The sequence below is a fragment of the Zingiber officinale genome, chromosome 10A (assembly GCF_018446385.1).
Source record: "Zingiber officinale cultivar Zhangliang chromosome 10A, Zo_v1.1, whole genome shotgun sequence".
Lineage (NCBI taxonomy): Eukaryota > Viridiplantae > Streptophyta > Magnoliopsida > Zingiberales > Zingiberaceae > Zingiber > Zingiber officinale.
Window position 1 is genome coordinate 46,039,323 of NC_056004.1, and position 72,089 is coordinate 46,111,411.

The 72,089-nt window shown below is 39.5% G+C and overlaps 1 protein-coding gene and 1 non-coding gene across 2 annotated transcripts; one reads left to right on the forward strand and one right to left on the reverse strand.

The window, feature by feature from the left end:
* Nucleotides 1–14,279: 14,279 nt before the first annotated feature.
* Nucleotides 14,280–14,386, reverse strand: LOC122028450. Its single transcript, XR_006124819.1, has one exon. It is a non-coding gene; the product is annotated as a small nucleolar RNA R71 (small nucleolar RNA).
* LOC122026634 lies at nucleotides 14,358–16,061 on the forward strand. Its single transcript, XM_042585366.1, has 2 exons — nucleotides 14,358–14,663; nucleotides 15,270–16,061. The coding sequence occupies exons 1-2, from the start codon at nucleotides 14,358–14,360 to the stop codon at nucleotides 16,059–16,061; spliced, it is 1,098 nt and encodes a 365-aa protein (XP_042441300.1).
* The last annotated feature ends 56,028 nt before the right edge of the window (nucleotides 16,062–72,089 follow it).

Consider the following 72,089-nt stretch of genomic DNA (forward strand, 5'->3'; position numbering starts at 1 on the left):
CCTCCTTGTTCTTGTTGAACCTGCCGTGGCCTTTAGGAAGGAAAAAGGGTGTAGTGGATTTAACCTTGATTAATGATGCCTTTGTTTCCTACCATTGGGATTGCAACTGGATCGTGTAGCTTGACAGTATGTCGAATTTGCATCAGATGGATTTTCATTGGGTTTCATTTTAGTTTCCAACCATCTATGCTAGTTCAACATCTTTTGAGATTCATATGGTTTCGGATTAGCAGGTTTTTAGAATTTCCTGCACCAAGAGACACTCTATGTTAGCTTTCCCTTAGAATTTGACTTGCTCAGCTTCTTTGTTTGAATATGCATGCTAGTTACTGTAATGTGCAGAACAATATGCTAAGTTTCCTTTAAACCTTGCTGTGTAGAAATTCTATGCTGTTGCCATGCTATTTCTGTGTATTTCAGTTGAGTTACCATGATTTAGGTTGTTGGAATTAGCTTCCCTTCCATGCTACTATCATGTTTTAGAATTTCTGAAGCTATGTTCTTTTGGAAATGGTTTAGGATTAAAATCACACCAAAAGCTTAATTAAATGCCAAGGCATTTTTAATATCAGAATAAGAAAGATAACAAAAAAAAAAAAAACAAGAGGCTAGTACCCGACATCCAAGAGCTTGTCGTTAAACAAATCCAGGTGACCATTTCCGAGGTCTTGGCCCTGGTAGACCGAGGTCTGCTCTTTTAGGATTGGTGGCTCGCAACCCCAACCTATTAGGGAACGCGCATGAGATGGTACTAAGCCTGGGCCCAAAGAAAAGAAAGTTAAAGAAAAGTTAAGAAAGAAGAAGTGAGTAAAAGATAGGAATTAAAACATTAATTTCTAACACAAGGATATAAGAAATGAAACAAGTTACATGCTTAGAATAAATAAAAAGTTAGTTTCTGAAATTCTAAGCTTATAGTATTAATTTCTTGTTTTCCTGCTAGTTAGTGAGTATGACTTGTATCCAGTTTATCTTCTGTATACCATGAGCACATGCAGTTTGCTTTAGTATTTCAGTTTCAGTACTTTTGCATTACATTTAGGCATTGCGAGTTTTGTGAGATAGATTAGTACTTACTAAGCGTTTTTGCTTATAGATCTTTTCTTTTTTTTTTTCCCTCCTACCGCAGATAAAGGAAAAGCTAAAGTATATGAAGGAAGGCGACAAGGAGATGCGTGATGGATGTGTGTGATGTTGAACTATGGAAGCTTGGGACATCGTCAAGAATATAATTAGACTTTTTCCTTGTCATTGGACATACAGTTAATTTAGTCTCTTTTCTTTACTGCTGAGAGTTGATTAAAGTCGTCCTTAAAATGTTAAGAGTTCCCTACGAATTGATTCTTTTGCATTGCTAAAGACTAAGTTTTCTTATATTCCTGCTACTAGTATTTGGTGGATGAGTTCATTACTGTTTTCCTGTTCTGTTTCAGTTTGCATTGTTAAACTCGTATTGCCATGCATTGCTGGAAATTTTAAAGTATGGCTAGAATTGATTGCTGGGCTGCTGAGAAGGGGACTTTGTTTGCTGTAGTGGGGTTTTATAAGAATGCAAGTGCAGATATTTTTATGTTGTCGGCTTAGTGATAAATTGCATGCTCATTTTAGCTCAAATTCTAATATGCTGTAGTTGCTGTAAATTACATGTTGTTTGTAGCCGAAATTAATTTAGCTGCTAAGAAATTGTTGTGAGAATGTTTCAATTGCAAGTATGATAGTTACTACTTCTTGCATGTATGCTAGCTGTAGACAAGTAGAGGTATTAGTTTTCCAAAATTCTTCTTAATAGCAATTGCCATGTATGCTTAATATGAGGTGTAGCAAGAACAAAAAAAATCAGTAATGGAATTTTATGCTAAAAACTTCCTTTCCACAGATTCTTTTTTTCTTTTTAATATTACTGATGTTAGAGTAAGTAATACCAGATCAGTAGAGTTAGTAATTAAGTAGCGGTCACCCTCAGAGTAGTAGTAAGGAGGGTGGTCGTTACATTTTTGGTTGCCTGGGATGAAGAGAGACATCACTCGATATGTCAGCACCTGCCTAACCTGTCAGAGGGTTAAGGCAGAACATCAGAGACCTGGAGGAGTTTTGCAGCCCATTCAGATACCCGAATGGAAATGGGAAGACATTTCCATGGATTTCATAGTGGGACTATCCAGAACCACGAATGGTTTTGATACCATCTGGGTAATAGTCGACAGGTTGACTAAATCAGCCCACTTCTTAGCTATCAGGATATCCTACTCCATGGAACAGCTAGCACAGGTGTATCTCAAGGAGATCGTTAGACTACATGGATTCCCACGAACCATTATATCAGACAGAGACAGTAGGTTCACATCACACTTTTGGGAGTGTGTACAGTCAGCTTTGGGGACGAAGTTAAAGTTCAACACAGCTTTCCATCCTCAGACAGATGGACAGACGGAGCGGGTAAATCAGGTACTTGAAGATATGCTCTGAGCATGTGCCCTAGATTTCAAAGGAAGTTGGTGCAAATATCTGAGTTTAGCAGAATTTGCATACAACAACAGTTATCAGGCCACTATCGATATGGCACCTTACGAGGCTCTCTACGGGTGGAGGTGTAGATCTCCAATCTATTGGTATGAGAGTGGTGAACAGAAGGAACTAGAACTTTAGATAGATCTAGTGGCAGATACCACAGCAGCTATACAACAGATCCGTCAGAGGATAGAGACAGCTCAGAGCCTCCAGAAAAGCTATGCTGATACACGGCGCAGACCCTTAGAGTTTTCAGATGGGGATTCAGTGTTCCTCAGAGTAGCTCCCATGAAGGGAGTAATGCATTTTGGGAAGAAGGGCAAACTAAGTCCCAGATATGTGGGACCATACCTTATCACTAGAAGAGTGGGCAGAGTAGCATATGAGCTAGAGCTACCTCAGGAAATGTCAGCTGTCCACAATGTATTTCATGTCTCTATGCTGAAGAAGCATATCCCAGATGCCACCCAAGTGATTGAGCCCCAGCTGGTACAAGTCCGCGAAGACCTCAGCTTTGACAGTCGGCCTACTCAGATAGTAGATCGAGTAGTTAGGAAATTGCGGAATAAGGAAGTACCATTAGTAAAGGTCATTTGTCAAAATCACACAGTAGAAGAGGCAACTTGGGAGACAGAAGCTAGTATGAGACAGAAGTACCCAGAGTTATTCTAAGTTCGAGGATGAACTTTTTATAAGGTATGGGGGATTGTAATGCTCGAAAAATTCTCAAAACTATTTTAGAAATATTCTATGATTTTTCTGGAATTTTAGGATATTTTTATATAATTTTTAAAGCAGCGGAAGTAGCTAAAACAAATAGAACCGTAAAATAGCCTACGCGGGAATTGAACCCGAGACCTATTGGGTCCTACGACTTATAGATAGCTCTAGTAACCAAGTGAACCCAGCAGGGTCGTGCTGAAAAGAAAGGGAATCAATTATATTTATATTTGAGTTGGGCCGAATTACCCACTTAATATAAATAAAGATTTAAGTGAGGAATTGTTATTTTTCTTAAAGGAGAAAAACCTTTCCCTCACCCTAGTCACGCCGCCCCCTCCTCCTCTTTTTCTCTCGGCGCCAACCACAAGCAAGGCTAGGGTTCCGCCCCAAGGGCACTTTCCGGCGACGACTCCGACACGAGGACGTTTCTCTCCGCGAGAAGAACACATAGACGCGAGAAGGTTGTCGAAGGGATCGTCTTCTCCGGAAACCTAGCGATTAGAACCGTAAGAAACTTCGAGCAAGAGGTAAGAAACCCTTCACCTGCAGTATAAGTAGCTTTCGTATGAATTTCATACTTCAGTTTAGTAGTACGTAGACTTTCGGCACAAAGGATGCGAATTAGCGCACACCACGTGTTCGATTAAATTATTAGCACAGTTAAAATGCAACTTAAGCATTTTACTGGTTTAGATAAATGCGATAGAAGCATTTTACAGCTTATTAGTCTTGCTATAGCTATTATGGGACTAGACGTCCAATGGGTGGGCTTCCACAGTCGCCTCTAGGTTCAGACAACCTAGCTCTAGGTTCAGATAACCTAGAAAGAGAAAAACAAGTAATAATTAGCTATGTTCAGTATTTTACTTTCTCAGTGGCACTGTACTGGATTAGATATCCATTGGGTTGGGCTCTCATAGTCGTCCCTAGGTTCAGCTAACCTAGTAACCCTACTAAATTCGAGACTTGCAAACCCGGGTCTAGTTAGGGATGCGCGCACAGCAAGTACAGTTGCCGGGCCCAAATAGCAACATGATTATGTATTTTAATCTATTATGATAATTAGTTTTCAAAACTCCCAAATTGGTTGAGTATACAGTTTAACTTCAGTACTAGCTTAGTTTAGTTTAGCTCAGTTTATGCTTCAGCTCAGCTCTTTCCTATGATTATGTGTGATAGCTCTATGTTCAGTTTTGTTATACGTGCTTTAGATGATAGTATGCCATGACTAGTTTATGATTTCCATGTATTGTATGATAGCATGCCATGTTTTAGTCCAATCAGTACATATTTTTTTTTAATAGCATGTTTTAAAAGCATAATACATCGAATGCATGTTTTAGTTAGGTAGATGGTTTCTTACTAAGCTCTCAAGCTTACAGATACTATTTTCCTTATACTGTAGATAAAGGTAAAGGGAAGATGGACTAGTGGAGGCTGGAGGTCAATGCAGTGATGGAGATGTGTGTGGATGGAACTTGGAACAAATATCTTAGGGATTTTAGCAAGTTTAACTATCAGAACTTTGTTATTTTAGTTTTTTTGCCGTTCAGTTTGCTTAAATGTTATGAATTAGTGGATTATGCACCATGACATGTGTAGAATGCTAGATAATTGATGTTAGGAGGCATTTCATTTAGTTTGGAATTGATATGAGTGATTTTGGCATGAAACAGTGCTGAAATCAGGCTTCTGGTGTGAAATCAGAAACCCCAATCGATCGGTCGATTGATTGGGGCTTCTCAATCGATCAACCGATCGATCGAGAAGTTCGCACCGTGAACAGTAAGCTCCCGGATCGATCAGCTGATCGATCCTGATGCCTCCTGTCTCGAACAGAAAGCCCTGGGATCGATCACTGGATCGATTAGCTAGTCTGGATCGATCAGCCGATCGATCCAGAATATTGCCTGGAGCACAGTAGCGTGCTGAATCGATCATTAGATCGATCCAACCTAAGTTCCATATACAGTAGCCACCTGGATCGATCAATGGATCGATCCGGCCATTCCAATCGATCCGTGGATCGATTGGGAGGCCTGATATCAGCAAGAAACTCTTAGTTAAGTTCCTTGACCATTGGGGGATGTAATATATGTCATGAATAGTTTAGATTGCACCCCTTAGCACATGTAGAACCAAGAAATGATAATAGTTTAGCAAAATTTTAATTAGTACAGCTTCCGCACTTAGATTTAATGATGGTCATGGAATAGTTAGCACAGATTAATGTAACGATCGGCCTCACAGCCTAGTTGGTAGAAGGCAGGTCGTTACAAGCCGAGCTAAAAGGCATGGTCAAGAAGCTTGCCCGTGTAAAATCTAGAGCCAGATTGGTTTTAGCCATGCCTTGTGGCACGATTGCTCCTCCAGATACCCTGTTTTGAAGAACTGGTCATGCTAAATGACATGACCAAAGAAGACAAAGCAGAGCAAGCTTTGCTTGAGCCGTGCCAAATGGAACGACTGTGTGCTTGATGCCATAGCCAAGTTGGTTCTTGCCGTGCCAAAAGGCATGGCCAGATTCCCAGAATGTTGCTTGGCCATGCCTTGAGGTATGACTGATGTGCGTAGATTGTATACTCTTGTTTAGCATATTTTGACGCACATTCACATACTTTGAGCATGCTTTATCTATGCATTTTCATACTTCTAGCTTTCCTTTCAGCATATTTACTCTTTTTGTTCGAAGATATGATTTTGTGCATTTTCTGTATACAAGGGTCGAATTTGGTGAAGGATTCATGTTCAAGGCCAAATCTGTAAGCAAAGCTAGAGAGGAAGGCACTGTACCTGAACCTCACACAACCTTGCCATGGGGGGTTGCCTAGGCCGTGTGGTTGCAGCAGAAAAGAAAGTGGCTTCGGCCGTGTGGACCTCACATGGTTGTGCCAAGATTTGAAGCTAAAAGAGGCCTCGGCCATGTACACCACATGGTCGTGCAAGGTTTCCAGAGACCAAAAAGGCCCTGGCTGTGTACACCACATGGCGGTGCAAGGTTTCCAAAGACCAAGAAGGCCCTGACCGTGTGCACCACACGACCGTGTAAGATTTTCAGAGGCAGAGGCAGTGCAGGCCGTGTAGATCTACACGGCCATGTAAAGGGAGTTGTGGAAGAAGCATGTCACGTCCGTGTATCACACACGGTCGTGTAAGGTAGGCATAGAAGGGAGTGGCCTTGTCCTTGTGAACCTCACACACCCATGCCTCGGGGTCGTGTGGTGCCCAAACTATTAGAGTGTATACTAAAAGCCTAGCTTTTGTAAATATTTATTTTTGAAATAAAAGAATCACATTGGTCAATATCTACATTTATTTGTTAAATGTAATTATTCAATTAATTTATATAGTAGACAACATGGTGTGTGGTGTCACACACAGAAGATCATGTTGTTGGTTCTTTATAAATTATAAACGGTTGCTCACGATTAAGATGGAAAGGAACAAACCATCGGAATAGTCGTAGTGTAATTAGGTATTAGTTTATCTTGATTAATAAATTACATTGGTACACTCTAAGTGTATTGAGTAGGACCATTTTAGGTAAGTTCTTTTTGTACTGACTTTATAAAAGAACTAGACCTTAGTTATTTTGGAAGTGTGTGCTCTTAATCCTAATATAATAACAAGCACATATATTTAATATTTATTTCTTTGACTTATCAAAGGGCGAGGTTTAGCTCGATAAATCAATATGCCGGATAAGTTGGGAATGATATTACTTATAGCGTGTGTTGTTGATTATAGAAGGAATCTGTGTCCTAGTTATCTAGGTTGAGAATGTCCCCAAGAGGAGCTCATAAGGATTGCCATGTTAAACCCTGCAAGTGGAATTAGTCCGACATGACAATGAAGTTGAGTAGTACTACTCTTGGAGCTAGATATTAATTAAGTGAGTTGTCAGTAACTTACTTAATTAATGGACATTCGTTATTTTAAATATAGGGAGACTAACACACTCATGATAAGAAGGAGCCCATAATGTAATTTGGGATTGGTGCGGTAGTGCGATAATAACTCTCTAGTGGAATGAGTTATTATAGATGAACTTGAGTTGTGTGTTCGGGGCGAACACGGGATACTCAAGCTCATTGGAAGGCCAAAACCAATTTCTCCTCTAGGTCCCTGTCGTAGCCTCATTATAGCCTCAAGTCCATCCAAATATAAGCCCATCTTGGTGTCCAAGAAAGGGGCCGGTCCATTGCTTGGTGACCAAGCAAGGGCGGACCACATCCTCTTCTATAGGGGCCGACCCTATTGCTTGGTGACCAAGCTAGTAGGGGCCGGCCACAATAATCCAAACAAGGAGGGTTGTTTTTGTTGAAGTGTATACTAAAAGCCTAGATTTTATAAACATTTAATTTTGAAATAAAAGAATCACATTGGTTAATATCTACATTTATTTGTTAAATGTAATTGTTCAATTAATTTATATGAATAGATAACATGGTGTGTGGTGTCACACTCAGAAGATCATGTTGTCAGTTCTTTATAAATTATAAACAGTTGCTCATGACTAAGATGGAAAGGAACAAACCATCGGAATAGTCATAGTGTAATTAAGTATTAGTCTATCTTGATTAATAAATTACACCGGTACACTCTAAGTGTATTGAGTAGGACCATTTAGGTAAGTTCTTTTTGTACTGACTTAATAAAAGAATTAGACCTTAGTTATTATGGAAGTATGTGCTCTTAATCCTAATATAATAACATGCACATATATTAAATATTTATTTCTTTGACTTATCAAAGGGTGAGGTTTAGCTCGATAAATCAATATGTCTGATAAGTTGAGAAATGATATTACTTATAGTGTGTGTTGTTGATTATAGAAGGAATCTGTGTCCTAGTTATCTAGGTTGAGAATGTCCCCAAGAGGAGCTCATAAGGATTGCTATGTTAAACCCTGTAGGTGGACTTAGTCCGACATGACAATGAAGTTGAGTGGTACTACTCTTGGAGCTAGATATTAATTAAGTGAGTTGTCAGTAACTTACTTAATTAATGGACATTTGTTATCTTAAACATAGGGAGACTAACACACTCATAATAAGAAGGAGCCCATAATGTAATTTGGGATTGGTGCGGTAGTGCGATAATAACTCTCTAGTGGAATGAGTTATTATCGATGAACTTGAGTTGTGTGTTTGGGGTGAGCACGGGATACTCAAGCTCATCGGAAGGCCAAAACCAATTTCTCCTCTAGGTCTCTGTCGTAGCCTCATTATAGCCTCAAGTCCATCCAAATGTAAGGCTCTTCTTGGTGTCCAAGAAGTTGGCCGGTCCAATGCTTTGCGACCAAGCAAGGGCCGGCCACATCCTCTTCTATAGGGGCCGACCCTTTGCTCGGTGACCAAGCATGAAGGGGCCGACCACAATAATTCAAAAAGGGAGGGTTGTTTTGAATTTTTAAAATCTTCTCTTTGTAGAAAACTATAAGTTTTAAAAGAGAGATTTTAATTTTCAAAACTTTCCTTATTTGAATTAAGCCACATGTTTTAATAGAGAGTTTTAGAAGTTTTAAAACTTTCCTTTTTTAACCATCCTCATGGTTTAAGAAAAAAAAGAAGATAAGTTCTAAAATTAAAATTTTCTATCATCATGTTAAAAAAGGAAATTTTATAAGAGAGTTTTTAAATTTTAAAACATGGTTTTAATTTTTTAGAACTTTCCTTTTTTAACTCCTCCTTTAGGAAAGAGAGCTTGTAAATTTTATAAGAGGATTTCTTCTTGTAAAATTTTTAAAAATATATTTCCTTTTCCTCTTGATGAGGTGGCCGGCCACCTTGCTTGGTGCCCAAGAAAGGGGCCGGCCATAATTACAATTAAAAAATCATCACAAAATTAAAATTGGTGATTGATTCAATCAAGAGGAAAGAAAAGGAAAAATAAAAAGGGAAAAGGAGAAACTAGAGGATGATTTTATTTTTTGTAAAAAGTTTTTCCTTATTTGCCTTGGGCAAGTAATATAAAAGAAGGGGTGAGGGGGCTTCATGAGACACAACTCTTATTCTCTTGGTTGGAGACTCTCTTGGTGTGGCCGACCCTCTCCCTTCTATTTTCCCTTTTGCTCTCTTCTCCTTGGTTGTGGTGGTGGCTGGATTTTAGAAGAAGAGGAAGAAGCTTTTGGGTGATGTTCATCTTGGAGGATCGTCGCCCACACAACGTCCATGGCAAGGCGAGGAATACGGCAGAAGATCTCGAGGTTATTAGCTTACAAAGAGAAGGTATAACTAGTAATTTTCTTCCGCATCATACTAGTTATTTTCTTTGTAAGAATTCTAAATACAAGAGGCAATTAGATCTAGTTTATGAAATTTATTTTTTGAGTTTGTGTTTTCTTCTTTTTCGAATTTGTGATTCGATTGTTCTTTTTGGTTAACCTAGAGTTATTTAAGGAAATTAAATATTAGCTTTCTTTAAAAGGCTTTGACTAAGCGGTGGTGATTGCTCCCATATCTAAGAAGGTCATGTGCCTCGCCATGTAGTTCTGTAAGCCAATTTTAGAAATTAATATTTAATGGAATTAATAACATAAGTGGATTTGAATCAATAGTGTTAAGTTACACTTGCGATTCAAATCTAAACCATTAAGAACAGATAGGTTAAATTTGGAATCAATGATGTTAAGTTCCTTCTGCGATTCCTAATTTAACTTCTAAAGAACACAATAGGTTATTTAAGGAAAGATTCGACACTTGTATAAAAATTTTAGTACAGTGGAATCGGTACGTTCTCCTAGGACTAACCAACAGTTCTGAATTTTTAAAATCTTCTCTTTGTAGAAAATTATAAGTTTTAAAAGAGAGATTTTATTTTTTTTTAAACTTTCCTTAATTGAATTAGGCCACATGTTTTAATAGATTTTTAAAAGTTTTGAAACTTGCCTTTTTTAACCATCCTCATGGTTTAAGAAAAACAAGGAAGATAAGTTTTAAAATTTAAATTTTCTATCACCATGTTAAAAAAGGAAATTTTATAAGAGAAGTTTTAGATTTTAAAACATGATTTTAATTTTTAGAACTTTCCTTTTTTAACTCCAACTTTAGGAAAGAGAGCTTGTAAAATTTTATAAGAGTTTTTTCTTCTTATAAAATTTTATTAAAAATAATATTCCTTTCCTCTTATCGGGGTCGGGCACCCTTGCTTGGTGTCCAAGCAAGGTGGTCGGCCATATTAAAAAATAAAATCATCAAATTAATTTTTGGTGATTGATTCAATCAAGAGGAAAGAAAAGGAAAAATAAAAGGGAAAAGGAAAATTAGAGGAAGATTTTAATTTTTGTAAAAATTCTTCCCTTATTTGCCTTGGGCAAGTATTATAAAAGAAGGGGTGGGGAGGCTTCATGAGACACTAGTCTTATTCTCTTGCTTGGAGATCTCTTGGTGGTCGGCCCTCTCTCTTCTCCCTTTCACTTAGCTCTCTTCTCCTTGGTGGTTGTGGTGGCCGGATTTTAGAGGAAGAGGAAGAAAGCTTTTGGGTGGTGTTCATTTTGGAGGATCGTCGCCCACACGACATCCAAGGCGAGGTGAGGAATACGGTAGAAGATCTCGAGGTCATTAGTTTACAAAGAGAAGGTATAATTAGCAATTGTTTTCCGCATCATGCTAGTTATTTCTTTTTGTAAGAATTCCAAACACAAGAGGCATTAGATCTAGTTTTTTGAATTAGTTTTTTGAGTTTGTGTTTTCTTCTTTTTCGAATTTGTGATTCGATTGTTCTTTTTGGTTAACCTAGAGTTATTTAAGGAAATTAAATATTAGCTTTCCTTAAAATGCTTTGTCTAGGCGATGGTGGTTGCTCCCATATCCAAGAAGACCATGTGCCTCACCATGCAGTCCTGGAAGCCAATTTTAGAAATTAATATTTAATGGAATTAACAATATAGGTGGATTTGAATCAATAGTGTTAAGTTCTGCTTGCGATTCAAATCTAAACCATTAAGAACAGATACGTTAAATTTGGAATCAATGATGTTAAGTTCCATCTGTGATTTCTAATTTAACTTCTAAAGAACACAATAGGTTATTTAAGGAAAGGTTCGACATTTGTATAAAATTTTTGTACAGTGGAACTGGTACGTTTTCCTAGGACTAACCAACACAAACCTCCCCTCTATATAAGACCTCCTTCATGAATTGAAAGGGAATCTTCTCCCTTTTGGGGGGAATTAAGATTTGGGGCGATTCTTCTTCATCTTGGAGGGATTTCCGGCGATTTAAGGGAAGATCTTCATCTTTTTGACTCCGAGGAATGAGGATTGGATCCGAAAGCAGTTCTTCATCGTAGATAAGCTTTTCTTCCTCTTCTTTCTTGGATTTGGGATTAAGATGCTTGTATTCTTCTTATCTTTGGATTTTTTTTTCCTTGTTTATGGATTAGATCTCTTGTTCTAGGATGGAGAGAGTAATTACAAGGATGATTTGATGTAAAATTCTTGTGGATTTTCCAATTTTCTATTTCTATGATTTTGTCCTGTTTGTATCAATTCTTTCTTGTGTGGATTGTTGTGATTAGGGCTTAATTACCATGCTTGATTGAATGTTTGAATATCTTGTGGATCTTGTATGGATTGTTTCTCACTCAATTTTCCGAGGGACGTTCATGACAGGAACATGCTCGTGTAAGGACATTTGAGGGATGATCTTGAAGGTGAAATAGGGTCATTCAAGGGGGTAGGATGGATAATTTGCATTAATCTTTGCATCTCGATGTGGTTGATGAGTGATGAATTCCTATGTTGATTATCCAAGGGACGCACGTGATAGGCAAGCCCGTGTAAGGACAATATAGATTCATTTCTATTTGATCACATTTAGGTATAGATTTAGTACTAGTCCGGTTGTCTATTGCAAGAGAGAACCGGCAACTCTCTACAAATAATAGGCAATTGAGGAATAAGATTCGGTAGATCATTTACATTGAACAACCTTGCAAAGAAACCAAAACTCCTAGAACATCCCTTATCATTGCCCTTATTCTTGATTCTTATTCTTTTGTTTCTATGTTTTACTTTTCATAGTTACAATTTGCCTTTGTGAATCAATTGATTAGTTGTTTGGCTAACTTGTGTTGAGACATCTTTAGTGGTTATTCCAGTCCCTGTGGATACGATATCTTTTATTATTACTTATGACATTTCCGTACACTTGCGGAGAGTCAACAATGACCAGCCCTTGCCTTACCTCTATAAGAGGGGGACTTCATCTCCTACAAGAGGAGGAAGTTGGGTGAATGGGAGGAGACCATCTAGGTCAAATTCTTGCATCCGGAGGTATCATCTGGATGATCCGAGGTTGTTTTGCTGCTCCATCCTCGTCAGCACACCAAAATTTGCATCCAAGGCTTCACTTGACGTAAAAGGATAAGATTTCCTCTCCCTACTCTTGGATTTCTATGTATTTGAGTCATTGGTTTGCATTTTTAGCTATTATGGAATAGATTTCTATTGTTCTAGGACATAGGATGTAATTGTAATGTGTGGATGATGTAAATTCTATGAATTGCCAATTTCCTACTTTGATGAAGCTTGTATGCACTTATTCTGTTTGATGAAATGCTTGTATAAATACTTCCTTTATGAACATTAATTTATCTATCTAGATTGCATTTCAGTATACATAGATCTTATTTATGTATTAGATACATTGCTTTGTATCTAAATCTGAGCATGTACCTAAATTTTCATTAGATAGATACGTAGATTATTACCTTTTCTGAGTGTACGTTCTGATATAGCTCGCCATGACCTTAAGATACTTGTTTGGAGTTGAGTATCTAAGGTAACTATCCTTCTATATGGAATGTAACCTCCTAAGAGAGAATGATTCTATGTATGGATAAGTCTATCACTTTATCTAATGGACTTCCCTTAATCACGTGCTATGCAAGTGACCTACATAATCTAGAGACATATACCCGGGGATACCTTGTGACAGGAGTACTCTACTAAAACCCAAATTTTCTATGCTACTTTTTCACTTGACGGCATACTTGGTTACTGACAGGGAATTACTCTGATACACCATCGTGAGTTGGAATTCGGTAGCTATTTACACTGTCTATCAAACATAGAAACTGAGGACTAGGAATAGGCTAATTTATTGCACAACATCCACCATTACAATGAAAACTTTGACGTAGAGCATTTGATGAAATAGAGACTTCCTCAATTTATTTTCTTTTACTTCTGTATTTGATCAAAAATCTCAAAACAACCTATTATCGATTTTATCTAGTTAGATTCAAAGTGTAGGACCAACTAACATTTAAGTTTCAATCCTTGTAGGATAGACTTATAAATTTTATTACTTGGCGATAACTGTGCGCTTGCGGTTACCACACATCAAGTTTTTGGCACCGTTGCCGGGGATTGAATGTTTTAAATCTAGTTAGTTTGCATTAAAGTTTATCTAGATAATTCTTTGATTCTTTAGTTGTTTAATTCTTTAGTTCTTCTTTGTCTTCCCTTATTGCATTTTAGTTATGCAATTTGAATTCCGCATTTTGTTTTCTTTAAAACAAACAACAAAATTCTAGCTTTTTTCTAGTTGGTATATTTGTGTATGCCAAGAAATTCTATAGATCTTTTACCCGTTGATCCTGAGATTGACCGAACATTTCATTGAAAATTAAATCTACAAAAGAACCGACAAGAACAAGAGCAAATAACCATGGTAAACAAAACTTTGAAAAATTATGCTGCACCTTACGCGAGAGGGCCTAGATTCAATATCTCCAGGCCTATAGTTGAGGCCAATCAGTTTGAATTGATGCCAGCTTTCATTTCCATGGTTCAGTAACACCAATATGGCGGTGGTCCGATGGAGGACACAAACCATCAGCTTGATAATTTCAATGAATTATGCAGCACAATGCACATCAATGGGGTTCCTTTATAAACCATCAGATTATTATTGTTTGTGTTTTCTTTGAGAGACAGAGCAAAGACTTGGCTAAATTCTTTGCCTCCAAATAGTATCACTTCTTGGGCCCAGTGAGAGCAAGTTTTTCTAGACAAATTTTTTCTCCCAAGCAAGATAGCCCATCTCAGAAATTTAATTGCAAGTTTCAAGCAAACATATTTTGAATCTCTCTATGAACCTTGGGATAGGTTTAAGGGAATGCTGAGAGACTGCCCACATCATGGATTGGAGAAGTGGCTCATGATTCACACCTTCTATAATGGTATTAATTATCAGACAAAGGTTTCCTTTGATTCTGCCATAGGCGGTGCACTAATGAACAAGGGACTTGATGAAGCTGAAGATATCATTGAGAGTGTGGCTCAGAATCACCACCAATGGGCCTCAAAAAGGAGCTCAGGAGCAATTAAGATACCAAGAAAATATAGTGTGGATGCCTTAGACTTAATTACTGCAAAGCTTAATTCACTGTCTAGGCAATTCGAGAATTTGAATTCACACCTTGTAAATGCGATTTCTATATCTTGTGAAGTGTGTGGAGCCTCAGAGCATGTACAAGATTGTTGTCCCTTTGAAACTATCAATATTCAAGTATCTTAGATGGAACAATGTGATGCTATTGGTAACTAAATCAGAGGCAAAACAATTCTTACTCCAACACTTACAACCCAGGGTGGAGAAATCATCCTAACTTCTCATACAAACATTCGAGACTTTGGGCAACAATCAGGGCGACAGTCTAATCCATAACCAAGTCATTTTGAAAAGCTACTTGAGAAGATATTGGCTAACCAAAATGAGATGAAGTTAGATATCAAGCAAATGAACATCCGGTTGGATAACTCAAAAAAGCAGATAAATATAAGAATGGACAACTAGGATAAGCACATCAAAATGCTTGAAAACCAAGTCACTCAAATAGCTAGTTCTTCTTCCTCAAGAGTACAAGGAAATTTTCCCGATAAATATAAAGTGAATCCAGTGGAGCACTACAAGACAATCGAGATAACAAGCGGGCGAACCTTGGGTATTCCCCAAGTGACCGCTATAGTCGAGGATGGAATTAATTATAGTGAAGAGTCATCTACTTCCTCTTTCATCCTAGAGCAGGAAAAGAAGGAAGAGGAGATTACCATTGAGGTTGAAAAGATCTCACTTGCAACTGAAATTCAAATAGTTCCATTTCCTCAAAGATTGCTCAGAGCGCAAAAGGATGTAGAGTTTGAGAAATTTTTGGAAAAGATCAAAGAAATTTGTATTGATATACCATTGTTGGATGCTCTGCACCAGATGGCCAAATTTTCCAAGTTTATGAAGGATATAATTTCAAACAAAAGGAAGAAGGGTGGGTTTGAGATAGTTACTTTAACTGAGGAAGTTAGTGGATTGCTTCTAAATGTCTTACCTCCTAAACTCCAAGATCCAGGTAGTTTTTCAATACCATACAAAATCAAAGGTACAATTATTGATAAAGCCTTTTGTGATCTTGGAGCTAGTGTTAGTCTCATGCCATATTCCATGTGTAAGAAATTGGGGTTAAGTGATCTAAAGCTGACAAGTATCACACTTCAACTAGATGATTCCACATGCAGATATCCTTTGGGAATAGTTGAAGATGCGAAAGTGAAGATAGGGAATTTTGTTATCCCCATAGATTTTGTGGTCTTGGACATGGATGAGGACCCGAAGATCACTATAATTCTCGGAAGACCCTTCCTCGCCACAGCAGGAGCCAACATAGATGTGAAAAATCACCAGCTGTCATTAAAAGTTTGCAAGGAAGAGCTGATTTTCAACTTATCCCCAACCTCACCATATCCTTCTTTTGAAACAACCTCATACTCTTTTCCAAGTACTTTCATGCTTATTGAAGATGATCATAAGTTTAGAGAAGATAAATAAGAAAGATTTCTGCATCATTCGACTCAACCCCCGGACATAACAGTTAGTACGGGGAGGAAAGATTTGGTATTTGTAGGAAACAATTTCATTACTCTACATCCCCCCCCCCCCCCCCCCCAATTTCATTGGAGACTCAGTTAATGGGGGAGACTAACACAGTTGGCCACGGAGGGGAGCATCTCCCTTTCAAAGCTAAGGCTCCTAGTTGAGCCGTGTTAAGGGTCGAGCTAAGGACTTAAAACGAGCGCTACTTGGGAGGCAATCCAAGAGTTTTCATTTCTTACTTTGTTTCTTATTTGTGGAGTTTAATATTTTCAATCTATTCATTTTTCAGGTCATGGATAAATAAACAATAAAGGGCAATGAGAACAAACGTTCCAAGTCATGGTAAAAAACTTGAGCCATGCATCTTACTTGGAGGAAAATAGGGACCATGCCCAGATTTCTGTACCTGGCCATGCCTTTTAGCATGGCCACTGCACTACCACTGCACTTCCCCACAACCAAAGCTTAGGTCTTTGACCTTGCTGGTGCCATGTGGCACAATCAGAGATGCCAATAAACCTATGCTCGTGCCAAATGACACCGGCATGATAGAAAATGCAGTGCCATTTTGGCACCAAGTAATAAGGAAGTTGACCGTGCCAAAAGGCATGGCCACATGAGAGGATTGCGGAGTAGGCAGGGAAAAATTGGCACAACCCATGCCATTTGGCATGGGCCATGTTAATGACTCATGGCTGGGCTATAAACCCAATCATGGCCATGTTCTAGGGTGTAACACCCATAGGGTCCTTAGCAAAATTCTAGAATATTTTATCATGAATAAAGAAAAAAAAATATATATGCTTTAGTTAAATTTTGCTCCTAGCCAAATACTTAAACAAATAAAATAGAAATAAAAATATATAAGGTCTAGGACTTGAACTCTAGATCTCTCATTAGATGCCTGAATAAGATAACCACTAGACCAAGAGAAATTATAGTTAGAAAAGAGAGGGAAACCATAATTAAATGTAAGAAGAAAATGCTCTTCTCTTAGAAGGAGAAGTGAGAGTTGTCTTCTTCCTCTCTAATGAAGAGATGCTCTAGAATATTCTTTTCTTACTCACCAAGAAGGGATGTATCTAGAATTTTCTCTTAATTATGAAGAGAGTAAAAGAAAGGAGGAAGAAAAATATTTTTTTCCTTCCTCCTCTCATGATGAATAAAAGGAGGAAATTAAAATGAGTTGGCATTTTTCCTCATTCACCTTCCTACTCCCTCCTCCTCCACCGTGACCTCTTCTTCACCATTTCCTCTTCTTGCCGAGACCAAGGAGCAAGGAAGCTTCCCCTCTCTAGGAAGGATCCACAACAAAGGTTAAATCTCTAAGGAAAACAAGCGCAAGGAAGTGAGTATCCCCTCACTGTAGTACAAGTAGCTTCGGTTTAAAATGTTTTTCGAAACTCTAAAAATTTTCTTGCAAGAATGTGGTCAAGATAAATAATAGGTAGTCACTTAGGGTTAACAAGTGATAAGAGATGCTTCATGTTATAGAAAAAGAAAAAGAGAAATTTAGAGCCTTATTGCATGTTTCGGCCAAGGATGGAAGAGAGGACCTAGAAAAAGTTTTCATTGATCACATGCTTAATTTTTCTACTCTATGATATATGAATTTCACATGTTGTTAGTTAAGTCTTCATTCTTCATGTTGTGAAAAAAAAAGAGATACCTATCTATATGGTTCGGCCAAAATTGATTATAAGGCCTTAGGTCAAGAATTTTAGATAGAAACCATACTAGTTGTACCTCTTTGTGATGTATGAATTTTTACATGTTTATAACCAAGGTTTTTATGCTTCTTATGGAATAAAATGGTATGAAACCCTACTGATATGTTTGGCCAAATTGAAATAAATGGGTTAGGGTTAAAGTTTTGAACTCAAATATGCTTAGATCATGAAGCACAATACCTTGTATGCACTTAGATTAAATGTGCTTGTTATATGTTTAAGTTTTATGCTCCTTATGGAATAAAATGGTATGAAACCCTACTGATATGTTTGGCCAAATTGAAATAAATGGGTTAGGGTTAAAGTTTTGAACTCAAATATGCTTAGATCATGAAGTACAATACCTTGTATGCACTTAGATTAAATGGGCTTGTCATATGTTTAAGTTTTATGCTCCTTATGGAATAAAATGATATGAAACCCTACTGATATGTTTCGGCCAAATGAAAATAAATGGGTTAGGGTTAGAATTTTGAACTCAAATAGGCTTATTCATGAAGTATAGTTCCTTGTAGGTACTTGTACAATGCTCTATAGGTACTTAGATTAAATGTGCATGTTACATGTTTAAGTCTTATGCTTCTTATGGAATAAAAAGACATGAAACCCTACTGATATGTTTCGGTCAAATGAAAATAAATGGGTTAGGGTTAGAGTTTTGAACTCAAATAGGCTTATTCATGAAGTATAGTGCCTTGTAGGTACTTGTACAATGCTCTATAGGTACTTAGACTAAATGTGCATGTTACATGTTTAAGTCTTATGCTTCTTATGGAATAAAATGATATGAAACCCTACTGATATGTTTCAGCCAAATTGAAATAAATGGGTTAGGGTTAGAGTTTTGAACTCAAACATGCTTATTCATGAAGTATAATGCCTTGTATGTGCTTATATCAAGTTTACATGTTATGTGGATAAGTTCTATGCTTCTTATGGAATAAAATGATATGAAACCCTACTGATATGTTTCGGCCAAATTGAAATAAATGGGTTAGGGTTAGAGTTTTGAACTCAAACATGCTTATTCATGAAGTATAATGCCTTGTATGTGCTTAGATCAAGTTTACATGTTATGTGGATAAGTTCTATGCTTCATATGGAACCAAATGATATAAGAACCCTACTGATATGTTTCGGCCAAATTGAGATAAATGGGTTAAGGCTAGAGTTTTGAACTCAAACATGCTTATTCATGAAGTATAATGCCTTGTATGTGCTTAGATCAAGTTTACATGTTATGTGGATAAGTTCTATGCTTCATATGGAATGAAATGAGGTTGAAACCTACTGATATGGTTCGGCCAAGATGGATTAATTGGGTTAGGAAAGAGTTTAAACCTAACCAAACATGCTTATGTATTTTCATGATATGTAGCCTTTGATATATAAGTAGATTAAGCTTTCATGCTTTATGATGTGATGAAAATATGCTTTACGATATGTTGCATTTATATGTCTTATGATAAGATGTGCCATGTTTATGATATGATATGATAGACTTATGACATGATAGGCTATGGTCATGATATGATATGCTAGACTCATGATATGATATGCCATGTTCATGATATGTTATGCTAAGTTCATGAGATGATATGCCAAGTTTGATGATAAGAAAATAACATGTTATACTTTATGTTATGATAAGAACATGTTATATAATGCATGTGTGAATGGCTTATGTAAGAAGAAAATCCTAAAGAGTTGCTTCCCTTAAGTTGGGACCAAGAGCATTCTTCATGTTATGAAAAAGAGTTGCTTCCCTTAAGTTGGGACCAAGAGCACTCTTCATGTTATGAAAAAGAGTTGCTTCCCTTAAGTTGGGGATCAAGAGCTCTCTTCATGTTATGACAAGAATTATGACATGTATGATATGATGAGATATGATATGCATGATATTTTACTTTGTATGGCTTGTACCAAGGGTGGGCTCCATAAGCGCCCCGGGGTCGACGGACTATGAACGGACCTCGTTAAGGGATGGGCTCCTCAGTATGCCCCTAGGTCGACGGACTATGAACGGACCTAGATCCCTAGTAGGTTCGAGGCTAGCTACCCTGTCCTAGGGATTGAGCGCATTTATGTTTACATGTGGTACAAGCCGGGGCCCTTCTCATGATGATGATATGATATTCAAGTATGTATACTACATGTTTTGAAAGAAGCATGATGCATATGTGCATTCCATGATACATGTTTTAAAAATATACATATTGCATCTACATGCACATATTTATGAAATTATGTTTTTGCACCCTTATGAACAGGTATGAGTTATGATACATGTTTACATGATATGATAGGCTTCATGATATATGCTTACAGAATGTGATATGAATCATGATATACACTCACATGCTATACTCTGATATGTTATGCTTCTTATGTGATATGATATATTATGTTCTGTTTTCCCTCATGTTATGTTATGTTATGAGATGTTATGGTTTTTACATGATAAGATATGTTCTATGTTATGATTCTCCATGCTATGTTATGCTATGCTATGGTTTCTACATGTTATGTTATGTTATGTGTTTTTCGGATTTATGGGTAGGCAAGGATCTCACTAAGCCTTTGGCTTATAGCTACACATTTTCCTTGTACTGCAGATAAAGGCAAGGAATGGATTGTTTAAGGGGAGCAGAGCAGGAAAGGCAATGAGGATGTGTGTGGAAGTGCTGGTGGATAGATCTATTTAAGTTTTTGAATTATCTAAGTTATGCATGTGAACAATGTTGGACCTATGCTTATGATAATGTTCAGCTAGTATGATATCCTACTCATGTTATGTTGGTACGTTTGACTTCACATGCCATGTTAAGAGAACTAGATGCATATGGTATATGTTATGATATGAAAAAAAAAAAATAATTATATATGTCTTTCGCTGCCATGAATCCATATGCATTAGTATAATTGATGTCTATGTTTTAGTGACGTCCGTCCCTCTGGGGTGGCCTTAGTGCTACCTAGAAGGGCGGGCGTTACATAGGGCATGATAGCCACCCTAAGGACCTCCAAACCTCTCTCCTTCTTCTTCTTCTTCTTCTTTTTCCATTTTCACCTCTAATCTTCTTCTTCTTTGCTCATTTCCTTTTCAAAACTTCTTTAATTACATGAGATTTACTCTCCAACTTTCGAAGAATTTCTTTTTATTACAAATAAAAGTAGATCTCAAAGAATTTCTTTTGATAAGAATTTCTTTCTAAAAACCTCTTTTCTTCTCTGAAGATCTAGATCTCTTTTCTTTTCTTACCTAGATCTAGTTTCCTTACTTGCAAATAATTCTCCCCAATTTTGGATATGTCTAACGTCATGAATAAAATTCACAGGTTAGCTGGATCTAGTGGAGCGGAAGGTCCGAATAAGGGAAGAGGAAAGGGCAAAGCAACCATGAGGGAGAAGTCTCCAATGAAAGGAAAAGGAAAGCGTCTTGCCATCGATGAAGGTAAAACTAACGAATTTGGTGTTATGCTTAGAAATGAAGATTAGAAATTCAGATTCGATAATTTTCTTAGCCATAAGTTAGTTTGTACACACTACATGGATAGTACTGTTGGTCCCTTTGGAGGCCGGCAAGAGGGGAGGGGTGAATTGCCCTGCACAAAATCAAAAGAAAACCCTTCTCGGACTTCTTAAACTAACACTTGCATAAATAAATAAGAGCAATAAACTAAAAGAAGAGGCACAGGAGTCTACTTGGTTACAACTGGGGAGGTTGTTAATTCAAGGAGAATGAAGCGCAATAGATATCTCCTTTCAGGCGGAGAAGCCTCTTACAACATTCAAGTACAAAAAAATAAGAATCTAAACTAACAATGAAAGCATACAAGTGTAGTAATCAGAATTGCTTATCTTGTCGTAGCTTCTTGGACCAAGGCTATATTTATAGCCATGGTCGGGGTGCCTGGAAGGGTTCCAGGTGCTTGGGAGGGGATAAAACTTTATCCCTTTTCGCATAGATCACATTTGACCATGATCTGAATAAAATCTAGGTCCGGGTGCCCGAAAGGGTTCCGGGCGCCCCAGACTGGTCCGGGAGCCTGGACTGGTTCTGGGAGCCCAGACCAAGCAAGCCAATAGTGTTGACTTTTTCAGTCTGGTTCCTTTACTCTAGTTTAGCTCGCCTCGGTCTGGGTCATCCGCTCCAGCTCCACTTGCTTGGGTGATCTCGGCCATCCGGAATAGGGCTCACCTGAACCCAAGTTCTGGCCTTCTCCTCAAGCAGTCTTCCTCCTTGGTTTCTCGTCCCTCAAACGTCGCGTACGTTCTTCTCATCAACCGATGTACTCTTCCGCTGCACCTCGTCCCTCAAACGCACCGAGCCAATCGGCTCTCTCCCTATTCATCCTTCTCGCTAGTCGCGTCTTCCGCTCGACTTCCTGTGCTCCTAAGCTCCTGGACACTTAAACACAACGGTTAAACCAAATAGGACCTAACTTAACTTGTTTGATCACAACACAACAACCTTGGGGTTCCAATAATCTCCCCCTTTTTGATGTGAGCAACCCAAGTTAAGCTAGGATAAACAAATGCAAGAAAAAATGCAATGTAAAGATAATTAATTTTGAAAATAAGTGCAAATAGATTTTTCAGTTAAAAGTTACATTATACCCCCCCCCCCCCCCCTAAACTTAATATATCCTTCTCCCCCTTGGATCATATAAGAAAATGGGATTCCTTAATAAGTCTAAGGTTATTATTATCTTTTTTTTTTAAAACAAAATTGTAATTCTAAGTGAGAAAATTTCAGGTAGAAAAATTTCTAAGTAACAATTTGTAAGTAAGAAAAATTTTAATTTTCTAAGTTAAAAATAAAATTTTTGTGCAACGGAATAAATAACTTAAAAAATATTTTAATAGAAATAATTTAAATATTAAATTTTTCTAAGTAAAATTTTTAGAAGAAATTTTAATAAGTGTTAAACTATTGACAAATATTGAAAGCAATTAATTTTTATGCTTATCAGTTTGTCAATTAAATATTTAATTAAGAAATTGACTTCCAGGCTGTGGCGAGGCACTAGGACTTCTGTGTTATTGGATCATCAACCACTGCTAGATAAAGCCTTTTAATGAATTCAAATATTCAATTTTCTACCTGAAAGCCCTAAGTCTAATTTTATTTTCAATTTAAATAAGTTTTTGGAATCCAATATAGGTTCCTTCCTACAGGGTTAATCAGGCATTTTCTAGGTATATAAACCTTTGATATTTTTCTAATCTGACTTTTGTGAAACCTATAGTACCAGTTTAATCCTCTATAGTTTCTAAAAGCAGAAATATTTGAATAATTAGAGTTTTTTAAGTTTTCTATTTCTTATTTTAATTTATCATTTTCAAGTCTTACTTTATCAAAATCTTTTATCAGACATGATTTTACTAAAATTATTTTTATTTCTAAATTTTTATTTTTTTATTTGTTATTTTTACTTTTTAATTTGTACATAGACTTTGACATAGACTTAATACTATAATAAAGTTGATCAGGAGGTAAGAGGCATACCTCACTTACTATATCAAACTTGAAGCCTGACTCTCCCCTTCTTCACTGCATTCATCTGAAGTCGCTCCCCCTTCATCGATGCTGGCTTCTGATGTGCTTTGCTCTTCATGGATTGCCATCAGTGCTAGACCGACATATTCTTGTATTTCGAACTCAGATGATGAACTGTCGTCCTAAGTAGCTTTCAGATTCTTGTGCTTCTTGGGCATCTTGACTTTATCCGTGTTGAGTTCTAGGCAATCCTCTTTTAAGTGTCCTTCCTTTTGACACTAGTAACAATGAATCCTTCTTCTATTTCTTGGATTTTCTTGTTCTACATTTCTTAAATTTATTAGATCTAAAGAATTTTTTGAAATTCCTTACCATATAAGCTTCTTGATCTTCTTCTGAGTTTGACTCGGGTTCATCCTTCTTGGTTGCAGTTAGAGGCATAATCTGACTTGATTCTTTTGTTGTCCCTGCACATTTAGTTTCAAGTAATTCTAAAGTGGAAAAAAGTTCCTCTAGGGTACTTACCTCTAGGTCCTTTGAGATGTAGTAGGTGTCGATTATTGAGGTCCAATCTGGAGTCCTGAGAAAGGTATTGAGTGCGTAGCGTATCATGTCTCGGTTGGTTACCATTTCCCCGAGGTTTTCGAGTCCGGTGATTAGTTCTTTTACCTTTGCGTGTAGATTGGCTACCTTCTCACCTTTTTCTAGATGGATATTTGTTAGTTTGTTCCTAAGTATATCTCTTCTTGCAAGTTTGGCTTCGGATGTGCCTTCTTGGAGTTCCAGGAATTTTTCCCAGATTTCTTTGGCCGACGAGTAGCTTCCGATGCGGTTGACTTCTTGAGGCGGTAGCACACTCAGCAAGTGATATTCTGCCCGGTTGTTTGCTACAGAATTATTTTGTTCTTTCTTTGTCCAAAGACTTTCTTCTTTTTCCTCTCCATTTTGATTCGTAAGAGCTACAAAATCATATTTTATTATTAAACAAATTACAAAGTCTGTTTTCAGAAATACCTCCATATGATGTTTCCAGTGTGCAATGTCTCCCTCGAATTTTGGTGGAACGATGCATGGTCCGACCATTGGTTACTTTGCTTCGGTCGGTGGTTAGTCCTTCGGAAGCATCCTCGCTCTGATACCACTTGTTGGTCCCTTTGGAGGCCAGCAAGAGGGGAGGGGTGAATTACCCTGCACAAAATCAAAAGCAAACCCTTCTTAGACTTCTTAAAGTAACACTTGCATAAATAAATAAGAGCAAAAAACTAAAAGAAGAGGCACATGAGTATACTTGGTTACAACTGGGGAGGTTATTAATCCAAGGAGAATGAAGTATAATAGATATCTTCTTTCAGGCGGAGAAGCCTCTTACAACATTCAAGCACAGAAAAATAAGAAGCTAAACTAACAATGAAAGTATACAAGTGTTGTGATCAGAATTGCTTATCTTGTCGTAGCTTCTTGGACCAAGGTTATATTTATAGCCTTAGTCGGGGCGCCTGGAAGGGTTCCAGGCACCTTGGAGGGGATAAAATTTTATCCCTTTTCGCATAGATCACGTTTGACCGTGATCTAGAGAAAATCTAGGTCTGGGTGCCCGGAAGGGTTCTAGGCGCCTCGGACTGGTCCGGGCGCCTCGGACTGGTCCAGACGCCTCGGACTGGTCCGGGCACTCGGAAGGGTTCCGAGCACCTCGGACTGGTATGGGCGCCCGGACTGGTTCCAGGCACCCAAACCAAGAAAGTCAACAGTGTTGATTTTTTCAGTCCGAGCCCTCTGCTCTAGTTCAGCTCACCTTAGTCTGGGTCTTCCACTCTGGCTCCACTTGCTTAGGTGATCTCGGCCATCCGGAATAGGGCTCACCCGAACCCAAGTTCCGACCTTCTCCTCGAGCAGCCTTCCTCTCCTGTTTCTCATCCCTCGAATGTCGCGTACATTCTTCTCATCCACCGGTGTACTTTTCCGCTGCACCTCATCCCTCGGACACACCGAGCCCGTCAGCTCTCTCCCCGTGCTGTCTTTCTCGCTAGCCGCGTCTTTCGCTCGACTTCCTGTGCTTCTATGCTCCTGCACACTCAAACACAAGGGTTAAACCAAACAAGACCTAACTTAACTTATTTGATCACATCAAAATAACCTTGGGATGCCAACAAGTACCACCATGGAGTGCTTAGAAATTAATGATGATGTAGATTGGTTGATTGGTAATATAGATTGGAGTGACATGATGTATACTAATGAACCAACCTATCCGCAAATTGCCCTTGAGTTTTTGAGTTCTTTAGAGTCTAATTTCACTTCTGATAATGATCATGACAGACAAATTAGTTTAGATTAATAAATCACGATTACCTTTGGACTCTTTATGAGTTTAATAATTGTTTTGGATTACCCATAGGGATGCCTCACAAGTTTGACTCTAGATATAATGCTAAGTCCTTTTGGAGTTTAATTACTAGTTTAAGTGAACTCTATGACCCATCTAGATCTAAAGCCTCCCAAATATAGAACCCTGTCTTTTGATAACTCCACCGCGTGATGAGTAAGACTATTTTTGTTAGAGGCCAGAGTGACGGAGTGGTAAGAAAAGTGGAGCTTTATTCTATGTGGGCCATGATTCACCAAGTGGAATTTGATGGAGGGTTCTACTTTTTACAAACTATGCAGAGGGCGGGGAAGGCAAATTCAGGAACAATTATGTATGGGGGATACATTACAACCATTGCTAAGAAACTTGAACTAGACCTCTCGGGTCTAGAAGAGATACATGGCAATATCAAAATAGATATAGACACATGTTTAGCAATGAAGATGATATGTCAGGATGAAAATGGATTTAGTTTTCCTAGAAGGGATGGTTTTCCTATCCCTTTACCAAATCTTGACTGTACAATAATTTGCAACCCAAAAAATTAGATTATTAAAGATCCAGTTCCCGGTTCCTCCACATCCCCTAGAGAACATTACGAGTATCCCTTGTCTAAAGGCCCGTCGCTGGTCAGATTTCCTGACTTGGCTAAACATTCATTTTCCTATGGTAGTATGGGTCCTTCTAACCTTGACTTTTCTTATTTTTGTACATTATTGGACTCTATTCATGAGAAGCAAGACATTTCTCATAAAATGTTGGAGGACCACTGTGACTTCACTCATGAGCAGTTCTAATATGTATTGGAGCAATTTCATAAGAGGGATAACTTTTATAGTAGGGTATCTAATTTTGTGGGAGACTACTACACTCACCAAGGGAGAATGAATGAGTTTATGGACTCCATGTGTATCACCAGTTGGCAGGTTGCCTCGATGTACCAATACCATGAGAACATGGGCCACCTGCCTAGAGTCCCTAGATATCTCCCTGGGCCAGAAAGCAGACATCCTTCAGGTGGGCAATCTTCAGCGAGTGGTAGTTTTACCCTATTCCCTCCCCCTTTCCGTTACCCACCCTCGTAGGTTTAGTTTCATTGAAGACAATGAAGTGTCCAAGTCTGGGGGGGGGGGTATGTACAGTTGTAGTTTGCATTCTTAGTTTAGTGCACTTTGTGTTCTTTCAGTTTTGAGGCTTTTGAGTTACACTTTCCATACTATTACTACTAACTTGTCTATGAGTAAACTTCTAGCATGATTATTATCTAGAAGTCATGAGCTACACTTTTTAGTGCTAGTATACTTAGTGGCATTCATTATATCTCTTGTAAATCAAAATGAGCATAACATTTATTTGATAACAAATTTTTTCGCACGTTTATGGTTTAGTTTCATGTGGTTTGGTCATTAGTGGTAGTTTGCGTGGTGATCTACTTTTCTCTATCTTCAATAGCAGAACATGAGCATTAGATTTCATTGAAAGGACATGATTCTAGTCTAGCTTTGGTATCTCTTTACACTTTGCCTTATTTTGATAGTTGAAATTTCTAAAAATAGTTATGATTTATTAGATTTGATAAGTACATGAATTCCCATGGTGATTTCTTAACTACATCTTAGTCAGTAGATGATACTCAAATCATTAAGCTCATTTGGAAAAATAGAAATCCCACTGATTGCATTGTTACAAATGTGCAATTGATAAAAAAAACATGAAATACATGAAATAAGGGATTGATAAAAATTTATAGTCGTGAGTGGAAACTAGTTATTTGCCCCTTTGAGACTTAGTTAGGTTATTGGGGAAATGAACACTAGATTTCTCTTGATATCGAGCACATTCTTTAGACCTTGGGTAGATTTAAGATAGATGAACCAAGCAATGTTTACTGTTGTGAAGTGAAAGGAAAAGACGATTTATTGATGACTTGACTGAGATTAGGAATTGATACTTGAGAAGTGTAGGTCATAATTTGCACTAAGCACGGAGAACTCATTCTTAGGCTGAGTTAAATCCATTTATGATCATGCTCATTATTGAAATTATTTGATAGAGTTAGGATGATTCACCAAGAATTATGATGTACTTATCCTTGCATATGTTTCTAGACTGCAGAATTTTGTTTGATAACAATTGAGTGCTTAATTTTAGATCATTCTGAATTATGCTCATTGGTTTTGCTAGTTTGATAGAAATGAATAGAGTCATTAGGTATACACATTTAGCTCATGAATCTAGATTGTAGAGTTTGCTTGAGGACAAGCAAAGGTTTAAGTTTGGGGTTGTGATATGCGTAGATTATATATGTTATTTTGTATGGTTTAATGCACATCTTATTGCTTTCATCGCATATGATCTATCTGTTTGCACCCTTTTCTATCACATTTCAACATAATTACTACTTTTCATCCAGAGATATGCTCGGTGTCTATTGCATTTTCAGGAGTAGTTTGGAGTAGAAAAGAATGCTTAAGACACAAAAGAAGATCAAACGAAGTCGAGGAATGGAGTACCTAAGACAAAGGAGCAATCAACAACCCAAAATGGCCCTACCCATGCCTTGAGGCATGGGCCAGAGGAGGAGGTCGTGCCATCAGTCATGGCTATGGAGCAGGGAAGGAAGCTTCCCATGCTAAATGGCATGACCAAGGAAGGAATCTAGAGAAGAATTGAGCTTGGTCATGCCTTGAGGCACGGTCATGCCTCCAAGAAACCAAAAGATCTCTAGGTTTGAAGAATTGGTCGTGCCAAAAGGTATGGTCAAGAAGCTTGCCCGTGTAAAATCCAGAGCCAGATTGGTTTTAGCCGTGCCTTGAGGAACGCCGTGCCTCCAGATACCTTGTTTTGAAGAACTGGTCATGCCAAATGACACGACCAAAGAAGACAAAGCAGAGCAAGCTCTACTTGGGCTGTGCTAAATGGAATGGTCGTATGCTTGAAGCCAAAGCCAAGTTGGCTCTATCCATGCTAAAAGGCACAGCCAGATGCCCAGAATGTGGTTTGGCCATGCCTAGAGACACGACCAACCCATGCCTCACCTCTATAAGAGGGGCACTTCATCTCCTTCAAGAGAAGGAAGTTGGGTGAACAGGAGGAGACCATTTAGGTCAAATCCTTGAATCTGGAGGCATCATCTGGACGATCTGAGGTTGTTTTGCTACTCCATCCTCGTCAGCATGCCACAATTTGCATCCAAGGCTTCACTCGACGTCAAAGGATAATATTTCCTCTCCCTACTCTTGGATTTCTATGTATTTGAGTCTTTAGATTGCATTTCTAGATATTATGGAGTAGATTTCTATTGTTCTAGGGTGTAGAATGTAATTGTAATGTGTGGATGATGTAAACTCTATGAATTGCCAATTTCCAAATTTGATGAAACTTATATGCACTTGTTCTATTTGATGAAATTCTTGTATGAAGACTTTCTTTATGAACATTAATTTGTCTATCTATATTACTTTTTTGTATGCATAGATCTTATTTCTGGATTGGATATATTGCTGTGTATCTAAATCTGAGCATGAACCTGAATTTTCATTAGATAGATACATAGATTGTTACCTCTTATGAGTGTATGTTTCGATATAGCTCGGCATGACCTTAAGATACTTGTTTGGAGTTGAGTATCTAAGATAACCATCCTTCTATATGGAACATAACTGTTGGTGCGGTTAGCACTAACGGTCTAACTCAGGTTTTGATGAATGACAAAGTAGGTTAAGTTAGTTTCGCTGTGATCTAACACTTTGACTAAATGTGTAGAAGAAGCTCAGCTAGGTCGATGGGCCGACTGGATAGATGACACGAAGCCTACTTAGGTCGACGGACTGACCGGATAGCTGGCATGAAGTCCAGATAGGTCGACTGGCTGACCGGATGTCCGGTACGAAGTTCAGCTAGGTCGACGGGCTAATCGGATAGCTGACACGAAGTCCAGACGGGTCGACAGGCTGACCGAATGTCTGGCAGGTAAGTTTAGATAAGTTACTAGAGGGGAGTGACTTGGTGAGGATGCGTTCTCAGTTAGGGAACTTAGGCGTCGATCCAACTTAGAACCATTTCGAGAATCTAAGTTAAGATCGTGACTAGATTCTCGCCTCGGTGAGACAGAATCTAATTATTGCCCAGTTTTATTATATTTGCCCTAACTTTTGCTTTACAGGGTAGTGTAATCTTTATTTTACCTCGGACTAACATTTTCTTACAGGAAAAGAAATTTCTGGAAAATGGTGGTTCGGGCCGCTGGAAGGGATCTGGGCGCCCGGAGTTGCTTTAGGTGCCCGGAACTGGTTCGGGCGCTCGGAAGGCAAAAACTTATTTCATCTCAATGTGGAGCGCAATGATTGGCTAAGCCGACGTCACGGTCCAGGCACCCGGAGCACTCCTATATAAGGAGCCTACCTCCAAAGCTAAAATACAATAATTGCTTCCTACGACTGCTCTATTGCGCTCTACTCCTGCGACGTAATGACGCTTCTTCGACAACTTGCGGCTCAAGTTATTTTTAATTATTGTCGGTATATTTTTTCTTTCTAAACAAATTCTTATACTTTCATTTGTAAACACTTTTCGAACTGCTAGTGAATTGCCCAACGAAAGCACTCCACGAGTGCGGGCCTTAGAGTAGGAATCGACGAAGGCTCCGAACCAAGTAAAATTGGTTCGTGTTAGCATTGTGTTTTGTAATTTTTCTGCTGCTTACTCTAATTCGATAATGATTTTTCGATCGCTATTCACCCCCCTCTAGCGACTTCCATGATCCAACAAGTGATATCAGAACAGGTACCTCTCTGATTTGGTGCGACCACCAATCAGGGTGAAATTCTTTTTCCTTTTTTTTCGGTTTTAAGTTTTACGATATAATCCAAACTGATATCATTATCTTTTTGGAAAATTTTTTCCGTAGAAATTAAGTTGAACTGGTGCAAAACCAATTTAGTTTTAGATTTTTTATTTAATCCTACACTACTAATCCAAGATCAAGTCTTGGGACCATTTTCCTTATTTCCCTGTGTGCAAGATCAATGTCTCAACATGAAGGTTTCAGCACAGTTGTGTGCAAGATCAATGTCTCAACATGAAGGTTTCAACACAGTTTTGTAGCACCGTTGCGGCCGGCTAGAAAGGGGGTTGGATAGCCCTGTAAATAAAAAAAACAAAAATCAACCCTTCTTGAACTCTTAAGCTAACACTTGCATAAATAGATAAACATAAAATAACTCAGAAAAGTAAAAAGACACACCGAGATTTACTTGGTTACAACCAGGGAGGTTGTTGATCCAAGGAAAGCATAGCACTAGTATCTCCTTCAGGCGGAGAAGCCTTTTACAACAATGAAGCGCACAACAGAAGCTAAACTACAGAAAAAGCTCACAAGTGTAGAAATAATGCTTGAGTTCTGAATTGATGAAAAGCTTCTTGACCAAGGCTATATTTACAGCCTTGGTCGGGGCACCCCGAAGGGTTTCGGGTGCCCAGGGGGGGGATAAATTTTATCCCCCAATGTTCAGATCGAGGCAAAACTTGATCTGGTCAAAAGTCAACTCCGGGCGCCCCAGTACGATCGGGGTGCCCCGGTCGAGAAAGTCAACCTCATTGACTTTTTTCAGCCCGAGTCTTCCGTTCTGGTTTCATTCTCCTCGGACCGAGTCTTTCCCTCGCTTGGGTGATCTCTGCCATCAGGAATAGGGCTCACTCGAACCCAACTTTCGGTCTTCTCGAGCAGGCTTCCGCTCCGGCTTCTCGTCCCTTGGAATCACTGCATGGTTCCTTTTCATCCACCAGCATACTCATCCACAGTCTTCGTCCCTCAGTCGCACTCCGTGCCGACCTTCTCGCTAGCTACGTCCCTTTCTCCTCGAGTAGTTTTCCGCTCTGGCTTCTCGTCCCTCGAAACCACCGCACGCTTCCTTCTCTTCCGCCGGTGTACTCTTCAGCAGCGCCTCGTCCCTCGGACGTACCGCGTATCGTCCTTCTCGCTAGCTGCATCTTCTGCTCAACTACTAGTGCTCCTGAGCTCCTGCACACTTAGACACAAGGTTAGAAAAACACAGGATCTAACTTAACTTGTTAATCACACCAAAACAACCTTAGGGTTCCAACAATTTCCACCTTTTTGATGTGAGCAACCCAAGTTAAGCTAGCGTAAAATAGACATGAAAATAAACTAACTAAATTTTACAATTAAGTGAAAAAAGATAGAAAAATTAATTTTGTCTACCTCCCCCTAGACTTATACTTTTTCTTCTCCCCCTTTGATCACATAAAAAATTGGGGTTCTAAAAAATTTAAGGGTTAAAATAAATATCTAAATAGATTCTAAGTTAGAGAATTTACAAAAAAAAATTCTAACTTAAATTTTGAATTTACCAAAAAAAAAATTTACGCACGAATTTTTTTTTCTAAGTATAAAGATTTTTATTTTTAAAAAAAAATTAACTTAAAAAAAATTAAGTGAAAAATTTAAGTACGAAAATTTTTGAAAAGATATTCTAAGTAAAAAATTTGAAAGAAAAATGTTTAAAAGACTTTTTAAAGCATTATTAAATTTCCACTTTAATGTTTTTATCAGAAAGTTAATTAAACATTTTTATTTCAATATTTTGGCTTCCAGGTCATGGCGAGGCACTAGGCCTTCTTGGTTATTGGAGCAACAACCACTTCCTTAGACAAAGCCTCATAAAGAATTTCAATGTTTAATTTTCTCACTGAAAAGCTCTAAGTCTAATGAATAGTTTAATTTAAACAGGAATTAGGAACTCAATATAGGTTCCAACCTACTAGATGGATTAAAAATTTCTTAGGGACATATTTTCTAGAGATATTCCTAATTTGTCCATGGTGATATCTATAATAGCAATTCAAATTTTTAAATTTTCTAAAATTAAATGAGCATGCATGGTTTTCAAATTATCTACTTGAATTTTCAGATCTTTATTTTCTGATTTCAATTTCTCACTTTCTAATTTTGATTTGTCTAATTCTTCTAAGGGACAGGACTTAGCTAGAATTACTTTTAAATTTTTATTTTTATTTTCTAATTTGCAGCAATCTTTTGTTAAAAGTTTAACGAACTTAAACATTTTGTCGGGAGGAAGAGATCGTACCTGACTTACCTTGTCGATATCGTTATCCGTTTCTCCCCATGAACTGGTGATTTCTTCTGACGTGGCTCCCCCTTCATCGATGCTCTTGATGCTGATTTCGGAAGAGCTTGACTCGCAGTCGTCGTCTTGATGACTTGCCATTAGAGCAAGTCTGGAGAATGCCTCGACTTCTGACTCCGACGACGTATCATCCCACGTCGCCTTTAGGGCATTTCTCTTTTGGATATACTTCTTACCCTTCTCCTTATCCTTGTTCTTCAGCTTGGGACAGTTGTCCTTGACGTGCCCTTCTTCATCGCAGTGGTAGCAACACATCGTCCTTTTCTTTCCCCCCTATGAATGGTTAGTAGATCTAGATTTACAAAGTTTCTTGAATCTTCTTACCATCATTACCATTTCCTCATCATCGAGAGAAGATTCCGACTCAGGTTCGTCTCTCGAAGCCTTGAGGGCGACATTGTTCTTGGGCTCCTTCATTCCTGCACATCTTGACTCATGCACTTCAAATGTTGAAAAGAATTCTTCTAATGAAATTTTTTCTAAATCTTTTGAAATGTAAAAGGCATCTACTAGTGATGCCCATTTTGAATTTCTAGGAAAAGAATACAATGCGTACCTGAGCGAATCTCGGTTACTTACCTTTTCTCCGAGATTCGAAAGTCCGGTAATGATTTCTTTTATTCTCGAGTGCAGATGCGCGACTGTCTCGTCTTCCCCAAGTCGCAGGCTGGTGAGCTGATTGCGAAGTAGATCGCATCTAGCGAGCTTGGCTTTGGAAGTTCCTTCATGTAGCTCGAGGAACTTCTCCCAAAGTTCCTTTGCGGAGTTGTAGTTGCCGATTCGATTGACTTTTTGTGGCGGAAGAATGCTTAACAGATGGTATTTTGCTTTGTCGTTCACCGCGTATTCAGCCTGCTCCTTTTTTGTCCATTGATATTTTTCCTTGGCCTCTAGAGCTACAAAGCCAAGTTCCATTGTTAAAATTAATTCAAAATCTGTTGTGAAAAATACCTGCATCAGTTTTTTCTAGGTAGCGAGATCCCCTTCGTATTTCGGCAGGTGGATGCTTGGTCCAGCCATTATCTTTGGTTCGATTGGCGGTTAGTCCTCCTGAAGTGCCTCGGCTCTGATACCACTTGTAGGACCGTTGCGGCCGGCTAGAAGGGGGGTTACATTGCCCTGTAAATAAAAAAAATAAAAACCAACGATTCTCGAACTCTTAAGCTAACACTTGCATAAATAGATAAACAAAAAATAACTCAGGAAAGTAAAAAAGGCACATCGAGATTTACTTGGTTACAACCGGGGAGGTTGTTGATCCAAGGAAAGCGTAGCACTAGTATCTCCTTCAGGCGGAGAAGCCTTTTACAGCATTGAAGCGCACAACAGAAGCTAAACTACAAAAAAGCTCACCAGTGTAGGAAGAATGCTTGAGTTCAGAATTGATGAAAAGCTTCTGGACTAAGGTTATATTTATAGCCTTGGTCGTGGTGCCCCGAAGGGTTCTGGGCGCCCTGGGGGGATAAATTTTATCCCCTAACATTCAGATCGAGTCAAAACTTGATTTGGTCAAAATTCAAGTCTGGACACCCCGGTACGTTCCGGGTGCCCCGGTACGCTCCTGGTGCCCCGGGTGCCCCGGGCGAGAAAGTCAACCCTGTTGACTTTTTTCAGCCGATGTCTTCTGCTTCGGTTCCGTTTGCCTCAGACCGAGTCTTTCGCTCGCTTTGGTGATCTCTGGCATCCGGAATAGGGCTCACCTGAACCCAACTTCCGGTCTTCTCGAGCAGGCTTCCGCTCCGGCTTCTCGTCCCTCGAAATCGCTGCGTGGTTCCTTTTTGTCTGCCAGCGTACTCATCCGCAGTCTTCGTCCCTCAGTCACACTCCGTTCCGACCTTCTCGTTAGCTGCGTCTCTTGCTGTTTTTTTCCCTCGGAACCACCGCACGTTTCCTTCTCGTCCACCGATGTACTCTTCCGCAGTGCCTCGTCCCTCGGACGCACCGCATGCCATCCTTCTCGCTAGCTGCGTCTTCTGCTCGACTACCTGTGCTCCTAAACTCCTGCACACTTAGAAACAAGGTTAGAAAAACATAGGACCTAACTTAACTTGTTGATCACACCAAAACAACCTTGGGGTTCCAACAAGTTTGCCCCCCTCTGTTCAACGGTGACGACTTCCCCTACTGGAAGAAATGAATGAGTCTATTTAAAGACCGACTTCGACCAGTAGTTGAACGTCACTCATGGCTACAAGACGCCTAATGACAACTCCGAAAATCCATTGGACCCGAAACAGTGGAATCCAAACATGAAGAAGAAAGCCTAGACAGATTTCAAAGCGCTCAACACACTGTAATGTGGGCTGACGAAGGAAGAACTGAACTGAGTGGGACCACACCAAAACGTAAAAGAACTATGGGACAAGCTCGTCAAACTACATGAGGGAACCAACGACATCAAGGTAACCAAATGAGACCTTCTTTTAAATAAATTATTTAATATTAAAATGCAGGAAGGAGAAACAACAAGTCAGCTCCACGTGAGGATCAAAGACATCCTTAATAGACTTTATGCTATTGGTCACTAAATGGAGAACCGTGATTTAATCAGGTACGCTCTAAACACATTTCCTCGAAATGCATTGTGGGCATCCATCATGGATGCCTATAAGTTTTTGAAGAACCTTTCTAAGTTAAAGTTAGAGGAACTATTTTGTGAACTTGAGCTACACGAGCAAACTAATGCTACAACCAAGAAAGGTATCGCTTTGTTTGCAGGTTCCTCCAAGGAAAAGAAAAGGACCAAGCCTGAACCTGAAGATGAGTCTGACCAAGATTCAGAAGACGAAGAGTACCTGGTGAACTTGGTAAGAAAGATGTTCACTAGGAGAAAGAAGAACTTTAGCAGAAAAGACCTGTACAAGATCAACTCAACAACTGAACCAAGAAACATGACCTGTTTCGAATGCAATAAGAAGGGTCACTACAAGAACGTGTGCTCAAAATTGAAGAACGACAAGTCAAAGACAACTAAGAAGAAGGCCCTCAAAGTGACCTGAGACGATTCATGTTCAAAGGAATCAGAAGTCGAAGAGCAGAAGCACCAAAGCCACCTCATGTTGATGGCCCGCGAATCAGAATCGGAGGATGAATCAGAAGACTGGTCTGAACCCAAATCGATCCATGAGTCCATACTCATTTTCGAAGGTCTTAATGAGGTAACTTTTCATTTAAGAAATTTTTTTTTTAAGGTTATTTCATGTTTGAATAGAAAATTAATCGAACTAGAAAATCAAAATAAAATGCTCTTTAAGGAAAACCAACAACTCAAGGAACAAATTGAAAAGTCAAATCCAAATCAAGTTCTAACACTTGAGGAGGAGAATTCAATACTAAAAGATGAAATTAAAAGACTAAAAGAGTTTTTTGAAAACTTTACAACTAGATATAAAAATTTAGATCTTATCTTAAACAGTCAAAAGGCTATTTACAATAAATCTAGACTTGGATACAAGTCAAATTCAAATAAATCTTTTATATCACTAATAACACAACACAAACAACAAACTAAAGCTTGGGTTCCGAAAACGTGCTTAACCACGCAAGTAGGTATTAACCAATATTATATACCCAAAGATAAAATACATTATGTAAAATCAGATAAACCAAATCAAAAGCTAAAACACAAACCTAGACCAACTAAACCAAAATCAAACTATTTCAGAACCTATCGAAAATCAAACTATCATCAAGTCAATTTAAATTATAAAAGTAATAGATATAAACCTAAAACTAAAACTTAAAATTACAGATCAATAATTCAGGGGGAGGCTCCACAATAGTTGACACCACCAAAACTAACCTACCCAGCAGGGTAATTAGGACTAGTTAAAAATGGGCAAAAGTTTAAGTTGAACTATGGTACTAGTGAAGTTTTGAATGATAGTACGTTAGGAAAACACTGTTTATGCATGTCTAGGAAAATATAACTTCGACCAGGTGCATTTGGCTTAGTGGAACTTGTTGATACAGTCTGACCTGGCTGTTGTTTTGATGTTGACACTGATTTAAGTTTGTATCAGATATTAATTAAACTCAGAATGACTACTGATCGAGGTTGATCAGTTGGGAGGGAAAGTCCTGGTGAGTGAAGCCAGGCAAGGGAAATCCAGATGGGTCAAGGTTGACCAGACATCTGGTGAAAAGTCCAAGCAGGGAGCTTGGCACGGGAAAAGTCCAAGTATGGTGACTTGGCACGGAATGGTCAAAGAGGGCTCGGTAGCTCGTTCTCTGGACCGAACGAAGTCGGAGAGGGCTCGGTAGCTCGTTCTCCGGACTAGGTCAGAGAGGGCTCGGTAGCTCGTTCTCTGGACCGGACGAAGTCAGAGAGGGCTCGGTAGCTCATTCTCGGACCAATCCTAGTATCACATAGGCGTTGGATCGGTCAACATCGATCTAGTGAGATTTTGAGTTGCACGAGTGCGATCCGATGAAGGGCTGATCGGTCCGGTGACCGACCAACACTCTGAAACACATCTGAACTGATCGGTCCGTAGACCGATCAGAAACACCGAGCTCATCGAGTAATCTGATCGGTCCGACCGATCGTGAGATGATGTCGCGAGAGGAAGGCGGGGATCGGTCCGGACCGATCCATATGCACTCGATCGGTCTCAGGACCGATCAAAGATATCTGATCGGTCTTGGGACCGATTAGGTTATCTTAGAGTGCGAGGAACCGCACTCATTAAGCTCGATCGGTCCGCATCGATCAGGCCGATCGATCCGCGCGACCGATCGACATCAATCAGGTGTGATCGGTGACCGATCCACCACACTGTCTGCACACACTGTCCGTTTCTGCTGGTTTCGATTCGTTTGAACTAATCAACTTCTGCTGTGAGCTTTATGTGGTGCAGGTTGCATGTTCCATTCCAATGCTTCATTTCAACTTAAGCCTCATCAAAGGAATAAGACAGAGCTTACTTTCTTCTGTGTATCACTGCGATGAGGGAAGATTGAGCATCAACGGATACTGATGCTAACAGACTGCAATCTCTGTTCGCGATCAGCTTGACTCCTGTGGGTTGGTTGGAGCTCAGAAGACACCAGCAAGACCAAGGATGGTATTGGTGTGAGTTCAGAGAACTAGCTGAGGAGGAAGAGTGATTGGCGATGCTTGTGTTTATAGCAGAGATTCGACGCAGAGTTTCTGCAGCGAAAGAGCAGAGGCATAAGAAGAGAGACGAGGAAGCAAGGAACAGAGCTCTCGGTTGATTGTGTGAAACAAGCTGTGCTGTGCTTTGTGCTTGAAGAGAGGCTGTATTCTTGTGTTCCTGCTTGTGCTTATTCTTCGCTGATTGTGGCTGTGAGCTTCCTTTGATCATTTCACTTGAGCCACTACTGTAAGTCTTGTGCTTAATTTCTTACTGCTGTTAAAGACTTTATGGAGAGGTTACTCCACCGAGAAGGAGAATCCTTTAGCCGGATAGCTTCCGGGGTGTGCTCTACCGGAAGATCAAGGGATCGTCCACCTTACGGACACGCCGAGGAGTAGGGGTAAGTTATCCCCGAACCTCGTAAATCTCTGAGTTAGTGTGCTGTGTTCTCTCTTTGTTTTAGTTTTCTAATTCCGCTGTGCTAATAAAGTTCTTGAAGAAATTTGTGTTTAGTATTTTTCAAAGAGGCTATTCACCCCCCTCTAGCCATCTAAGATCCCAACAAGTGGTATCAGAGCAAGGGGCTCTTTGATTCGGATTAACACCCAAAAGAGCAAACAAGGATGGCTATGAAGGAAGGCTTTGGCACAAATCGACCACCCTACTTCGAAGGAGCAGATTTTCAATACTGGAAGGGCCGCATGGAGTATTACCTCAAGACCGACATTGCCATGTGGTTCTCAGTCAAGGAAGGTTTCACACCACCAAAGGATGAAGAAGGTAAGGAACTCGATTCGTCAAGGTGGTCTACCGAAGAACTCCGCAAAGCACAAGCCGATGCCAAGGCTATGGTCACCTTGCAATGTGGAATCGCCAAGGACCAACTCGTCAAGGTAGGTCCGTTCTCGAGTGCAAGAGACCTATGGAACAAACTCATCGAGCTCCAAGAGGGAACTCGAGATTCTCGGATTGCCAAGAGGGACCTATTCTTGAATCAGCTCCAAAATCTAACCATGAAGGACAATGAAACGGTAAGTGAACTTCATGGGAGATTCAAGGAGATCATCAACGGTCTACACTCTGTGGACGAACGAGTGGAGAATCGCGATCTAGTAAGGTACACTCTTAAATCTTTTCCTAGGAATGCCTTGTGGTCATCTATGGTAGATGCCTACAAGGTATCCAAGGATCTTTCCATTGTTAAACTAGATGAATTTTTCTGTGAGATGGAACTTCATGAGCTTGCTAACAAAGGTCAAAAAGAGAAGGGTATTGCTTTATTTGCAGGACCAAAGAGCAAGGATGGAAGAAGGAAGAAGGAAAAGAAGAAGGAAAAGGAGATTTCCTCATCCACCTCTTCCTCCGAATCCGATGATGAAAGTGGATCATCATCAAGTGAGATGGCGAACTTCGTAAGAAGGATTATGAGAAGAAGCCGAAGATACAAAGGAAAAGGTAAAACTAATGATCAAAATTTTGATAAATCTAATGTTATATGTTATGAGTGTAGCAAGAAAGGACACATTCGGAGCGAGTGTCCGAAATTAAAGAGGAAGGAGGAACGAGCCAAAAAGAAGGAGGAAAGAGTCAAGAAGAAGAAGGCTCTCAAGGCCACTTGGGATGAGTCCTCATCAAGCTCATCGGAGGAAGAAGAGAAGATGGAAAAGAGCACACGACAATTAGCACTCATGGAAAGGGAGGTTTCGGACTCCGGAAGTGAGGGAGATTCGAGCGACGCTTCAACCGCTGCTTCATCATCGTCGGATGATGAAGAGGTAACCTCTTCTCATATAGAAAAGTGTTATAAGACTATCACTCACTTATCTACATTGCTTAAAAAGTCAAAAATAGAAAATAAATTGTTAAAAGAAGAAGTAAAAACCTTAAGGACCCTTAGGGAAGATGAGGTCGATGACCTACATCTAGAAGTCCTTGAGGATGAGAACAAGGCTTTAAAGGGTGAGGTTGAGAAACTCAAGAAAATGCTTGAGAAGTTCTCAACTAGCTCTAAGACTCTAGACATGATTCTAAATGCCCAAAGGGCAGTCTACAACAAGGCCGGGCTAGGGTATCAACCCAAGCAGTCGAGTTTCATTTCTCTAATGTCTAGAACTCAAAATAGTAGATCACATATTTCTAGGGATCATGGAACTAGGAAAGGTATGACCAAGGCATGGGTTCCTAGGTCTTTCGTTGTAGAAGCATTAGGTCCCAAGATTTGGGTACCTAAAACCTCTATCTTCCGTGTCTTGTAGGCATTGGTCGAGGGGGAGCATCTATTAACTTGGTTTGTTGATTGTGGATGCTCCAAGCACATGACCGGGGACAAATCACTGTTTACAACCATTCAAAACAAAAGTAGATGTAATGTGTCTTTTGGTAACAATGGTAGCCTTAAGGTTGTAGGAGTTGGAGACATTCATATATCCGAATGTCTCCATATCAAGAATGTCCTTCTAGTCAAGGGGATGACTTTTAATCTCCTAAGTGTCAGTCAATTGTGTGATACGGGTTACACAATTGAATTTCATTCAAGTCAATGTTTGGTTAAACACATTGACACACTTGACACGGTACTAGTAGGCACAAGGGTTGATAATATTTAACAAGTATCGTTTAAAAGTGCTACTAATGCTTTGATTAAGTGTTTCATGTCAAAAGAAGATGAGTCTTGGCTATGGCATAGAAGGTTGGCACATGTAAACATGAAGAACATCCGGAAGTTGGCCAACCAAGGATTAGTGCGAGACTTACCCAGCATCAAGTACCACAAGACCAAACTATGTGATGCATGTCAAAAGGGTAAGCAAACAAAAGTTGTTCATAAAGGTAAAAGTACTGTAAGTACATCTACTGCTTTAGATTTATTGCACATGGACCTATTTGATTGCAGTAGTGTAATATCATTGAATGGAAGTAGATATTGCTTGGTAATCGTTGATGATTTTACTAGATACACATGGACTTTCTTCTTGAAACATAAGGACCAAACAATAGATATTTTTATTTCTTTTTGTAGAAGAACTGAAAATGAAAAATCGACAACAATTAAAACCATTAGAAGTGATCATGGTGGGGAATTTCAAAATCATAGGTTTTTAGAGTTTTGTCAAGAAAAGGGATATAGGCATGAGTTCTCTACTCCAAGGACCCCACAGCAAAATGGGGTTGTGGAGAGAAAGAACCGAGTCCTACAAGAGGCTGCACGAAGCATGCTCAATGAGTACTCACTACCGAGCTACTTATGAAGCTGTGAATACAACTTGCTATGTGCAAAATCGAGTTTTAATACATAGGTTTTAGGAAAGACTCCCCATGAACTTTGGTTTGGGAAACCGCCTACAATTAAACATCTTAGGGTGTTTGGTTGTAAGGTGTTTATCTTGAACACCAAGGATCATCTTGGGAAGTTCACGGCTAAGGCTGATCAAGGGATACTGGTCGGGTACTCTCTTACCAGCAAAGCCTATCGAGTCTACAATGAGAGGACTAAATTGATTGAAGAGTCCTCGGATGTAGCTTTCGACGAAATCCCTGATAATCAATCAAGGAATGTAGAAGAAATTCAATTCGAACTTAGAAGGCTAGGTTTGAATGATCCAAACATGGAAAGAGTCGAAATTGACTCTGATGATGATGAGCAAGGGCAACAAAGATCCTTTGCCCGATATCGAGTCCTCGCCTGTGCCGAGTGAGACCACTCATGAGGCACCGCCAACACCAAGGCAGTCTAGGTTAGCCTCTAGTCATCCCAAAGACCAAATTGTGGGAGACATCCAACAAGGGATTAGGACTAGGTCATTCTTTAGAAATGAGTCTAATGAAGTCGCATTGATTTCAGAGATTGAACCAAAAATAGTTGATGAGGCATTGCACGATCCTGATTGGATCTTAGCTATGCAAGATGAGTTAGGTCAATTTGAAAGGAGCCAAGTGTGGGACTTAGTTCCTAGACCTAAGAAGACCACCATTATTGGAACTAAATGGGTCTTCAAAAATAAGTTAAACCAAAAGGGAGAAGTCGTAAGGAACAAGGCGAGACTCGTAGCCAAGGGCTATAGTCAAGTCGAAGGCCTCGATTATGATGAGACTTATGCTCCCGTGGCACGATTAGAGTCCATTCGTTTAATGCTAGCTTTTGCTGCACATAGAGGGTTCAAGCTCTATCAAATGGATGTTAAATCGGCCTTCTTAAATGGTTTCATTAAAGAAGAGGTCTATGTTGAACAACCACCGGGGTTTGTGAATACCGAAGTTCCAAACCACGTGTACAAGCTCAAGAAAGCTCTTTATGGGCTTAAACAAGCACCTCGAGCATGGTACGAGAGGTTGTCAACTTACCTATTAGAAAAGGGTTTTGTAAGATGCCAAATAGACCCAACACTATTTCTGCGTAGAGATGGTGAAAACATTTTTGTAGCCCAAGTGTATGTCGATGACATAATTTGTGGCTCAAATAACAAGGGCTATTTGAATGAATTCATTTCTCACATGGAAAGTGAGTTTGAGATGAGTCTAGTAGGAGAGTTGACATTCTTCCTCGGACTTGAAATCAAACAAACTCGAGATGGAATTTATGTCCATCAGACAAAATACACTCAAGAGATGCTTAGAAAATTCAATATGAGTGACTCTAAGGAAGTGTCCACTCCAATGGCGACAAACACTCGCCTTGACAATGATGAGAGTGGAAAACCAATTGATCTAACGTAATATAGAAGCATGATTGGTAGTCTTCTATATCTCACAGCTAGTCGACCGGACATACTCTTTGCTGTGGGCATGTGCACTAGGTATCAAGTCTGTGCCAAGGAATCTCACTTAATTGCAGTTAAGAGAATTCTGAGATACCTTAAAGGCACAATTAGAGTAGGTCTTTGGTACCCACGTACTGAGTCTTTTGACTTGATAGGTTATACCGACTCCGATTATGCTGGGTGCAAATTGGATCGGAAAAGTACTAGTGGGGGCTGCCAATTTTTAGGTTCATCTTTAGTTAGTTGGTCAAGTCGGAAGCAACATTGTGTTGCTCTCTCCACGACCGAGGCCGAATATATTGCCATGGGAGAGAGTGTATCACAGTTGTTGTGGATGATACACACCCTAGAGGATTATGGACTTTCTTATAAGGGTGTACAAGTGCTATGTGACAACATTAGCACGATCAACCTAACTAAAAATCTAGTCCATCATTCGAGGACCAAACACATTGAAGTGCGTCATCACTTCATAAGAGATCACGTAGCTAGGGGAGACATTGCACTCACATATGTTGAGTCAAAGTCAAACCTAGCTGATATTTTCACCAAACCCCTTCCAGAGAATGAATTTAGTCATTTAAGGAGGGAGTTGGGAATGTGTTTGGCTTCTTAGGTCCTTAGGACTTCATCATGATCAATAAGGACAATTAAAATGACAAGAGAAATTGGAAATGATTTTGGGCAACTTGGGAACATCTCACACAAAATATAAGGTTGAACAAAATGTTTTTGCTTGCTAGAAATGGGGTGAGATGCTAGGATCAACCAAATTGTTCAAAATGTATCATGCATCCCTTGAATAATGAGGTTGACGAGATATAAATTGAGTATGGGAAAGACCATTACATAATTTATGTGTATTTGGTTCCTAGATCTTACTCATATATTCCAACCAAGGAATCTTGGTTGGATATTTGCCTAATAAAAAAAAAAAACATCTAACATGGTTGATGTGGTTGATTGATACCTTTGCTTGATACATTTCATGACCTTGATTGAAAATAGGACAAGTTGGTGAAGAAATATCAGCAATTTAGACATATTTTGATAAACTTGGAACTAATCATAGAAAGGACGAATTTTGAACCAGGTTATAGATAGCCTAAGTTAGCTTTGGTACCTTGGTTCACTATAGATTATAGTTTCAGCAAATAAATAACACAAACTTCTCAGGTCTTGAAAGTTCTCTGGTTTTGAGACCTTCAGATTCAAGAAGAAGTTTAAGTGTCTGAAATTTTCGGGCCCTGGATGATTCTAAACCAGGAGAACAAATCCTTAGAAAATATTCATTGGTATCACTGAATATAGTCTGTGCGCTCTCCAAATCCTAGGTTCTGACCTTATAAGTTGTTGAACAAAGTTTCAGAGTCTTTGATACGAATTATAGAGATTGAAATCACTGGATCTCAGTAACTGATCGATCCAGGGACCGATCAGGATGTTCTTTGATCGGTCTCTACGACCGATCAGGAGAGTTTCAATCTCTCCATTCGACATCTGATCGGTCTGTAGACCGATTAGAGGTTCTGGCCCGCTTCAACCTCTCTGTTCGACCTCTGATCGGTCCGGGGAACGATCAGGCGATACTGGATAGGTCTGTCAACAGATCCAGAACGAATCCATAACTCTCTGTTCACTAACTGATCGGTCCGAGGACCGATCAGCTCTCTATGGTTCGCAGGAAGGCCCCTGATCGGTCCGAGCACCGATCAGAGGGTTTCCTGATCGGTCCGGGGGACCGATCAGACCCCTTTGTGCATTAAAATCGATCCTGATCGGACAGCCATCCGATCAGATCACACTGTGCACTATCCCCTCATTAAATCCTCCCGACCTCCTCTCTTCCCGATCTTCTTCCTTCTCAAAACCCTAGCCGACCGACTCATAACCTAGCCGACGCCCCTCTCTTCCTCCCGTCTTCTCAACCCATTGTCTCCTAAAAGCTGAAGGTCACAATGGCACCGAGGTAATCTCTCGATCTCTACTGTTTATTGTCTTTGGCAGGTCATGTTATCATGTTCTTACTGTCACTGTGGTTTGTGCTCGGTGGTTTGCCCATCGCCGGTGCTCTTTCCTTGTTCCCATTGTCCTAATTGTTAGAAAGAAACCCACTGGTGGTGAGGGAACCTCTAAGGAACCGACCAAGAAATCCAAATCCAAAGCTCCTGCTCCCTCTCGACCCCAACCAGCTAGTTCCAGTAGATTTTCTAACCAACAGTTTGAAGAAGCGTTTAAACAGAGGACATTCAAGCTACTCCCTTGTCGATCTGTTGATAAGAAGTTCATGCAGGAATTTTGTCCCTCTATTTTAGAAACCATTGCCTATTACAAGCTCGATTCTTTGGTTTTTCTAGAAAGGGACATCAACTTTGACCTCGTATCTGAATTCTACAACAATCTTCATCAGCCCGGTGATGGTATCTATAGAACTAGAGTCGCTAAGAGACCTATCGATTTCTCCATTGCAGAATTCTTTGAGTATCTAGATTGCCGAAGGAGTTCAGGAGATCCTTTTTCTATTTATCCTGATTTACCAGTCCCATTACTTCCCCCACTTGATGTATCATCTGACACCATCCATGAGTATTTCTTTGGACATCCTAGACCGGATGGGCTAGATGAGTTAGATTCTGAGTTCCCTACTTTTGCAGCTTTGAAACTTTCTGCCTCCGATTATATTCTTTTTAAGATTGTCACGAACTGTCTCCTACCAATCACATCCAAACCCCTGGCTGAGATCCGATCATTTCATTGTCTGATGCTCTATGGATTGCGTCGGCGTCTCGATTTTGATATCATGTCGAGCATCTACACTTCGATCATCTCATATAGTCAGCCTAGCAGCTTCACTGTTTATATGCCTTATGGGCATATAATTACAGATTGGCTCGCGTCCCTTCAGGTAGATGTGTCCAAGGGTAGGATAGTGAAGATGGTAAGACAGGATTGCCGACTTGGGAAACGGGCATTTTCCAAGTCTGGTATCATAGGCCAGAATGGGGCAGTTCGGTGGAAGGATGGGAGAGCACTTGGTGAGCTACCACGGGCGCTTCCACGACAGGCTGCTGTTGCTGAGTACGGAGAGGCGGATCCGGATCTGCGCTGGCAGATTGCAGAGCTGGAGAGCCGCTTTGATCAGCACGATGAGATGATATCTGCTGAGCTGGATGGCCTGCGTATTCAGGTAGACCAGCGCTACGATGACCTGCGCGGGCAGATTGACCAGCGCTTCGATGATCTGCGCAGTCGGCAGGTGGTGACACAGCAGTTGCTACTCGGATGGATGGCGCGCTACCCGCCTCCGCAGTCTTACCCAGGCTATCCATCCTCCAGCGTGCCGCCTCAGGATTTCACCCCTCCTGCCGATGATGGTGATGTTCCTCAGTGTGAGGATATTGATTGATACAGTTTGTTTGTTGACTGTCTGTATTTTGGATGCTATTTGTTAGTTTTTATGTCTGACTTGGATGTTTGCACTTCTGATGCTACTCATGTATTTATGCTACTCAGTTTTATATTTGCTTGCTCTTTATTATGTTTCATTTTCTATCGGCTATTAATATGCTGTTCACTTGCATGTCTTGTTTGTCCTTTATTTCTTTATTACTGTCTTATAATACACTTAGAGGGAATTCTAAGTGCTTTAAGAAACAGACAGTAAGGGTTAAGGGGGAGTTCTTTAAGTTATCTTACCTTATTCACACCTTTTCGGTGTTTGACAAAGGGGGAGAAGATAACTAAGTTTAGATGAATGCAAATTTGATTTTAGAAGACCCTCACATAGTGTTGTATCCGTCTTAGGGGGAGGATCTTGATTCCCCTAAAATTATGAAAATTTGAACAATTCTGATCTAAACTTAAATCGTGTTGTCAAACAACAAAAAGGGGGAGATTGTTGATACAGTTTGACCTGGCTGTTGTTTTGATGTTGACACTGATTTAAGTTTGTATCAGATATTAATTAAACTCAGAATGACTACTGATCGAGGTTGATCAGTTGGGAGGGAAAGTCCTGGTGAGTGAAGCCAGGCAAGGGAAATCCAGATGGGTCAAGACATCTGGTGAAAAGTCCAAGCAGGGAGCTTGGCACGGGAAAAGTCCAAGTATGGTGACTTGGCACGGAATGGTCAGAGAGGGCTCGGTAGCTCGTTCTCTGGACCGGACGAAGTCGGAGAGGGCTCGGTAGCTCGTTCTCCGGACTAGGTCAGAGAGGGCTCGGTAGCTCGTTCTCTGGACCGGACAAAGTCAGAGAGGGCTCGGTAGCTCATTCTCAGGACCAATCCTAGTATCACATAGGCGTTCGATCGGTCAACAGACTGATCCAGTGAGATTTTGATTGCCTGATCGGTGCATAGACCGATCTGATGAAACTAGGTTTGCTGATTGGTCTGGTGACCGATCAGGAAACACTCAGTAGCACACTGAGTGTAATCTGATCGGTCCGTAGACCGATCAGGAAACACCGAGTATCACTGGATCGGTCTGTAGACCGATCGGGAGATGATGTCGCGAGAAGGAAAAAGGCGGGATCGGTCTGTGGACCGATCCATATGCACTCTGATGGGTCTCGATGAAAGCATATCTGATCGGTCTTGGGACCGATCGGTGACGATCTTAGAGTGCGAGGAACCGCACTCATTAAGCCCTCAGCGGACCGATCAGGCCATACCCTGATCGGTCTGCGACCGATCGGACATCAATTCAAAGGTGTGATCGGTCCGACAAATCCACCACACCGCATGCGCACACACCGCCGTTCTGCTGGTTTCGATTCGCTTTGAACTAATCAACCTGCTGAGCTTTATGTGTGCAGGTTGCAGGTTCCATTCCAGTGCTTAATTTCAAATTAAGCCTCATCAAAGGAATAAGACAAAGCTTACTTTCTTCTGTGTATCACTGCGATGAGGGAAGATTAGCATCAACGGATACTGATGCTAACAGACTGCAATCTCTGTTCGCGAACAGCTTGACTCCTGTGGGTTGGTTGGAGCTCAGAAGACACCAGCAAGACCAAGGATGTATTGGTGTGAGTTCAGAGAACTAGTTGAGGAGGAAGAGTGATTGGCGATGCTTGTGTTTACAGCAGAGATTCGACGCAGAGTTTCTGCAGCGAAAGAGCAGAGGCATAAGAAGAGAGACGAGGAAGCAAGGAACAGAGCTCTCGGTTGATTGTGTGAAACAAGCTGTGCTGTGCTGTGCTTTGTGCTTGAAGAGAGGCTGTATTCTTGTGTTCCTGCTTGTGCTTATTCTTCGCTGATTGTGGCTGTGAGCTTCCTTTGATCATTTCACTTGAGCCACTACTGTAAGTCTTGTGCTTCATTTCTTACTGCTGTTAAAGACTTTGTGGAGAGGTTACTCCACCGAGAAGGAGAATCCTTTAGCCGGATAGCTTCCGGGGTGTGATCTAACGGAAGATCAAGGGATCGTCCACCTTACGGACACGCCGAGGAGTAGGGGCAAGTTATCCCCGAACCTCGTAAATCTCTGAGTTAGTGTGTTGTGTTCTCTCTTTGTTTTAGTTTTCTAATTCCACTGTGCTAACAAAGTTCTTGAAGAAATTTGTGTTTAGTATTTTTCAAAGAGGCTAATCACCCCCCTCTAGCCATCTAAGATCCCAACAGAACTAACCGAAACTACCCCTTACGGATCCTAACTAGTTAGACCAAGGTTTTGTACTAAATTCAGTGCATGAGATTATTTGGAAAACCTCAAAAGCATGGTTACTCTAATGATGTCCAGGTGACTCACCATAGCCCAGAAGTTTATCCAAATAATGCATGTTTGCAGAGCCCAAAGCTTAACCTGAATCTAACATAAAATTAAACCAAACTTTAAAACTGAATCTAACTAATCTCACAAAAATTATAGGATTCCCTGATTCAAAATTCAGATAGGATGAGATGACTAAGGACAAAATTTAAATTAAATTAAATTGAATTGAATTAGATTTATTTTAAAAAATTATTTTAACTTTAAAAACTTATTTTTTTTTAAAAAAATATTTTAACTATAAATATTTATTTAAAAAAAATTATTTTAACTTTAAAAATTTATTTAAGAAAAAATTATTTTAACTTTAAATATTTATTTAAAAAAATTATTTTAACTTTAAAAATTTATTTTTAAAAAATATTTTAACTTTAAAAATTTATTTTTAAAAAATATTTTTACTTTAAAAATTTATTTTAAAAAATATTTTAACTTTAAAAATTTATTTTACAAAAAACTTTAAAAATCATTTTAAAAGTCACTTTAAAAATTCTTTTAAAAACTTTAAAAATCATTTTAAAAATCTCTTTAAAAATTCCTTTAAAAATTCTTTTATAAAATTTAAAAATCATTTTAAAAATCACTTTAAAAATTCTTTTAAAAATCCTTTGAAAAAATTCTTTTAAAAACTTTAAAAATAATTTTACAAATTCTTTCAAAAATTATTAAAAAAAAATGTTTTAAAAACTTTAAAAATATTTTTTTTTAAAATAAATTGTTTTTAAAATTCTTTAAAACAAAAACTTTAAAAATCATTTAAAAAATCATTTTAAAAAAAATTAAAAAATTATTTTAAAACTATGACACTTAATTAATTAACCTAAACTTTAAACTTAATTAAAAAATAATAAATAATTAAAACTTAATTGTTTAGTCTAACTTTATTTAAGAAGTTAGGTTTAGTAGAAAACAACACTATGTTATCTTATCTACTTCCGAGTCAGAATATATAACTATAGGAGAATGTGTGGCACAATTATTATGGATGATGCATACCTTAAAAGATTTTAATTTAAACTTTACAAATGTGAAATTATTAATTGATAATGTTAGCTCAATTAAGGTAATAAAAAAGTCCTATGCATCATTCACGAACCAAACACATTGAAATTAGGCATCACTTTATCAGGGATCATGCCACTAAAGGAGATATTGAACTTAAATACATTGAGTCCAAGTCTAATTTATCTAACATATTCACTAAACCTCTCCCTGAAAGTGAGTTTAGTATTCTACTTCGTAAATTAGGAATGTGCTTAATAGACTAAGATTCTTAAATTGCAAAATCATTTTCAAAAATTGTCTTTAAAATTCTAGGATAAAACTTTTTATACATTTCTCAAAAATCCCTATTTTTAGAATTTTTGAAATCAATTTTAGCCTTAGAATAGATCAATCCCTTAGAAAGTATGCTCCTATAGATCTAAGGTTTGAGCATCTCACCAACACATTAGGGCTAACTTGTTTGTATATTTCTGTACTTAGAAAGGGGTGAGATGTATAGGTAGATTGCCTAGACTTAAAGATGCTTATATCAGTGCATCGATATAAGTCTGGCTGTTAAAAACTAAATAAATATTAATCAGGTTAAGGATTTCAGCTTAGTCAAACACTAACTAAAAACAATCAACTTAACTTGACTAATCAAGTGAAAACTGCTATCTTCTGATAGTCAGTAAGTAACTAATTGTTAGACAATTGAAGTGTTTTTGTTTTGTTTTATTGTCAGGTTCATGGGGACGATTAATTTAAAATTATTTTCATACTTAGTAAAACTATTAGTAACAAAATTATTTTTTTTCTATGAAAATGTTTTGTAAAATTTATTTTTGAGCATAAATGTTTTGAAAAATTACTTTAATTTTACAAACTTATTTTTGAAAATTAGATTTTATAAATTTGTTTTTGATAAATGTTTTGAAAAATTAATTTAATTTTACAAACTTATTTTTGAAAATTGACTTTTATAAACTTATTTTTGAAAATTGTATTAATTTTGCAAGCTTGTTTTTGAAAATCAATCTGTAAATTAATTTAATTTTACAAACTTATTTTAACTTACAAAGTTAGTCATTTTTTACCTTAATATTTTACAAAATTATTTTAGAAAATATTTATTTAAAAATTATTTATGATGTTTATAATTGTTTCTAATATCGAAAGTTTAAAGCTTACATTTTTGCCTTAAATGAATTTTTCAAAACATTTTCCAGTAACTTATTTTTCTAAGTAAACTCCCCCAAGTCAACCTAAAAATTTTATTTTATCAAAATTTTCTGTTGTCAAATTTGTTTTCTTTTACTTTGCCATTTTTCTTTACTTATCTATGCTTGCTATTTTTGATGAATCCCAAAAGGGGAGGGTTAGGTGGTTTAAGTTAGTTAGCAATAAAATACCAAATATAAAATAAGGCTAACTCAAAAAACCATGTCATTTCATATAATCGCTTATGTTTTGCACATTTTTTCACTAACTTAACCCAAGTTGTCATTGCATCAAAAAGAAGGAGATTGTTGGTGCGGTTAGCACTAACGGTCTAACTTAGGTTTTGATGAATGATAAAGTAGGTTAAATTAGTTTTATTATGATCTAACACTTTGACTAAGTGTGTAGGAGAAGAACAACTAGGTCTACGAGCGAACCGGATAGCTGGCATGAAGCCCAGCTAGGTCAACGGATCGATCGGATAGCTGACACGAAGTCCAGACAGGTCGATGGGCTGATCGGATGTTTGGCACGAAATCCAACTAGGTCGACGGGCTGACCAGAAGTCTGACAAGTAAGTTAAGGTAAGTCACTGGAGGAAAGTGACTTGGTGAGGACGCGTTTCCAGTTAGGGAACTTAGGCGTTGATCCAACTTAGAACCATTTTGGGAATCTAAGTTAAGATCATGACTAGATTCTGGTCTGAGTGAGATGGAATCTAATTATTACCTATTTTATTATATTTGTGCTAACTTTTGTTTTACAGGGTAGTTTAATCTTTATTTTACCTTAGACTAACATTTTCTTGTAGGGAAAGGAATTTCTGGAAAATGATTGTCTAGGCACTTGGAAGGGATCCGGGCACCCGGAGTTGGTTCGGGCGCCTAGAAGGCTAAAACTTATCTCGTCGCAACGTGGAGCGCGTTGATTGGCCAGGCAAACATCACGGTCTGGGTGCCCGAAGCACTCCGATATAAGGAGCCTACCTCCAGAGCTGAAATACAATAACTGCTTCCTACGACTTCTGTATTGCGCTCTGCTCCTGCGATGCGATAACGCTTCTCCGACAACTTACAGCTCAAGTTATTTTTAATTATTGTCGGTATATTTTTTCTTTCTAAACGAATTCTTGTACTTTCATTTGTAAACACTTTTTGAACTACTAGTGAATTGCCTAACGAAAGTACTTAACTAGTGCAGGCTTGAAGTAGGAGTCGACGAAGGCTCCGAACCAAGTAAAACTGGTTCATATTAGCATTTTGTTTTGTACTTTTTTCAATTCTTACTCTAATTTTATAATGAATTTTTTATTACTATTCACCCCCCCTCTCTAGCGACTTCCACGATCCAACAGTAACCTCCTAAGAGAGAATGATTCCATGTATGGATAAGTCTATCACTTTACCTAATGGACTTCCCATAATCATGTGTTACGCAAGTGACCTACGTAATCTAGAGACGTATGCCCGGGGGAGACCTTGTGACAGGAGGTACTCTACTAAAACCCGGACTCTCTAAGTTATTTCTTCACTTGATGACATACTTGGTCACTGGCAAGGGAAGTACTCTGATACACTGTCTCAAGGTGGAATTCGGTAGCCAATTAGACTATCTATCAAACATACAAAATGAGGACTAGGAATAGGCTAATTCATAGCACAACATCCACCATTACAATGAAACCTTCGACCTAGAACATTTAATAAACTAGAGACTTCCTCAATTTATTTTCTTTTACTTCTGCATTTGATCAAAAATCTCAAAACAACCTATTATCGATTTTATCTAGTTAGATTCGAAGTGTAGGACCAAGTAGCATTTAAGTTTCAATCCTCGTGGGATCGACTTATAAATTTTATTACTTGACGACAACCATGCACTTGCGGTTACCACACATCACTCCCTACATGAAAAATTCAAGGAACTCCTAAACTATCTCCATTTAGTTGGAGAAAGTGTGGAGAATCAGGATCTCATAAGGTATGCACTAAAATCCTTCCCAAGAACTCATTATGGTCATCCATGGTGGATGCCTATAAGGTTTCATGGGATTTGTCAATAGTAAAGTTAGATGAATTTTATGAACTTGAATTACATGAACAAGCTAACACAAGCCATAAAAAGAATGGTATAGCATTGGTTGCAGGTGAAAAGAGTAAGAAGAATTACAAAGAAAAGAAGAAGGAGAAGGACGAATCATCTTTAGAATCGGAGCAAGATAGTGATAGTGATAGTAATTGATACGGGTTATGTTAGATGAGCTGAGTAAGCGAAGGAGGGATTTAAGTCTAGAAAGATAGGAAAGGTATATCATCGATTTAATAAAGTCCAAACGAGTGCCTCCGCGCTCAAATATGCTCGGTCGGGTGAAGCCCGCCCGAGCATAAAGACATTTAGCCTTATGTATAACTCTCAACATATAATTGGTCGACCACAGGACGATCGAGCACCCATGTACTCATAAATGTTCAGCCGGGCAAAAATTGTCCGAGCATAAAGGAATTTAGCCTTATATAAGATTCTCAGTATATAATCGGCCGACCGTAGGTCGAGAGAGCGCCTCCGCGCTCATATATGCTCGGTCGGACAAAGCCCGCCCAAGCATACAGGTATTTACCCTTATATTAGATCAACATATAACTGGCCGACTGTAGGCCGATCGAGCGCCCATGTTCTCATAAATGCTCGGCCGGGCAAAACCCACTCGAGCATAAAGGCATTTAGTCTTATATAAGATTCTGAGCATATAATTAGCCGACCGCAGGCCAAGGAGCACCCACATACTCATATATGCTCGATCGGGCAAAGCCCGCCCGAGCATAAAGGCATTTAGCCTTCCATATAACTCTCAGTATATAACAGGCCGACCGTAGGCCTAGCGAGCACCCAGGTGCTCATATATGCTCGATCGGGCAAAGCCCGCTTGAGCATAAAGGCATTTAGCCTAATATAAGATTCTCAGCTTATAACCGACCGACCGCAGACCGAGAGAGTGCCTCTGCGCTCATATATGCTCGGCCAAGCAAAGCCCGCCCGAGCATAAAGGCATTTAGCCTTATGTATAACTCTCATCATATCACTGGCTGACCACAGACTGAGCAAGCACCTCCACACTCATATATGCTCGGTCGAGCAAAGCCCACTATAGCATAAAGTCACTTAGCCTTATAACACGTTCTCAATATAAGGCTAGCTTGAACGACCGACTGACACATATTTAACAGGAGATATTCTAAACAATATATGTTGTCGGCTTAAATGACTGGCCGAAACATATTTAACGGGAGGTATTCTGAACAGTATATGCGGCCAGCTTGAATGACCGGCCGAAACCTATTGAACAGGAGGCATTCTTAATAGTATATGCGGTCGACTTGAACGACCGGCCAAGACATATTTAATAGGGGTATCCTAAACAGTATATATGATCGGTTTGAACGATCGACCAAGACATATTCAATAAGAGGCATTCTTAACAGTATATGTGGTTGACTCGAACGACCGGCTGAGACATACTTAACAGAATATTTGGTGGGAAATATCTTCTAGAAGCTTCTCCAATTATGATGATGTGTCCCCATTATTAATACAAGTCATAAACAACAAAATAGATACATCTGGGGTACAAAAAAGATTTCTTAAAGGATTATTGCATGAAGTATAGAAGATGACTTTATCTCTTAACAAACTCTAATGAACCGGGGACTACCTCATGATTACGGAGATCACGTGAGGTGGTATAAAAAAGGGGATCCTCTCCGTTGACAAGGTACGTAAATTCTAGCATCAAAACTCTGTTTCACTTCAGTTACTCTTCTTCTTCTTCTTCCATCTGTGAGAGGAACTGACTTAAGCGTCGGAGGGTCTAGCCATGGATCCCCACCCCGGTCTTAGGTCACTAACGCTTTGTTAGCTCATCTCACTGTGTGCAGGAGCGTTGAGGAGTTTCTTCAGATCTTCAGGGTTCATCTTCATCGGAGGTCATCATTATTCATCATAACCAGTGCTCATCTTCATAGATTTTAGATAGGATCAAATTTGGCACCGTCTGTGGGAACTATCCATTTGGATCTGAGTCTACGAAGATGGAGGAAGCAGGTAAACCCAATACCATCACTATCTCGTAAGATGATCTGGAGTTACTCATCAACGCCAGAGTACAGAAGATACTACAACAACACCAACAATAAGTTAATACCGGTGGTACGTTACCTGTAGTGCCACCTCCAGCAATGTCGGTAACCTCCCACCACTAAGAAAGGGAAATCAAAGGGGGAGATCCAGCTTATCTGCTCTCAACTCGTCTCTCTCCCCCTCGACATCCTAAAGCTTATTTTCGGACACCTATGGATCAAGGAGGACGAAGAGAATCTCTTTAGGAATCCTCTAGAGAAACCCCTGTAAGGGAAAAGAGAAAGGGGAAGGTGGTGGCTAGCGATAGTTCTCCTGAAAGGATTATCACTCTATTTTCTCAATGGGTGTTGGATGCTTCACTGCCGAAGTATTATCAGAATTTAAATGTTGGAGAATATTCGGGAACACCTGATCCCGAAGATCATCTTCTCAAGTTTGAGCATGTAGTACTTCTCTAACAATTCATTGATGGGGTTAAATGTCGGATGTTTTTTTACTACTTTTGGAGGAGTAGCTCAAAGATGGTTTAAGTGACTACCGGAGATTTCTATTCATTGCTTCAATGATTTTCGCAAGGTATTCTTGCATCATTTTTCTAGCAATCAGAGGTATCATAAAACTCCATGGAGTCTCTTTTCTATCAAGGAAGGCCCTAAAGAGTCTATTAGGGCTTATATTAAGAGATTTAATCATGTGGCTATTGATGTTCCATCGGCCACTACAGAGATCTTGGTAAGCGCCTTTTCTCAGGGGCTTAATAACAATGATTTTTTCAAAAATTTGGTTAGGAATCCTCCTACCAATTTTGATATATTAATTGAACGGGCTTCAGAGTTTATCAATGTGGAAGAGGCTTAAGCTGCCTGAAGGAAAGATGTTAATACCCTTGTATCGGTTCCAGCAGTGGCTCACCCGGTGGGACCTACCCAGCCTCCTAAAGGACCTCGGGTGGACCTGCCCCATCATCATCCCAAGCCATGACCCCAAGTTGTGCAACATGTGAGAGTTCCTCAGCACTTTCCTCAAAGATGGTGCATATACCATCTGACTAATACTCATGATACTGAAAATTATTTCACTTTGAAGAATCAACAAGCAGGCAACACTCAATATCGTCGGCATTCTCCAATCCTAAATCGCCGATGATATCCTCGATAGAACATCCCACATAAAATCAAATATCAACCGAGCAGATCACAAGAGGGAATATTACCTCTCCCTGTGGTGCAAGCTCAAGCACTTGGCCAGGCATAATCATCGCCATCATCGGTGCGATAGGAAAAAATCATAGCAATGCCGCTCGAGGCAACATTAGCATGATAACAGGAGGGCCCATTGAATCGAGCCAGGAAATTGCATGCTCAGCGTTTAACTATTCATGCCATCGGATGTAGTGCTGAGAAGGCGGCAGGGCCGGAGATTAGTTTTGGACCCAGAGATCTAGTGGGGGTAGAAGTACCCCATGATGATGCATTGATAATCAAGGCTGTTATAGCCAATTATAACATTTTACATACTTTTATTGATACTAGTAGTTCTGTTAATATTGTCTTTAAACAAGCTTTTGACCAGTTACAGATCGATCCGAGTGAGCTTCAGCCTATGGTTACTCCATTATACGGGCTCACAAGCAATGAGGTACAACCACTGGGTCAGATAAAATTGGTCATATCATTAGGGGAGGAGCCTCTTAAGCGGGCGTGCTGGTCAGTCTTCATAGTTGTGGATGCTCCGTCAGCCTATAATGTTATCCTGGGTCGACCAACCTTGAATGAATTCAGGGCGGTCATTTCTACCTTATGCCAGAAATAAAACTTCCTGTGGATGATCAAGTAGGAGAAGTTAAGGGAGACCAAATAACAACACATAAATGTTATGTGGAGATTGTAAGGGTGGAAGCTAGTGTTGCCCGAAAAGCTCAGAGGATGGATATCAACACCATTCAAGAAAGGCCACCCACCCTTGTATATGAAGAGAAGGAGGAAGTACAAATACAACCTGGACGACCAAAAGCTACTACACATATCACTTCCGACCTGGATTCTGACCTCAGAGAAGATTTAATAAAATGCTTGACAAAAAATAGTGATGTATTCGCTTGGAACACCTAAGGAAGAGAAAGGTGTTGCACCAACAGTTATGGAACACACTCTTCATGTTTATCCGGACGCCCAGATGATCAAACTAAAAAAGAGGGACTTCGGGGCTGACAAGAATAAGATTATCAAAGAGGAAGTAGACAAGTTACTGGAGGTTGGATACATTCAGGAAGTACAATTCCCACGCTGGCTGCCTAATGTGGTTCTGGTTTCTAAGCCGCGTAACAAGTGGCGAGTATGTATTGCTTTCAGAGATCTCGACAAGGCTTGCCCGAAAGACTATTATCCTCTACCCCGCATAGATCAAGTGGTGGATTCCATGGCTGGCTGCAAGTTTATTAGTATTTTGGATGCTTATCAAGAGTATCATCAAATTCCACTTGCTAAGGCAGATCAGGAAAAGATTATCTTTATAACTGCTGAAGGTACTTATTGCTATAATGTTATACTTTTTGGTCTAAAGAATGCAGAAGCTACTTAGCAACAGCTTATGAATAAGGTTTTCCAGAAGCATATTGGAAGAAATATGAAAGTTTATGTTGATGACATTCTTATTAAAACTATACAGGCATCTAGTTTATGTGTTGATATTGAAGAAACTTGTAGGACCTTGAGGAGGTATGGGCTTAAGCTCAATCCCAACAAGTGTTTATTCGGGGCCAAGAGTGGGAAGTTCCTGGGATATATGGTGACCGAACGAGGAATAGAAGTCAATCCCAGCAAGGTGAAAGCATTGCAGGACATGACTCTCCCAAAGAACCTGAAGGAGGCCCAGAGATTGACAGGGAGGATTACCGCCCTGCCTCGCTTCATCTCTCGATCAACCGATCGGAGTATCCCTTTCTTCAAGGTACTCTGACAAGCAACTTGTTGGATCATGAAAGCACTATAGGGGGGGGGGGGGGGAATAGCGATTGAAAATTTTGACGTGAGTATGCTGCGGAAGAAAGAAAATCACAACGCTAACAAGAACCAGTTTTACTTGGTTCAAAGCCTTCATCGACTCCTACTCCAAGGCCCACATTCATTGAGTTCTTTCATTGGGCAATCACTAATAGTTCGTAAATTGATTACAGCAGAAGGTACAGGAACTATTAAATCAAAATATTGACAACAATAAAGAAAAAAAACTTGAATCGCAAGTTGGCGGAGTACCTTCGCAGCGTCGCAGGGACAGAGTGCAATAGAGCAGTTGTAGAAGGAGTTGTTATTTTGATGCTCCGTGGAGGCCTTCTTTTATAGGCATGCTCTAGGTGGTCGGATCCCTTCCGAGTGCTTGGATGCCTTCCGGGCGCCCGAACTATGATGTAGGTCTGGCCAATCAGTGCACTCCATATCTGCGACGAGATGAGTTTTGTCTTTCTGGCGCCCGGATCCCTTCCGGACGCTCGGACCACCATTTTCCAGAAAACTCCTTTTCCTGCAAGAAAATGTTAGTCGAAGGCAAAAATAAAAGTTATACTACCCTGCAAAAAACAAAAGTTAGCACAAATATAATAAGACAGGATAATAATTAGATTTTGTCTCACCGAGACCGGAATCTAGTCACGATCTCAACTTAGACTTCGGAAATGGATCCAAGTTGGATCAACGCCTAAGTTCCCTAACTGGGAACACATCCTCACCAAGTAACTCCCCTCTAGTGACTTACCTTAACTTACCTACCAGAAGACTGGTCAGCCCGTCGACCGTCTGGACTTTGTGTCAGCTACCCGGTCAACCCGTCGACCTATCTGGACTTCCGGTTAGCCCAGACATCAGGTTAGCCCATCTACCAGTTTAGACCTTGTACCAGCTATCAGGTCAGCCAGCGACCTAGCTGGACTTCGTGCCAGACATTCGGTCAACCCATCGACTAGTGTAGACTTTATGCCAGCTATTAAGTCAGCCCGTCGACCTAACTGGGCTTCTCCTGTACACTTCGTCAAAGTGTTATATCACAACAAAACTAACTTAACCTACTTTGTTATTCATCAAAACCTGAGTTAGAACATTAGTGCTAACCGCACTAACACAATTAAGTTCCAATGGGATGAGGATTGCAGCAAGGCGTTGGAAGAATTAAAATAATATTTGTCTACTCTTCCTGTATTAGCTAAACCAATAGTAGGAGAAATTTTGTGAGTGTACTTATCTACCAACGAGCATGTTGTTGGCTTTGTAATAGTGAGTCTGGAAGAAAAAGAATAATTACCTGTGTATTTCTTGAGCCATTTATTAAAGGGAGCAGAGTGTAGATATACGACACTTGAGAAGTTAGATTATAGATTGGTTCTAGTAGCTCAGAGGTTACGCACTTATTTTCTATCACACCTAATTATAGTATTAACTAATGACACTCTCGGTTGGGTGCTTGTTAACCCAGAGGCGTCCGAAAGATTGATTAAGTGGATGACTGAACTCAGTGAGTATGATATACAGTATCAGCCTCGGGCGACCATCAAAGCCCAAGCTTTAGTAGATTTTATAACAGAAATACCTAGTCCCGAAACAGAGGAAACCTGGATTATCTATGTGGATGGATCTTCTACTTGACAAGGTAGTGGAATTGGAGTCCTTCTTATATCTCCTAAGGAAGATCGAATATAGTTATCTATTAAATTGAATTGCAGAGCCACCAATAATAAGGCTGAGTATGAAGCATTGATAGCAGGCTTACAAGCTGCTAAATATGTGGGAGTTGCTAGTGTAGTGATTCATTCTAATTCTCAATTGGCAGCACAACAATTGATAGGTAGCTTTGAAATTAATAATGAAAGACTCAAGCTATATGTAGAGGCCTTTGATAAATTGAAGGTTGACTTTCATGAAGTAAGTATAATGAAAATCTCTTGGACAGATAATTAGGTAGCAGATGAGTTAGCTAAATTAGCTTCTGCCATTGTGCCTTGGGATTTGGATAGACCAGTGGAACAAACGTTATTAGTATCTTGTGTTGAACAATTGGATAATCTAGAAATTCAAGGTGATTGGAGAACACCAATCATTCTATTTTTACGGCAAGGAATTCTACCCATTGATGCAGAACAAGCTAGGGTATTCAAAAAAAGGACAAGCCAATATACTATGATTGGAGATCACTTATATAAAAGGGCCTTCTCTAGCACTCTGCTCAAATATTTGGGATCGGATAACATATTGTATATTCTACAAGAAGTGCATCAAGGTTCTTATGGCAGTCATATGGGAGGTAGGTCTCTTGCTAGAAAGATATTATTAGCTGGATATTTTAGGCCTACTTTACAAGCAGATGTTGCTCAACTAGTGAGAACTTGTTTGTCTTATCAGAAATATCAAAATATTTGTCATCATCCTAATGAGTTATTGAAGACTTCTATAGTATCTTGTCCTTTTGATCAATGGGGTATAGATATAGTAGGATCTTTTCCTCTTGTGCCTACTCAAAGAAGGTTCTTGTTGGTAGCAATGGATTATTTCTCCAAATGGGTGGAAGTAGAACCATTGGCTAGAATTACTGAACATGCAGTTATCAAATTTCTATGGCAATATATTATTTGTAGATTTAGTATTCCATATAAATTAATTTCTAATAATGGAAGGCAATATCAAGGGAGGAAAATTTAAAAAATGGTGTTCTGATTATGACATTATACAAGCTTTTACATCTGTGGCATATCCACAGAGTAATGGATAAACTAAAGTAACTAATAGGAAAATTATCATAGGACTCAAAACCAAGTTGGATCATGTTGGTGGCAGCTGGGTAGATGAACTACCCAGTGTATTATGGACATATCGTATTACTCCTTAAGAAGTTACAGGAATCACTCATTTTCATCTAGTTTATAGTGGTGAGGTAGTGATTCCAATTGAAATTGGGGTGGAGCCCGATCGAAGAAGGCTTTATGATGACACTAATGCAGATCGATGCCTTATGGAGCTTGATTTAATAGAGGAAGCACGGGACAAAGCAGCAACCCGAATGAGACAGAATTACAATAAGAGAGTTATCTTAAGGTTCTTTCAGGTAGGTGATCTGGTATGGAAGCGTATCAAGCCCGTAGGAGATGTTAACAAGCTAGAACCTCAATGGGGAAAACCTTACAAAATTATATAGAAACTTGTATCGGGTGCCTATTACCTTCAAGATGCAGAAGGGAGAAAACTAGAGCGGCCTTGGAGTGCTAATCATTTGCAACCATATAGAACTTAACAAATATGCCTATAAGTCATTTATGTATTTTTTTCAAATAATTTTTAATATATAAAATGCAGGCAATATTATTTGGAAGAGATACATACTTTTCTTTAAATCTCCCCCACAGTCGATCGGGAACCTTAAGAAGTGACTAGCCTAGCTTCTTTAGGTGGAATTAGAGACTTTAGACCTTCATAATAGTCAATCAGTGACCCTAAGGAGTGACCAACCTAGCTTTCTTAGAGGGAATCGAAGACTTTAAACCTCCATGACAGTCGATCGGAGACCTTAAGGAGTGACCAGCTTGACTTCCTTAGGGGGAACCAGAGACTTTAAACCTCCATAATAGTCGATTGGGGACTCTAAGGAGTGATCGGCCTGACTTCCTTAGGGGTAATCGGAGACTTTAAACCTCCATAATAGTCTATCAAGGACCCTAAGGAGTGACTGGCCTGACTTCCTTAGGGGGAACGAGAGACTTTAAACCTCCATAACAGTCAATCGGGGACCCTAAGGAGTGACCGGCTTGGATTTCTCAAGGGGAACCGGAGACTTTAAACCTCTATAACAGTCGATCGGGGACCCTAAGGAGTGACCGACTTGGCTTCCTTAGGGGGAACTGGAGACTTTAAACTTCCATAACAGTCAATCGGGGACCCTAAGAAGTGACCGGCCTGACTTCTTTAGGGGGAACCGGAGACTTTAAACCTCCATAGTAGTCGATCGAGGACCCTAAGGAGTGACCGACTTGGCTTCCTTAGGGGCAATCGAAGACTTTAAACCTGTATAACTATCGATCGGGGGCCCTAAGGAGTCACCGACCTGGTTTCCTTAGGGAGAATTGGAGACTTTATACCTCTATAATAGTCGATCGGGGACCCTAAGGAGTGACTGGTCTGGCTTCCTTAGGGGGAACCGAAGACTTTAAACCTCCATAATAGTCGATCGGGGACCCTAAGGAGTGACCAGCCTGGATTCCTTAGGGTAAATCGGAGACTTTAAACCTCCATAACAATCGATCAGGGACCCTAAGGAGTAACTAGCCTGGCTTCCTTAGGAGGAACCAGGGACTTTAATACTTCTCCAAGATGAACCTTGGGTTTTGATATTAACAGTACTTATTGATATTCAAAATTCACTCGGGCGCACAAACCCAACCAGTCTTTTATGCAATCAGGAAAGCCCGAAGGAACATTTATATAGCATATATTCAATTTCACTTGAGCGCACAAACTTGACCGGTCTTCTATGCAGTCGGGAAAGTCCGAAGGAACATTTATATAGCATACATTCAATTTCGCTCAGGCGTACAAATCCGACTGGTCTTCTACACAGTCAGGATGCCTGAAGTAACATTTACATAGTGGATATTTAATTTTACTCAGGTATATGAATCTGACTGGTCCATGGGACAAGTTGAAAATACTTCATATATATATATATAAGCAAGGCATTTAATTTATCATATAAACTTGGAAATCATCAGGAAAAATCTCATTCATCATTATATATCACTCAAAGGATAATTAGGAGAGTTACTTCCTTTGATTATAATTTTTCTATGGGATTTCTCTACATATGCTGAGTATATTGGGTGGTTCTGAAGAAAAGGAAATCACACAAGGGAAAGTAGGTAAGTATGAACTTTCATTAACTTTTTATAAACATCAAATGGTATACATCAGTCATGAAATTATGATAAAATGTAAACATAAAATTCCAAATCTACTCAAATTCTCTCAAAAGGACTTTGGGAGTTTTTGGTTGAGCCGTCGATGATCTATAAACAAGGGAGGAGGGACTTTAGATAAACAACCTCCCTCTTTCAGTTGTTGAATTACTCCTTCAACTGAGTAAGTGAGAGTTCCTACAATTCGTCTAGCATACTCCTCACCAAATTTAGGAGAATTTAAATAGGCTTTGCACCTGCTTTTCCAGCGCTCTTCCTCACCTGCTTTGTATGCTTGAAATTCATATTGTAGGCTATCTTTCTCCCCTTGTAAAGTAGTCTTCTCTGCCTTGGCCTCTTCTAGTTCTTGTAGAAGCAAGCTTATTTGTAGATCTTGGGCTCGCAATTTTTCTTGTTGTTGAAACAAGGCAAAGTCTTTAGAGGCCAATTCTGGGGCTAACTTAGGAGACCCCGAACCATGAGATTGTTCTAGTTGGTTCAGCAGGGTGGTTTTGTGAGTAACATCCGAGAGGGCTTTATCTTTTAAAGCCCTTTCAATGCTAAGTGTAGAATTAAGCCCCTCTAGCTGTAACTCTAAGTTTCTTTTTTCCTCCTCTCGAGATTGTAGCATCTGGCGGGTGTCTTGGAGAGTCTTTTCGAAATTAGAAGTGAACTCAGCTTGTAACTTCACCCTATCCCATAGTTGAAGGAGTTCATTATTGGGGAGGTTGGAGGCAGCTTGTAATTCTTCCACCTTGTCTTTAGAGTTTGATTGGTCCTCTCTAAATCTACAACTAGCTTGTCAAAATATAGGCTCGAAGCATATAACTGGATAAAATGATAGTAGAGTTACATTTTGTAGGTACAAAATGAGGGAGTGAGGTTCAAAAACTTACTGCAGTGGCTTGATGATTATGATCGTCGGCACACTCAATGAAGGTTCTTCTTCTCAGATGCATCTGAAACTGCAACCAAGACTCAGCTAGTGCCCCCTTTAGTTGTAACAACCCATAAGAAGCAAGGGTAGGAGTCTGACTGAGCAGAGATGGTAAGCTATGGCCTTGTTGAAATAAGATAGAAGGGTGAGGAGAAATTGTAAACGGTGAAGAAGAGGAAGGAGGATGTCCAGAGGCTGGTGAAGAAGGATTAGGGGAGGGGAGGCTCACTAATGGAGGATCCTATTCAACGGGTGTGGTGATAGACCCAGAAGTAACTGATCTCCTACAAGGAGTTCTTTTAGCCTGAGGCCTGGTGGAAGAGGAAGATAAAGCTGAGAGTAGGGGTAATGTATTCTCAAGAGTGATGGACACCTTCTTTGATAAAGAAACAGCTGAGGGAATAACAGAAGATGTAGGAATGAGGAGTCATGGTCTCATCATAAGTAATACAAAATTAGAATGAACATGTGTAGGGGGAGCAAGTTTCTTACCATTAGAATGGGAGATTTCGGCAAGAACAATGGGAACTTTCTCAAAATGAGCTATGGTATGTGAGAGGGGAGAAGGAGCTGAGGTATGAGGTTTCTGACGTTTCGCCATAAAAGGACCCTCTGACTCTGAGGAGTTGGAAGATTCCTGAGGTTGTTCGGAGAGAGGTAGTAGGCCAAGGGTAGAAGGGGGTTCATCAAGAGGGTGATCTCTCAATAGTTCCTCGCCCAATCTAGTTAAGGTTGCCCTCGTCAAGCGAGTATTCTTGTACATAAGGGCAAGAAGAAGAGCATCAGCTGAAGAAAAAAGAAAAAATTACATTAGAAACAACACAAAAATGGCTCAAAACATGAGTAAGAAGAATGATCTTACCAAAGGAAACATCTAAGGTTGCATCTACTATACTAAGATTAAAAACAAATAGTAAGCCTTCAGCAATTAGGGCAGGCAAGTTAAATTTTGTGCCCTTTAATTTCCCTATTGAAGAATGAAGAGTAGGATCTTCCAAAATATTGCCCAATAGAGGAATAGGGTAAAGCTCTCGATGCCAAGTTCTTGGATATGGAGGTGCAGAAGGAAGTCGCATAAAGAAAAACTTATTCGGCCATTCCCCTTAAGGAGGAATTCTATAGAACAGGGTAGTTTTAGGATGAGATTGAAATTTGAAAACACCATCTTCCACTAGGTGAGGAATGAAAAAATGATGAAAAAGTTGAGCAGATAAGGGAAAGTCCAATAAACTGGAAACAATAACAAAACCAACCATAATAGAAAATGATTGGGGAATGAGTTGATTTAGGGGTAGGTCAAAACATATACTAACATCAATGAAGAAAGGATGAATAGGAAACCTAAAACCACATAGAACCTATTCCCAGAAAATTGTCACACTTTCCGGAGGAGGAAGATGAGGACGATCCCTAGGGGTAGGAGTGACCACGTATGAAGGAAAGTTGTAATTCCATTGAAGCTCACGTGCTTCTGATGCAGAAAACTCAGAAGAGCACTAGGTGTACCATTCATTGGAGGTTGACATTGTTAACAAAATAAGGTAAGAAGAACAAGAACAATTAACAGAGAATGAGGAACAAAAAACACACAAACTAGAGGAAGAAGACGAAGTGTTAGGGATTTTTTCTCTCTTTTACCTTTAAAAGTCTTCATAGGGCATCGAAAAAGGTGTTTTAAGCATAAATGTTGGATGGAGATGATAAGAGAAGCGGGACTGAAGAGGAACCATTGGGTGGAATAGTGAGGCGGTGGATACAATAAAATGGGTACACACAAACGTCATAGGCAAGCGTGTCACCAATAAGAAAGCAGTATGGGTAGCCGATATAAAAAGTTATATTCCCGAGATGTTAAAATCATTACTAAAATTAAGTGTAAAAAATTCAAGGAGTTTGAAAGGGATTCCTTGTGCGGGCAGATAGTGTTACTCGATCAAAATTCAGGGTTAGTTTAAAGTATATATACACTCGTACATAAACTCGATCGAACGCTAAAGGTCGGCTAGGTATTAAAGTTGAAAGTGAGCACGAGTAGGAACTCGATCAATCACTAAAGGTTGGCTGGGTATTGAGAAGGAAAGTGAGTAAGGGTAAACTCAATCGGTTTCTAAAAGTCGATCGGTTATTAAGGATTGCATAGAGCAGGGGTGAAACCGATCGGTCGCAAAAGGTCATTCAAGTGTTAAGGAGGAAGCTGAGCATAAATGTAAGCTCTATTAGTTATTAGAGGTTGGTCAAATGCCCATAATAATTGAAGTCAACCATGAAGTTGAACCTGCCCGATCGAAAAAAGTCAAATGAAAACAAATACCAAAGAAGCAAAAACAAAGGGTAACAACAATTAGAATATCCTAAAAGATCAAAAACTGTTCTTCAACACAAAAATATCTTGATTTGCAATTAAAATAACTTGGGAAACAAGTCGGGAGGTGATTCAGCAAGTAGTTCCCGACGGTCCAAGAAGTTGGGTGGGGGGTCAAAAACCAGGTGGCCTAACCTCTTCAATTGTCTCGCTCTGCCCTCAGCTCCCTTGGTGAGGGATTTGGTGAGGGCTTTGGTGAGGGAGGTAGTGATGGGAGCATTAAATTTAGGGGATTCTAACATTGCCCTTTTTCTCTTCTCGAATCTAGCTTCTTCGCCTACCATGTACTCTGTCAAGGCATCTTGAGAGACTTTCAATTTAGACTCTTTAGAGGGAAGCTCTGCCATAATTGCAGTTAAGGATGAGCTTAAAGAGGTTGTCTTGAAGTTCTTAGATTCCAGAGCAGCATCCTTAGCAGCTAATTCCAGAGCGTGGGCATCCTTCAACACTTACAGTTGGGATAACAACTGAGCATTCTCAAAAGCATATGTATCCACTTTGGATGTTAATTCAGTGAAAAGAAGGGTCTCTGACTTAGCTTTAGATTCAAAATCTTCTGCAGAGGCTTTCCATTTGATTAAATTTATGAGTTCTGCCTCAAGAAGCTTCCGAGTTTCTTGTAGTTGGTGAGATAATTCCTTAGAGGCGTGAGAGGAGAAGATTCTAGAGGCTTGCTGTTTTAGCTTGGCCACTACTTAAGTTAGCTCATACATGTGTCGGGCCATATTCATATTAGTAATCCACCGCTATAAAAAATTTATTATTAGAATGTATTAATGAACAAAAAAATAGAGGGATGAAGGGCATATTACCTTAGTTTCCTCAAAAGAAAACTAGTTAGCCCATTCAGCAGAAGTGAGTTTCTCAATTTCTTTACGAGCCTCTACCCAGGCTGTTGTTAGAGAACCCCCAAATAATATTGGGAAGGTAGGAGTGGATGTGGAGGAGGATGATAAGGAGCTATAGAGAGAAGGAGGGGAAAAAAATAAGAATAGGAGAACCCTTAGTTACTGAGGGTGGTAGGAAAATTGGCTCAGAAAAATTCATCATAAATGCGGGATTAGAGATAACACTCGGAAGTGGGGACCTTCCGATAATTTAGAAGGGGAAAAAGTGATTACAGGATATAGAGAGGAGAGCGTAGGTTCTGGGCAAGAAGAAGGAATATCCCTATTCTTGTGTCTCCTGAGAGGTATCTTCTGGAGGTATATTGGTTGATGCTTCCTCAATAGTAGTTCGAGGGCTAGGAATGAGAGCTAGTTGACTAGAGGACTCAGGTAGAGGAGCATCAGATGCTTGAGCTGTGACATTAAGTTTCGCTCTAAGCTCTCTCTCCTTAGCTAACACTTCCTCTTCTTCTAGACATATTGCCTTGTCAACCAAAGCTCTATACAGAGTATCTACTGCAATAAATAAAAATGTATTTTAGTCAGTAAAGGAGGGATAGCTAAGAATTTTGAAACTTATCAAAAGAGTATTGTAGGCTCCTTTGAATAGGGCTTAAACCATAAAGATATAAGAGATCATCGCGTATCTACTGATGAATATAAAAGTGATGACCTAGTAATTTACTAGAGTATTCAAAAAAGATGGGTTGTTGAGAAGCTCCCTTACATCAGGGAGAGAAGGGAAGGAAGATTGCCATTTAGTGGACCATGCGACGGGGCAGGGAAATTTGACAATGAAAAAATGGGATTTCCAACCCTTGATGGAGGAAGACATTTCTTCAAAGAATACCATTTTCGGGCGAGATTGGAAGAGGAAAACCCCTGGTTCCAACTTTTTAGGATAAGAAAACATAAAAAAGTTTAGAGAAGTAGGAGGTGAAGGCACTAGAATTCCGTTCTATTTCAATTTCCCCAGTACAAAAATTGTATGAGTACAGAACTTTTCCTATCAACCCGCATGTTCGATCAGACATGTGTTTGATCAATCGAGCAAGTTCTTGACGGATCAAAGCACACCATGATCGAAGTACAAGATCGCTGGCCTCTTGTGTTGGTATTCAGGATCGATACAAACAAAATTAAACTGATTACACAGCGGAATCAAAGAACTAGTTGTACCTTTCCTTTATAGCCAAAGACTGTTGGGGATCGGACGGCCGGCTTAAAGGGGGGTTGGATAGACGGTGCCCCCAAATCGATCGCTTTCTACGTATTTGTTAGTTGCGCAAGCGGAATACAAATAATACAAACACAAATATGAAAGCTAAATACAAATACAAAGAACAAGAAAGAGCAAGCAAACCAACACACGTCGATTTACGTGGTTCGGAGATAAAGCTCCTTCTCCACGGCTGTTCGTAAGGTGGGCGATCCCTATCCGTCGGTGGATTACTCCCCGGAAGACCTCCGACTAGCTCACGTAGCTCCTTGTGGGTGGAGAAACCTAACCACAACTCTCACCAACGATTCTTTACAAGCTAGGGCACAAGTAGACTACTAATAGAGATTAACCACCTCTATTTCGTCAACTTCAACCAAGCTTCCAAGGCTTGGTTATATAGGCCGAGAGAACAGAGACATTCTGTTCGCTGCCAGTCGACTGCCCCAGTCGACTGCTACAGTACAGCTACAGTAGTGTTGCAGTAGCGCTACAGTAGTGCTACAGTAGCGCTACAGTAAAACCCTAAAATTAGGATTTTAATCCGAGTACAATCTCTCATGCACTGGTACCCTCACCCTTATGACTCATTTGACGCTTCATTTGCAGCTTTGACATCTTGCCTTCAAGCCTACTTCCTTTGGCTCTCGTCCCTCGGATGCATTCAAGCCCGCGGCTCATCCCCAATGCCATCCTTCGCGTATGCCTCGAAGTCGCTTCCCTCGACTCTTGTCCTCGCTATCTTGTTCACGGTGCCTCGGATGCTCCATCCTTCACCGGACCCGAAGCCATCAACCTGAGTCACATGTGTATCCTGCAAACCTGCACAACTCAAATACACATATCAAATACAAGGGTGAACCTAACTTAAACCCTTTGCCCAAACACCAAAACACATGGTCCCGCGGACCATCAGGATTACTCCAACAAAGACCTCTTGATCTTCTGTTATATTGCTCTCCTCTTCTTAAATGTCATATGGGCAATGATCTACCAAGACAACAAACACCCTTCCTCTCTTTGTTTCCAAACCGCCGACTACCAAGAGAAGCTCTAGGATGAGGTGCCATCTCCTCTTCTTCCTCTTTTCCAAGCCGCCATCCACAAAGGATTCTAAGTAAGAGGCGCCGGCCCTAGCAAGGAGGAGAAGAGAATTGTGGAAAAAATTAGGTTTTAGGGGGGTGCCACCTACTCCCTTTTATAACCCTTACTGTCGGCCCTAGGAAGGTAAGATTAGCCCAAATGTGGATGGGTGGATGCGAGACTTTATATAGAGGCTACAACAAAGACCTAGAGGAGGAATTGGTTTAGGCCTCCTAATGGGCTTGGGCTTCTTGTGTTTGGCCTGAACACTCAACTCAAGTCTATCAATAATAACTCATACCACTAAAGGGTTATTATTGAACTACCGCACCAAACTCATATTACAATATGGACTCCTTATCATGAGTGCGTTAATCTCCCTATGTTTAAGATATCATATACTCATTAATTAAATGAGTTACTGATAACTCAATTAATTAACATCTGATTCCAAGAGTAGTACTACTCAACTTTATTATCATGCTGGACTAAGTCCACCTGCATGGTTTACATGATAATCCTTACGAGCTCCTCAAGGGGACATCATTAGCCTAAATAATTGGGTCACAGATTCCTTCTATAATCAATAACATACCATATAAACAGTACTATCTCCCAACTCATCAGGCCTATTGATTTAACGAATAAATCTCACCCATTGATAAGTTAAAGAAATAAATACTAAGCATACGTGCTTGTTATTATATAGGGATTAAGAGGACACACATCTATAATAATAGAGGTTTTATTCTTTTATGTAATCAGTACAAATCAAATAACCTCAAACGGTCCTGCTCAATACACACATAGCGTACTAATGTAATTTTATAGTCAAGACAGACTAATACCAAATTACACTACAACCGTTCCAATGGTTTGTCCCAATCCATCTTGGTTGTTAGCTACTATTTATAATTTATAAGGAACTGATAACATGATCTTCTGTGTGGCACCATACACTATGTTATCTACAATATAAATTAAATGGATAACTGCATTGACATATATATAAATATAAAATGCAAACATTTGACCAAAGTGATTTTCATTTCAAAATATTTCAAAAAAGATGTTCATACAAAATCTTGGTTTATAGTATACATCCCAACAATCTTCCACTTATACTAAAAGACTATACTGCCATAAATGCTGCCATACATCTAATTCTCATCCCCTCAACATGCCTATCAAAAGCTCTCATCGGAAGAGCCTTAGTGAAAGGATCTACCAGGTTATCTACTGATGTAATCTTGGCGACAACAACCTCTCCTCGTTTTATGATGTCTCGTATCAGGTGGTACTTGCGCTCAATGTGTTTACTTGCCTTATGGGCTCGTGGTTCCTTCGAGTTTGATACTGCACCACTGTTATCACAATAAATTTTTATAACTTTGGGCAAACCAGGAACCACATCAAAGTCCATCAAGAAGTTTCTGAGCCATATAGTTTTTTTAGTTGCCTCAAAGGCTGCCACATACTCAGCTTCCATGGTGGAGTCTGAAACGCATTTCTTCTTAACACTCCTCCATGCTATGGCTCCACCTCCCAAAGTAACACATACCCCGAGGTTGATTTACTATTGTCCCTATCTGATTGGAAGTCTGAATTTATGTAACCCACAGGGAGCAAATCATCTGCCTAGTAAACCAGCATATAATCTCTAGTCCTTTTCAGGTACTTTAATATATGCTTTATGACAGTCCAATGTCCCTGTCTTGGGTTACTTTGATATCTGCTAACCATGACCACGGTAAAATAGATATCTTGTCTCGTACATAGCATCGCATACATTAGGCTTCCTACAACCGAAGCATAAGAAACTGCCTTCATCTCCTCTATCTCCTTTGGTGTCTTAGGACACATCTCTTTAGATAAAGGTACTCCATGCCAAAAAGGTAGAAAACCTTTCTTGGAGTTTTGCATGCTAAAATGAGCTAGGATAATATCGATGTATGAAGCTTGGGATAAACACAACATCCTTTTCTTGCGATTCCTTATTACTTTGATCCCAAGAATATGTCCACATTCTCCCAAGTCCTTCATATCAAACTGCTTGGGCATCCATACCCTTACATCTAACAACACTTTGACATTGTTGTCAATGAGCAAAATGTCATCTACGTATAGTACAAGAAATACCACCACATTTTTGTCACTTTTCTTGTATACACAAGATTCATCCGGACACTGAATGAATCCATGAGACCCGATCACTTTATCAAACCGGATGTTCCAAGATCTCGAAGCTTGCTTTAGTCTATAAATGGACCAATTGAGCTTACATACACCATGCTCTTTGCCCTTCATAATGATTCCTTCTGGTTGCTTCATATAGATATTTTCTTCAAGATTTCCATTAAGGAAAGCTGTCTTGACATCCATTTGTCAAACCTCATAATTCATATGAGCAGCAATAGATAAAAGAATCTGGATAGACTTAAGCATGGCTACCAACGAAAAGGTTTCCTCATAATCGATTCCCTCTTTCTGAGTATACCCCTTCGCAACAAGCCTCGTTTTAAAGGTTTCCACCTTCCCGTCTGTTCCTCTTATCCTTTTGTAGACCCATTTACATCCAATGCTTTTACACCATTTGGTGGTTCTACAAGCTCCGAGACCTGATTAGAATGCATAGATTATATTTCAGAGTTCATTACACTTTGTCAAGATGTTGCATCTTTATCTTGGAGTGCTTCATCATATGTCCAGGGATCAACTTCTTGTTCACCAAGGATCAAGTCCGAAAACTCTCCGAAAAATATGAATCTATCAGGTTGTCTAACAGCCCTCCCACTACGACGAGACACTACCTACAATTGTGCATCATTTGTGAC

Coding starts and splice junctions, on each gene's coding strand:
- LOC122026634 (XM_042585366.1), top strand. CDS start 14,358: ATGCTGAGAGACTGCCCACATCATGGATTGGAGAAGTGGCTCATGATT. Junction 14,664..15,269: donor AGAATTTGAATTCACACCTT/GTAAATGCGATT, acceptor ATCCTAGAGCAG/GAAAAGAAGGAAGAGGAGAT.